The sequence below is a fragment of the Triturus cristatus genome, chromosome 2_2 (genome assembly GCF_964204655.1).
Source record: "Triturus cristatus chromosome 2_2, aTriCri1.1, whole genome shotgun sequence".
NCBI classification, from domain to species: Eukaryota; Metazoa; Chordata; class Amphibia; order Caudata; family Salamandridae; genus Triturus; species Triturus cristatus.
The window spans coordinates 337,899,990-337,972,078 of record NC_140582.1 but is presented as its reverse complement, the minus strand read 5'-3'; positions in this window follow the sequence as shown (position 1 = coordinate 337,972,078).

Genomic DNA, 72,089 nt, shown 5'->3' with positions numbered 1-72,089 from the left:
TGTGACCAGCCTGTACAACAAACTTCACAGCCCACAAAACTTGCTTACGTTTTTTATTGCCCAAAACGCAGCCATATCTTCTTTCTCTATGGTGGAATACTGCATTTCAGCTCCTTTGCATGACCTAGAAGCAAAGGCTATAGTGACTTCATTTCCTGCCTGATTCTGCTTCAAACCAGTGCCTAGACCTTTATCATTGGCAGCTGTCACCGCACACCAGGGTAAACCTGGAACAAAACTCTTCAAAATTGTGCTGAGAATAATATGAATTTGAAATCTGTAAATTCTCTTTGACTAACTTTATTCCACTGAAATTGGCCCTCTTTTGTGAGTGGTTAACGAATTGCAGAGGAGCGACTGGAAAAACTGGGATCAAATCTGGCTAGAATTCAGCCATCCCTAGAAAAACTTTTTTTGTGGCCAGTGGCAAATCAGATAACGTTTTGATCAGGTAATCTTTAGGTCTAACCCCTTTCCCTGAGATGACATTTCCTAAATATGAGATTTCAGGATGACAAGACTTACATTTACTGATTTTGAGAGCAATTCCTTTCTTACTGAATATTCTTGACACTTCTCTGACTTTGATCAAGTGCCCCTCTTTAGTGTTATTAAAAATCAACACATCATCCTGAAAAATCTTAAGCTCTGACATCTCACCTAAGATGTCAGTCATGAGCCTTTGAAACACAGACATAGTTTAACAAAGACCAAAAGGAATTCTGTTAAAGCGAAAAACTTCAAAGGATGTAATAAAATCTGTAAAATCTTTAGATTCTTCACACAGTCTGACCAGATAATAAGCATCGGTTAAATCAAGCTTGGTGAAACATTTTGTATGTCCCAACAAACTTACAATATACATAATGTTAGGCACGGGGAACATATCCTCAATCACCTCTTTGTTGATATTTCTGAGGTCCACTCAACGTCTGATGTCACTAGAACAATTGATAGCAACTCAAACAGGTGCTACCCATTGCAAAGCTTCTACTGTCTCAATTATCTCCTCAGCTTTCAACTGGTTTAATTCACATTGACTGCATTTTTCAAACTCCAAGGTATATTTCTGACCCTACAAACTGCATGCTTGCTCGATCTTTCAATTTTATGTGATGCACATACTCTTAGAGGCAACCAACTTTGTTGTAAAAGACTCCCAGGAATCTTTTTGTAACACTTCTGGCATAGTATACACTTTTCTGAGCTGAACCTGGGGATCGGAATTGGGAGCAACATAAATCCCTAAAAGATTCTGATGAGGCCAGCTCAATACAATGTCACCTTGGACAGGAACATATATTTTAGCTGTAGCATGATTACCATGAAATTCTATATTACCTTCAAAACATGCAATCAATTCAATGGGTTAACCCCCATGGCTATATGGAGTAACATCTGGGTCGCTTAGCTGAACTTTCCCCTGAAAGTATTGCGCATAATCCTTGTCGGAAACTAATGAAAGTTTATCACGAGAGTCCATCATAATGGACACTGCAATGCCATTGAGAACTACTACATCTGAATGATGGTTGCATCGCACATTTGAAACACAATTTACATCACTAATTATTTGCAAAACTATTTCTGTGCCATCAGACCACACTTTACACATTTGCAGAGTGGAGGAGAAAGGGTGCATGGCCTCTCACCACCTCTCAGCAATCCTGCTGTGTGGAACTTACTGGCAGTAACAGGAGGTCCTGTTGACCCCTAAGAACCATCAGAAACCAAGAGGACTTCATCCTCCACATAGAAGTGCGCCAGGAGGAGCGATTGAAGGGTGCTGCAGAAAGGGGTCGGGACCTCCGGCGTTGTACCAGTAGCATTTTCTTTTATTTAAATTATAATGCAGGGGGGGCATGTGTCCCCCACTTCCCTGGGCTGTACTTGGTCCCAGGGAACTCATCCCCTGAGCCAGGCATTTTTAGAATTGGGAGGGGGCCCTCACACTCCCCCTCCCACAGGCCGATTATGGCCCCGGGACCCCATCTCCATCGGCCTGGCATTTCTTTTTTAACAAATTCTTTGTTTTTCAGTTTAAAGAAGGGGGCTGCGTGGCCCCACTTCCCTGGGCTGATTTTGGACCCAGTGAACCTTCCGCTGGGGCCTGCCCTTTATTTTTGTTAAATAACATTTTTATCAAACAAAAGATGGGTGCCACGTGGCTCCCCTTCTGAGCCGATTTTGGCCCTGACCACCCCATCCCCAGGGCCTGGACTCTCTGTTGAGGACTGCGAGGGGAGACGGCATTGTTTTTGGACCTAGGGAGCTGCTAACATGCAGCTCCTGATGTCCAAAAGCAATTCTGCTCCACGTTGTGCAAGCAAGAGCATTTTCTGCTCTCGCTTGCACGAAGCAGAGCAGAGCCTACTATGGCTTGGTGGGAGCGTTGCTCCTGCCAAGCCATAGAAAACTGCAATGTCCAGCAGTGGGCAACCTGGAGGGTTGCAGTACTCAGGGCCATTTAGGACTCAAGGAGGGGGAGGCCACATGGCCACCCTCCTTTGTTTGTATCTGCCCCTTTGAGGTGAGGGCTGCAGGGGGTCCGTGCAGGCCCCGGCATTATTTTACAATGAAGCCCCAGGGAGGTGGTGGCCTCCGGGGCTGCGGGCAGGTCTGCATGGCCCCCACACTTATTTTCATTAAAGTCCCAGTTAAGTGGTGGCCCCCTGGGGCAGCAGGGGAGGCCATCCAGCCCATGCAGCATTAACATTTACAGAAGCCCTGGGGAAGTGGTGGTCCCGGGGCATAATAAGCCCCAGGAGGGGGTGCCCCTGTGCCCCCCTCCTATAATTACAAAGCATGCCCCCGGGTCCAGACCCACCCTGGGACTGATAGTAAATGAAGGGTGGGTGCTTGCACTTCAGTTTAAAAGAAATTCTGTTGTTTCAACGGAACATACCAAACTATTTAACAAATATGCTTTTTGTGCAATATTGAATAAAGCAGGCTGCATACAACATATAAAACATGCATATTCTGTTTAGTTCATATTTTATTTATTTGCTTTATGCTTTTATTTTTTTTAAATGCTTTATTGAAATATTATACAAAGTAAAACATCAGTATACATTATACAAACAAGGATCAAGCAGTTACATTATCAAACTGAAATTAAATATGTGAAAAGTTGAAATAACTTGAAGCACAAAAGGGTGAAAACCATATATGAAGTATATAGTCAAAACCACTTTGAACCTTCTAAAACCTATACTAAGACAAATGTCATTTTGAATTTTGAAAGAGGGGGAGGAAAAGGAAGGAGAGGAGGACGGGAGGAAAACGGGAAATAGTACAAGGCAGCTAAACTGTGATGTAGAAATAGTAATAAGAATGAATTGAAAATAAAAATTATTAAGAAGGTACATGACAATATACCTACAACATAGATCACACAGCCATTTTGGAAAGAAATGTGGTGAGTGGTAACCAAAGTAAATCTTTTTTAATCAATAGGGGCATAGTGGTAGCATGTGCACGATCTAGTCTCTGATGATGACATAACAGGTCCCACCAAGCTTGGTACGAGATTTTAGTAGCATTCTTCCTGTTGGTGGTAATGATCTGAAAGGTAATAGCTATAAACAAGTCAATAAATTTACCCACGCTTCCCTGAGTACCCCAAACAGGAGAGGTGCCACCCCAAAAACGTGTACAATATCAAAAGGAACATTGGTAGATAAAATTTCATTTAATTTCTTCCAAATAAGTAACCAAAAACTCTTAACCAGAGGGCAGCTAAAGAACATATGAAGTAAGTCTCTGTTTACATGAGTGCAAGACCAGAATTTCGTAGCATCCAACAAGTTGAATTTATGGAGATCTCTAGGGGTGATAAAAAGCCTATTATAAAAGTAATATAGAGTCTGCGATGTACTTGCTGAGCTTGAGGAGGTATGAATTTTTGCCCAAATAGAACCCCAAGTCTGAAATGAAAATTCCTGTGCCAAATCTTTTTCCCAAAGAAGTTCTAAACTGGATTTGGTTCTAGGATCAGTGGGGTGAGATAATATCTTATATATATCGGATGCCTTAAACTGAGTAGAGAAAACTAATGAAAGAGTGGATGTCTGATTGTGTGAGGCTAAGGAAGAGTTCTGGGAGTGGAGTTGAATTATAGATGATCTAAGGTGAGAATTGTGAGGAGCATGTAAAAGAGATATGCCATATTTTTCTTTAATTTCCATGAAGTCCATAGGAGACCCATCAATCATCAAGTGCTCAAATGTGATAATGCCTTTATCAATCCATTCTTTACAAAAGAGAGCTCTGTTTATAATCTTTAAATGTTAGTTATACCAAACAGGAGTGTGTGCAAAATTGTCTGAGTGAGAACAATGAGTTTTAAACAAAGAAGTTATGACTGCAGTAGAGTGCGTGAAAGTGGGTGATAAGAAACATTTGGGGGGCTGAGATAACCGAGTGGCAGCAGAAAAAGAGAACGGTGCATATAGGGATTGTTCTAATGAGCTCCAGGCAGTTAACGGTTTATGTGAGAAGTCGGATAAAAAGGTCCAAACTTGTTTCAGGGTGAATGCAGAATGAGACCGTCTAAGATTAGGAAAATTAACCCCACTAATTTTTTGGGCTCTTGAAATCGAATAAGTGGAATCCTAGACTTACGATTATTCCATAGGAATTTGATCAATGAGCGGTTTATAATATTAAAGAAAGAGAGCGGGAGAGTGATTGAGAGCATGGATTGATAAAAATTGATGATCGGAAGTAGCATCATTTTAGTTGTAGCTAGTCTACCCCACCAAGACAAGAAAAGTGGGGACCGGCTGTCAATGAGTACCAAACGTTTTTAAAGAAAATCAGCATGGTTTATTTTAATGGTTTTCTTGATACTATCAGTGTAGACGATACCTAAGCATTTAATACTACTGGAGTTGCATTTAAAACCCATATCTTGAAACATATGAGAAAAGTAATGTTTATTCAATGGCATAACTTCGGATTTATCAATATTAAGTTTGTAACCAGAGACTAAGGAATATTCTTTTAGCAAAGAGAAAAACAATGGCAAAGAGGTAGTGGGGTTAAAGATGTATAGTAAAATGTCGTCTGCATATGCAGTAAATTAATATCAATATGTTTAAATTGGAATCCCATATATTGTGAAGAGTGTCGACGTTTTTCCAAAAAGGGTTCTAGAGCAAGAATAAATAAAAGTGGAGATAGAGGGCACCCTTGTCTAGTTCTTCTGTGGAAAGTATTTGGATTGACGTCCATTCACCCAAATGGAGGTGGAAGGTGCAGAATATAACAACTAGATGTATCTAAGAATAGGGGGCTGAAGCCATGCCATTTCAATGCTATGAAAATGAATTCCCAATGTACTCTGTTGAAGGCTTTTTCAGCATCTAACGTAATTGCAGCAACAGATGAATCTAAAGGCTAAATGAATAATATTAAGAAAGTCCTGGAGTTATCTGTAATGGAACGCCCCATTACAAACCCTGATTGATAAATGTTAATAAGGTCCGGGATTATCAGATTGATATGAAGGGCTAATAATTTGGCGAAGATCTTACAGTTGTATTAATTAGGGAAATGGGTTTGTAATTCATACAATATGAGGGATCTTTGTCTTTTTTAGGGATTAAACTCAGCATCGCTTGAGCGAAAGAGCCCCAAGATTCACTGGAGGCTAGGAAATGATTTATGAGGACTAACAAATGTGAGACCAGAAATTGTTTAAAATTGTTTAAAATGAAGGAAGAAAGGTACAGTAAAACCATCCGGACCAGGTGTTTTGTCTTTAGGAAGTTGATTGATAGCATTTGGGATTTTTTGTCCTAATATTGGATTATCGAGGGATGTGAGATCAGTATGGTTATCAGAGGGTTTGGGAATGGTTTGAAAGAATTAATCAATTTGATCAGCGATAGGGGTCGAGTTGGGGGTGTACAGGGAAGTATAATAAACAGTGAAGCATTCGAGAATCTTAGTTTCTGTAATGTGTTTAATTCCTGCACTATCTGTGATGGCAGCATTCTTGGATTTTTGTTTTTTAATTTTAAGATAATTGGCAAGGGATTTGCCTGCTTTATTCCGGTCTCCATACATTTTAGCATTAAATTTATGGAGATTGTTGCATGCACTATCCCAAGATTGTTTAGTATAGTGCATTTTAGCTTTAATGAGTTTGGACAAAGTATCAGAACAGTTTGTGGTAAAGTATTCGTGCTTTTGGGCCGCGATTTGTTTTAGAATTAATGTTGCATCTCTAAGTGCTTTCTTCTTTTTCCGAGAAACAAAATCTATTATAAATCCTCTAGCGGTGGCTTTGAAAGCGTCCCAAACAAAATGAAATTGTGAAAACAGAGGAAAGATTATTATTGAAAAATTCCAGCATAAACTGTGTCAAGTGTTCTACAAATTGAGTGTCCAACAGAAGGGCATTGTTAAAGTACTATCGGCGTGAGGTAGGAGCAGAAGTGGCATAGTCCATATCTAAAATGACTGGGGCTTGATCAGAAATGAGAATGGAGACAATAACCACATTTGTCATAAATTGAAGAAATGACTGTGTGAGTAATATATAATTTATTCAGGAATGAGACCTATGAACAGGGGAGAAAAAGGAGAATTCCAAGACATTGGGATGGGAGATTCTCCATGCATCCAACAACCCTCTTGATGAAATAGCCTTTTTAAAAGCCTTTTGCAGTTTATTGGGGATTTATTTGGTTTGGGATTTCGGATCTAAAAAGGGACTGTAATCACCTACCAAAATCAAGTTTTCGGAAGCATGAGAAGAAAGGAGAGTAGAGAAATCATTCCAAGAAACGAAATCAATACCATTAGGGCGGTATACATTACAAATAATGAGTAATATTAACTTTAGCATTCAATAAAAGCCATCTACCATTATTTTTTTATTACCTGCTGGAGAACAAAAAACACAAACCCAAAATTTGCGTAAAGAAGACACATCTTGCTCTTTAAGCTGCGTTTCTTGAAATAAAGCTATGTGACATTTCAATTTAGCAAGGTGAGATAATACACTTTGTTTTTTAACTGGATTATGGATACCCTAAACATTCCATGAATTAATACATGGTCCACTCATCGGAAAAACGTATTCAAAATTAAGCACGAAAATACATCAAACATAAAAATAATGTAATAGGTAAGTTTAAAAAGGTAGAGTGTGATTAAGCAGTACAAGTCTAGAAAGGAAATAACTCCAGAGAAGAGAAAAACAGAAAAGGCCGGAAAAAAAAGTTAAGACATGAATTAAGAAATAGGAGGAAAAGAAGAACAGTAAGCCAAATGTACCCAAATAAACATGCAAGGTAAAAAATAGAAAAAAAACACAAAAACGAAAACATAGAGACAAAGAGAAGCTGCAATAGAATGGAGGATATAGAGGAAGGTAAAAGTGGAAGAAAAGGAAGGGATAGAGGGGATAGGAAGGAGAAGAGAGAGGAGAACACAGTCTCCCTTGAAATGCAACCAGAGAGAAAGTGACAAAAAGCCAAAAGACTTTATTCATAGTATATACAAACAAAAAGAGCATTAAAATAGTTTTCATAGGAAGAGCATTTTTTGTTTTGCGTATAACTTTGGCGTCGTTTCATGAATCTCCATGAAACTTTTTAAACTAATTCTTTGTTCATATCAGCTCCTATGTGGAAAGTATGGGGGTGATTTGTCAAGGAAGGGCCGAGAAAAAAGGGGGGTCCCAAAACGTGTTTTCTCCATGTTAATTTCCATAGGAAACTTTAGACAAGGCTACAGGTCCAACGGGTGAACGGAATTACCCCAAATTTGGCATGGAGAAGGATCTTGGTCTAGAAAGCACGCTTTTGTTTATTTGGTGTAAATCCGTTCAGTAGTTTTTGAGAAATATCGAAATTTACAGATATCGATATTTGGGAATTCTGCCATCTGATTGGCTGAGGCGTTACGAGCACGAGCTTGCTGTTTATTGGTTGGGAGCGCTCTGAGCGGTTGCAACTAGGAAGTGTTGGCCGCCATTTTGTGATTCCGTCGAAGCGAGTAAGGGAAAAAAAGGGCAAAAAAAGTAGGAAAGAGGACGGTAGGAGCACTGTAACCTTTTTGGGGGTGTTTAGGGTGTGATATAGAGGGGGTGCGAAGCGAACTACTCATAGCTATCGGTCTGAAAGTGCTGAGTATGGAAATTAAGTGAAGTATTGCGCAGAGTCTGATGCTGCTGAGGTGAGCTGGTGCGGGAGTCGAGAGTGTGAGAAGTTGTCCTGATATATGCTGTCCACTAGTTCTAGTGGGCACCTTGTATCAGTCCAAACAACCCCTTATTGGTTATTGGTTAAAGACAACCTTTATTGAAAGCTATCCTAGTGGTAGCTATGGAGAGCAGCCTTCAGGCTAAGTCTTGAAAGAATGTAAAGCAGCTTGTTTTACCAGTCTATAATCTCTTGAGTTACTAAATGAACGATATCCACACCAGGTATATATATAAAATATATGTATTTATTACTAAACACACACCTCCTAGTCTCTTTATGCGACTAGAGGTCAAAACACATAAGTTACACGTCAATAATCACAGTAAAATAGCACAAATACACGTCAGGTCCCAGGGGCGAGCCAAACCATATACTAAAATAATGGTATAAGAACCACGACTTAACTAGACACAAGGCCTAGAGCCTGTAGAATCGCTGGGACCCCAAGGAACCACCCAAGGTAGTGCCACAGGGGACCCACGAGGGCCGTGTGCAGTGTGAACACAGCCGCGAGCTCCTGTTAGCCTCTATGGGGAAAGTCGTGGTTAGAATTTTAAAGGTTAGGGACACTTAGAAATGAGTCAGGACCAAACCCTTTTGGACTTAGGAAGTTCTAGGGCTAGCACCCACGGGAGCACCAAAGTACTCGTGTTACCTCACCCAGGAAAGCCAGGTGCATAGGTGTCTTATGGTGTCGGGTTGCGTCATCGATTTCAATGGGAGCTGGTGAAGAAGTGCTGCTGCCGTGAAGATGCGAAGTGTCTGAAGAGATCCAAGCCTGGATCGAAGATGAGAAGAACCTGAAAGCAGAGGGGACAGAGTCTGGGTCACTTATCAGTGACCAGGAAGGCGATGAGCAGATGCCCACCGATGTCGGGTGATTTCAGGTGAAGGAGGTGAAGCTTGACTCTTCAGCCACGAGGACTAGGAGGTGTCGAGCTGTCTCACAAAGGATGTCGAATGCTGCAGCATCGATGCCCAGATTGGACACAATAAGCCTTGGCAACAGTAACCCACGCAGAAACGAGAAAGATGCATCAGTGCAGACCAGCAAGGTCTGTGGGACTCACTGCTTAGGAGGGAGTCGGGGCATGTCTGGAGCAATCAGGAAAGCCCAAGGAAATACAAAGTTACCCCTGCAAGGACCCACCAGTTAACGGATCAGGGATCGCAAAGGGACCTCAAGACAAAACACAAAATGGCAGCCCACAGGTCACTCGGAATGACCAGGCTGACAATCTTCGGTGGATTCAGTGCTCGAGGTAGGGGCTACAAGTCAGCCCAAGCACAACTTCAGGAGATGACAGGAAGTCAATCAACTTGCAGAAATGCATGGTGACCAGGAGTTCCGGTTCTACGCTACTCATGAGGGCTGCGGGTTTCAGCTTTGCTGGAGTCTCGGGTCGGCCTCTGAAATGTCTAGAAATCCTCTTCCTGGGCTGTAAATACTTCAGAGTCCGGCAGGAGCTTCGATGATGCAGACCGGCAAATTGTTTCGTTGGTGCCTGCCAAGCAGGGGAGTCACTCCTTGACCCCAAGAGAGATTTCTTCAGTCCTCTGGTCTTGAGCAGAGCGTCAAAGGTCCAGGATTCAGCGTCAGAGTTTTGTCCAGGGCAATCTAAAGTCCTAAGGACTGGGGTCCCATACTCATAGTAAGGTAGGGTGGTTGGACATACTCCAGGGACCCACCTATGGGAGGGTTTGGAAAGAGGGGTGGCTACAACCATTTCCTTTGTCCAGTTTCGTGCCAGAGCAGCGTCTGGAAGCCCCTGAACCGGTTTGAGCTGGACGATGCACAGGGACACCAAATGTGCCCCCAGTGCAGGACTTCAAAGCACTCAGAGAGTGCTCCCACCCAGACCCAATACACATAAGCCTGTCTGAGAGGTGGTTACACCTCCTTGTGACAGGAAACCTTTTGTCCAGGCCTCCCCTGCCAGAGTTTCGGTCAGCAGAAGGAGGCCAGACCCGTGTCTGTGGCTGCAGCATCCATTTTGTGATGCCAGAGCTCTATTAAGTTTCTACTGGGTATACCAGTGCTGTCATGTCTCTCCCTCCAGAAGAGTGGGATCATACTCCCACACCAGTTACTGGTGTGGGGGTATGATTCCAAGGTGTTTGATACCAAACACGACATGTTTCCATGCAGCCAGTCCAAAGTTAGCATTTACCGTTTGCTTATAATGCACTTAAGAGTATATGGTCAGGCTGCACTACAAACAGCATTAGAGAAGGGTCTCCGAATGCTGCAGAGGGGCTCTGCTCATGCAGGGGCACCCTCTCACATGAGAACCAAGCACTCTGCCTTCAGGATTGATAAGGCCTGCCATAGGAGTGACTTATACGTTTATATGTGTGTATTTATATAGTGATGTAGGTAACCTATATCACAGTAAGGGGTGCATGCACCACCTTACCCAGGCTGCAGTAGCAGACCTGTGGTGTCATTTTGGGTGGCTTTCCAGGGGTGGAATAATACATGCTTCAGTCCCTGGTAGGCCTCTGGGGTACCTATGCCCTGGGTACATAGTATACCATATACTAGGGGCTTACAAGGGCACCTCAGATCCAATCTGTAATGTACCTAAAGTACATTGAATCATTTTAGAGAGGAAGCGGCTAGGCTGGGGCCCTGATTAGCAGGGTCCCAGCCAGACTAAAGTCAAAAAACAGTGAAACACCAGCAAAAAGTGGGGGTAAACATGTGAAGCAGATCCTACTCTCCTACAGTTGGGGTGAAAAGGACAGAGGCTACCACGAAGAAGGAAAACGAGAAAGAACAAGTTTACTGACAACAATAAAAAAATCAAAAAACGATAGTCTAGAAACGTAAACATAAGCAACAAAATGGAAGGGAACTTACCGAACAATGGGGGAGACAACGCAACGGAGTGAAACATGCACAACAAAACGGATAGACAACGCAGGGAAGGGCAGCAGCATCGAACAAGTTAAGAAGGGAAAACCTGTGGAACAAAAGAGAGAACATAAAAGAGAACAGTTAAGTTTTGCTCAGTTCTCCTTTGTGAACATGAATAAATTTCCTAAGCTCCCCAGGATCCTCAAAAGTGAAAGTTCTGTCCTTGTAGGTTACTTTGAAGAAACATGGATAAATAAGGACGTGAGGGCATTCATGGATCTCAGTCCAGAAACTCTTTTTGGCAATTAGCAGTAGGTTTAGAAACATTCTGACTGAAGAAGATTTTTTTGCCGGACCAAAGCATCTGTTTATGTTGCTTAGCTGCGTTGAAGATTGCCATGAGATCGGAATATAAGACATATGCAATGATTCCCCTCGGTTTGGTTGAGGATGATGCATTCTGGGGGCCAATTCTGTGTGCCCTTTGAATATTGAGATCAGTAGATTTCGGCAGACCAACTATCTGAGGAACGTAAGTCTTCAAAAAGGAGATCATGTCCGAGCCTTCGGTGCCTTCCGGAATTCTAGAAACTCATAGCTTGTTGCGCCTGTTTTGTTTTTCAAAATCTTCTGTAGTTTTCTTCAATTGCTCTACCTCACGAGAAAGAATATCCACTTTGGCAACAACATCTTGTACGTCGCTAATTTTTTGTTCTACATCCAAACCAGACCACTTCTCCTCAATTCTTTGAAGTGTTGTGGTGGTCTTCATTATAAAAGGTCAAATGTTGCGCAGTTCATTCATGATGTACTGCAAAGTCAAAGGAAGAGGTGATTTTGTTGGGGAGGACGGGTCTTTTTTTACTCTTTTGTTGGTATTGCCGGCAGAGTCCATGCGACCACTAGTATTCAGACCAGCAGCCCCATAAGGCTTGATTGGGTGCATGGGATCCATGTTCTAGACAATGAATGTCCACAAGACCTAAGATAAACCTCTCTTAAGACGCAAGAAACCAAGTCCACACACAACATTATATAGCTGGAAGTTGCACTAACAATCCAGAAGAGTACCTGACTGAAGATGTTAGCAAACGTAGCCTCAATATCATGTGAGGAGATGATGAACGCGCATAATGAGGAGAGAAGTCACCAGTTGATAATTATATAATCACATTGAAAATAAGCATTAATAATGCAAAATGGGCAAAAAAGACTGAACACAGGGGCATTACAGCTGCATTGTCTACTGTGGAGAGTGCGAGAAACAAGCGCACAAAATGGCCGCCGTGTGGCGTCAATGAGGCTGAAGAAAAAGAATAGAACAAGCATCCAAATAGACCGTTTTAAGGTCTGAAAAACTTGCCCCAGTGCTCCACACCACTTCAGTCAACGAATTCCATAATTATAATCCCGCACCTATGGCGGAAAAAAGTCCTTCGATTCCCGACGTTCCTCAGTGTCACAGAGCTATTCTGTGGGGAGGCCATCTTGATTCCCTGCCGCCGCGCGCCTTGCTTTATGCTTTTCTTATGTATTGTATCGCTACTTAGGAGCATGGCATGTGCCCTGCTTTAGTCAATATGTGAAATGTTCATTCATGCCCTTCTGTCCTTTGTTTGTGGGCAATGACTGACACCCGTAAAACAAGGCTTTCAGCCAAAACGGGTAAGATGCACACGTTTCTTCTGTGATTGAAATTTCACATGTATGACACTACTGGGAGTACGCTGGTTATTTGGGTCTTTGCTGACATTGTTTTGGAGAAAAGATTTCTCCCAACGGTTGGAGTGCACCACCAACGTGAGGGTCCTTTTGATGGCTCTGGGGAGATACAATATATATCACTCATAAAAAACAACAAACACAAAATAATTTTAAATGTAAATTGCACACAGGTACTGGAATAAGTACCCGGAATCCTCCTGCGATAAAACTGTTAATCAAGAAAATACCTGTAAAATGTGCTTTATATCATATGGCAGGGGATCTTCAGACTGAGGGTGGGCTCCTGTATGGGGGCCTGAAGTGATCGGGGGGTGCCAGGCTCTGACCAATGACGCATTATGCTGATAACAATGTTTGGTTTAAAGCAGAAAAAAATGAGACCCAGTAAGCCACTATTTATTGGGCCTTCGCTAACATCTTTTGTCATTTGTATCCTGGCTGGGACTGTATGTCAAAATGGAAGGGACTCCAAATATGCTTCACCCCCCACCCCCCATTTCTAATAATTACACTGTGGATACTTTTACAAGTTAGTAAGGCCTGTCTGACTAGAATAGTATTTTTTTTTTTTTTGTTTTTGTTTTTTATGTTTGAAATCTTTATTAAAGAGTTGATGACAAAAGAGAGATATCAGCATACATTGCAATAATACAGAAACCATTGAGAAACTTAACACTACTAATATCACTATTAGAAACCACAAAGCATTTTAAGAGAATTTTTAACATTGAAGGAGGCAATGGGAGGGATAGGATAAGGGAGGAAAAGAGGGGGAGAGGGAAAGGAAGATATAAAGATAATAATATAAACCATACAATATCTAAGAATTACAACACATATTCAAATTGTAAAAGTCGTAAAAAAATCAGCGATGCGAAATTACCATCATAAAACAAGCAATAATATTAAACAAAACTTATACTGAATAGCAAAAGGAGAGAGTTCCAGACGTTCAAGGAGGTTTAAAATTTTCTGCATTGAGACATATAGGTTTCTTTAGGGCCAAGCAGTCCAAATACGTGGTGAGAGGCAACCAGAAAAAATCAACATTACGAGCAGGTTTACAAGTGGAGGCAAAGGAGACGTCCAATCTGTGAAAGTGGCATAATGAATTCCACCAGCCTTGTAAGGAGATAGAAGCTAGAGATTTCCAGTTGGAAGAAATATGTTGGAAGGCAAGCGCAAGCGTCAGGTCAAAGAGACCGTGTAGATGAGCAGGGAGATTCAAGGAGTCAGAAAGGCTACCCAAAAAGAGAAATGAGTGTGTAAAAGAGGAAGGAAGAGGGAAGATACGAGAGAGGCATGACCACACTTTCCCCCAAAAGGTAGAGACAACAGGGCACAGAAAAAACATGTGGAAAAGGTCAGCATCAGAAAAAGAACAAGTCCAGCATTTAGAGTCAGAGGAGGGAGAAAAGCGGGATAAAGAAAGAGGAGAAAGGTAGAGCCTGTGATACAGATAAAATAAGGATTGAGTAAGAGAAGCAGAGCGGGAGATTTTTAGAGATCTGGACCACAGCTTATCCCAAAGAGTAGTTGACCAAGTACAACAAAAATCCGTTTCCCAAGAAAGCTCCACTTTAGATTTGACACGATTGGGATTAGGAGATACAAGAGATTTATAGATGAGAGATGCTTTAGGGAGTGTAGCAAGAATATTAAGAAGAGAAGGAGGAGGCGACGATGATGATGAAGAGGGAAGAGAGTAAAAACGGTCAAGGATAATTGCCATGAGGGTTGTGAATTTCCGCAAAAAGGAGCGAGGGCACCGAAATAAAAGTTGAAATTGGGGAAAAGAGCAAGGGGATACACCATCAAAAAGTTGGTTGACCCACATTACGCCCTTTACCCTCCATGCTTTCCAAAAAATGGGTCTATTTTTTAAAAGGATAAGAGAGTTATACCAAATAGGAGAATTTAAGAAGGATGTACGTGTGACCTCGGAGGGAAGAACCAAAGGACTTAAAAGAGAAGAGGTATGTTTGAATAGGGGGCAAAGAGAAAAAGGATTCCTGGAAGAGAATCGCATCACCTCAGCAAAGGAGAAGGGTAATAGTAAAGATTGCTCAATAAGAAGCCAGAGGGGCGTGAAAGGAGAGAGAGTTGATGAGATCCATCTCGAGGCCTGACGTAAAGAAAAGGATCTATGATAAAGACGGAAATCAGGGAAGTTAACCCCACCATTAGATTTAGGCTTACGGAGGGTGGCAATGGAAATTCTGGATTTCTTACCTTTCCAGAGAAAACGAGAAAGAAGAGAATCAATTTTTTTAAAGTAAAATGTAGGGATGTGAACCGGTAGCATAGAGAAGGTATAAATTAAAATAGGGGCGATCATCATTTTAATTGAATCCAAACGACCCCACCAGGAGAGAAAGAGGGGATTCCAGGCTGAGAGCGACTGATCAATCCTGGAAATAACTGCCGACAAATTCAATTTAACCGAGGATGAGATGGAATTGGAAAACAGAATGCCAAGGTACTTAATCTTGGAGCTACTCCAGGCAAAACCAGTAGCAGAGAAAAGATGGGGAAGACAGGATGAGGTGAGAGGGAGAATTTCGGTTTTGTCCGAGTTGATCTTATAACCGGAAACCAAAGAAAAGGAGTGAAACTCGGATAATAAGGGGGGGACGGAGGACTCAGGGTCAGAAATAAATAGTAAGATGTCATCCGCATAGGCAGAAAGTTTCAATTGATTAGAGCCGTATGGGAAACCACAAATGGAAGTGTTATTGCGAATGGAGGATAAGAAGGGTTCGAGAGATAAGACAAAAAGAAGTGGGGAAAGAGGACAACCTTGGCGAACACCCCTCTGAAGATTAAAAGATGGAGAGAGTTGTCCATTCACAAGTACCGAGGCCTTGGGGGCAGAATATAGGAGAGAGACAAGGGATATAAATTTGGGACCAAAGCCATGCCACCGCAATGAAGCGAACAAAAAAGACCAGTCAACCCTGTCAAAGGCCTTCTCTGCGTCAACAGAGATAGCAGCAAGAGGGCTTGAAAGTGAGGGAGCTTTATTTAGGACGTTAAGAAGAAGGCGAGAGTTGTCCGAAGTAAGCCTGCCTTTAACGAAGCCGCATTGCTCTTTGCCAATGAGGTGAGGCATAAGGGGGTCTAGGCGCATTGCAAGTAATTTGGCAAAGATTTTGTAGTCTACATTGACTAACGAAATCGGTCGGTAATTTTTACAAAACTGGTGGTCGCGACCTTCTTTGGGGATCAGACAGATGGAAGCATCTTGAAAAGTGCCTTCAGCCTTGCCAGATGAGGAAAATGATTGAAAGAGGGTTAAAAGTTTAGGTAGTAAAATGTCTGAAAAATGTAAATAAAATTCCACAGGAAAGCCGTCAGGGCCAGGGGTCTTCCCTTTAGTAAGGGCTGACAAGGCTGCCGAGAGTTCATGGAGAGATAGATCGAGGTCAAGGTCCGGAAAATTCAGGTGAGAATTAGACGGTGTAGGGAGCTTCTCAAAATAACTCTGAATAAGGGAAGGAGTGGGAGGACACTCTGGGGTATAGAGATTCTGATAGAACAATTGAAACTGCTCAAGGATTTCTTTGTCTTTGTGGAGAAGAGTGCCAGCAGAAGAATATATAGAGTCTATAAGAGTGCGCTCCTTACGGGACTTGAGATAATTGGCCAAGAGCTTACCAGATTTATTGCGACCTCCGTAATACCGTGCACTACTGCGAAGGAGAATCGAAGAAGCATTATCTGTAGTTAATTTGTTGAATTCTAACTTAGCTCGCAGGAGATCCGGTGACATAAATTTATCAGAAGAAGTGTAGAACTGGTGCTCCAGAGTTTTTATATGAGCCAGGGAGGATTTCCGCTTTTGAGTAAACTGTTTCTTCTTCCGAGAGACAAAGTCAATGATGAAACCCCTCGCGGAGGCTTTAAAGGAGTCCCACAGAGTGTGAGGGGATATACTAGGGTCTGAATTAAGAGAGAAAAATTCCTCAACGAAAGAGCGAAAAGAAGAAGAAAAATTGGGATCAGTGAGGAGTGCACTGTTAAAGCGCCAACGGGAAGGTTTAGGCTGTGGTGGGAGTAGGTCAAAATCTGTCACGATGGGAGCGTGGTCCGAGATGACAATAGGTTCAATGGAAGAAGACAGAACGTTCTGAGACGAAGAATTAGAGAGGAAAATATAGTCAAGACGAGAGAAGGATGAGTGAGGAGGAGAGAAAAAGGAATAGTCCAACGTGTCAGGGTGTGAAAGACGCCAAGAGTCAATAAGATGTGATTGTGAAATAGTATTAAGAAATTGTTTGTGGGGTTTATGTGGTGTGAAACGGACTGTGGATTTGCGGTCGAGGAACGGATCAACAATCTGGTTGCAGTCACCACCAAAAACAAATACATCCTTATATTGAACACATTTCTCTGTAATTAAAGGCCAAAAAGAACAGTCTGCTTGTACAGGCCCATAGACATTAAAAACAGTCAAAGGAATCGAGTTTATCAATAATTTAGCCAGTACCCAACGACCTTCAGAGTCCGTCTCCTGGGACAAAACCGTATATTTAAGCCTCTTGTGACAAAGGATAGCAACTCCATTCTTTTTGTTGTCAGAGGGTGAAAATAAGACTGTACCCACCCAACTTCTTTTTAACTTCAGAGATTCAACATCATTAAGGTGAGTTTCTTGCAAGAGAGCAATATCTGGATTGTAGGAGGCCAAATGGGACAAAACTCTCTGCCGCTTAATGGGGTTAATAAAACCTTTTACATTCCATGTAATAACTTTGAATTAACAAATAACATAGAATCAAATAGGACAGAAGAAGTAAAGAAGAAGAGGCATACGCAAAAGACAAGTCGAAAAGGAGAAAACTTTGAGAAATATCGGTGAAATAGGTTGAGAAGAGAGGAAAAAAGGTGAATAGAAACAAAGGAGAATCGGAATTGATCAAGCAGTACAGGGAAGAGAAAAGGATAAAGGAAAAGGGAAAGGAAAGTAAGTACAAGGAGAGACAGCACATGTCCCAAAGGGACGACTGAGGAGAACATACCTGAGGGGAGTACGAAATAGGACAACGGGGAAATGGCGACACTCAACGAGACAGATCCCCCGAGACGGGAGACCAGGCCGATCGCACCGGAACAAAGAACATAACCGAAGAGCCAGGTTGAGAGGAAGTCGGTCCATCTGGATAAATGAATAAAGAATAAGTAACATTTGAGAACATGAAGACATACTATGACGAACCAAGGGTGAAAATTCAAATGTTGAAGGGCAAAAACTGGACACAATTCTTAGACAAAGGTATGAGGGAACTTGAAGTTAGAAACATGTGAGTAAGAAAAACATATTTATAATCTAATACGTAGAAAATTAATAAACGGAAACAGAGACAGGGACAGAAATGGATGACCTGTAAGGGAAGCAAAAGTTAGACATTTCAAGTAATCTGAAAGTGTAAAACAATTAAACAATCAGCCACAAGAAGAGGAGGAGGTCTCCATAGCAGAATTAGAACGGATATGAATGAAATTTTTGAGTTCAGCAGGATCCTGGAAGGTCCAAGTCTGATTCTGTAACGTAACTTTGAAAGTGCATGGGTGAAATAAACCAAATCTAGCACCAAGGGACCTCAACGGAGCTCGCAGGGACAAAAATTACTTCCGACGAGAGGCAGTAGCATTTGAAACATCTTGGGAAAGATATACTCTCTGACCCAACCAGGAGATCTGACGCTTGGCTCTGGACGCTGAAAGGACAGAGAGAAGATCTGTGAACTTCAAAAAAAGGATAATGACTCCCCTTGGCCTGGTTGACGTGGATGAGCGAGGACCAAGTCTATGCGCTCTCTGAATATTGAGGGAGGTGGTGGATGGCATATCCAAAAGCTTCGGGAGAAAGGAGGAGAAAAAGAGCACAGGGTCGTCCCCTTCTAAAGATTCCGGCAAACCATAAATACGGAGGTTGTTCCTCCTGTTCCTGTTTTCCAATTCCTCCGTGTGTTGCTGTAGCGCCAGAACAGATTTTTCTAAGGAGGAAACCCTCTGGGAAGTAGAATGAAGGTCCGAAACCTGTTGCTCCACAACTGTAACTCTGTTGTCTATAGATGACCATTTCTCCTCAAGAAACTGCATCTTACTATTGGTCTCCTCAACAAAAGGCCGAAGGGCACGAATTTCCTCAAAAAGCATCTCCATGGAAATAGGGGATGATGGCTTCTCTGACGAAGACGCATCTTGTTTGAGGCGCTTAGAAGATGAAGCTGACGGAGGTGAGGATTTGTTTGAAGGAGGCTGTGTTGAGGAGGAGCGAGGGAGGGTTACTCCCGCCATTGGTGCTACCTTGGGAGGAGAGTCCGTCGTTGTGTGAGGTGAAGAGGTTACCACAGGAGAGTTCCCCGAAGGGGTAAAGACGAACTTTGGATTACGTAGCTTGCCCATAGAAGCCAATCAGAAATGACAAGCAGCAAACAAGAGGACGACTGTGAGGTAAGACCAAAAAAGTGAAGGCATTCAGTCACATAGAGGTGGAGTAGTAACCATAGGAGAGCTTGTGGAGTGAATAAAGAAATGTTCCAGAGTAAGCAGAGACAAGCCAGTGCCAAACTAAGCAAAAATGAAGAGTGCAGGGTCAGTAACCAACCAGGTCATGGACGTCCCCCGTCAGAGGCAGTGATGAGCGCAATCAAAAAGGAGGCAGGAACATAGCAAGAAAGTCATTTATCAGAAATTACCTCATTCCATCCACGTGGGGCAGCACAGGCTAGAAGATATTCATGTGGCATGGCAGCGCCCAGAAAGGATGAAACAGCATTCAGGAGGCGTAGAATCCCAAAAAAAGGGCAATGTGGAGCAAATGCAGCCAAGCCAGCAGAAAAACGAGCATCGCGCCTCAAACAAAATGGCGGCCGCTCTCTGAGGAGAGAACGAATGCGGCGAGAAAAGGGGCACCCCGGCCCTAAAAATGCATCAAAAAGCGCTCACCAGAAGCGCGCTGCATTCCGACATGAAAATCCAATGTCTGTGGTGGCGAAATGCTCTCCGGAGAAGAACCGGGACAGAGGAGAAGCTCCGGTGCGTCGGAGGTCCCGCGTCAGGCGGCCATCTTGGTCGGCGTCGTGGCCACGCCCCCCTAGAATAGTATTTTTGACAATCATGTATTTGATTTTGATTGCATTTTTAAAACAGTAACAGAACTTAACTCTAATATTTAAATAAGTCTCTACATATTTAAACATTGACACTTTAATATGATGATTGTGAAAAATTCTGAGAGGGACCCGATGATTTCTCTCCCACTGGGGGGGATGGCATTAAAAGGTTTGAAGACCTTTGTTGTAGGGAGAGTTGTATTTAAGTCCCTTTTCAATGTTCCTACAGTTAGAGGAAAGTCCCTTGAAAGAATATATTCCTCAGATAGCAAGGAAGAGCTGAATTTGAGAGTGATGGTGGTTACTTGCAGAGTTTCTCGTAGAAGGGTGTAGACTCATTAAAGTCCAGTGTGCAGGGGAAGAATGAAGAAGCAATGGAACCGTGTATGAATGGGAAAGTTAAGAAGAAGTAGGACCGTACACGTTAATGGAGACAAGAGCAATGTCCATGTAGAAGTTTGAGGGACATGAGACGAGCTGGGGGACATCTGTATAGAAGCATGAGGAGAGCTGCGGTGATTAAGTTGAAAGAAACATGCTCTTGGGGATACTGCACGAGACAGAGCATGAGAATGGAAGCGCTCGAGCAAAAGCCAGTCCTCACTGTCAATGTATTGTTTTGAATGCCTGTTCTGAAACTTTAGTGATGTCTAAGCAGGACCAAGCCAGGTGTAGAAAGCCTCCCTAGGTGGGTCCACAATGGAGACAGTGATACGGCCAACCCGAGCCTATTTTATATGATGTTGCAGGAGTGAAATATAGTTGTTGAAGAAATTTGAGAGCCAGAAATCAATATCTAGGGTTCAAGGAGACCAAACCTCATCCTGGATTACAATGTTTAGATTACTTTCCCAGTGTTAGACCTGGGGAGCGCAAAAAACATGGATTTAGGCCCAGGTCTCTGTACTTGGGTGAATGTATGACATTGTTCTGCATCCTGTCCATCAATTGTTCTTTTTGCGTTTGTCATCTAGAGTTGGACGGGTATGCTCTTCATGCCACTGAAGTCAAGCTATCCTGGCTGATGAGGGGTGAAATCCCAAAACCGGTCCTAGGATGCTTGTAGTCCAGTCCAGTGAGGACCTGGACTGGCAGTTAGGGCTGAACTGTTCCCATTGGGCACAGGGTCAAGACTGATTTGCATATGGCTGGGTTCAAACTGGAATGGCATGGGGAGCATCTCTGTACTGGGGTGAATGTATGACATTGTTCTGAATTCTGTCCATCAATTGTTGTTTTTGCACCAGTGGGTGTGCACCACTTATTGTGCCACCCACTCAAGTATCTCCTTAAAACGTGTCCCAATTCTGCCATTGCAGCCTCAATGCAGTGTTGCAAAGCTGTGTAATTAAATGTTGGACATGTAATTGTAAGTTTTACATGTCCTCAAAGTGAAAAACTCATAAATTCATGTTTCACTACTGTGAGGCCTACCCCTCCTATAGGATAAAAATGGGAATTCCATTTTACATTTAATTAGTGTAATATCCAATTGTAAGCAGGTAGATATGTCATGTTTGGTACCTATGAAATTGTAATGATGAACCATCACTAATGGTGAAGTAGGATTTTCAATTTTGAAAATGCCACTTTTAAGAAAGTTGGCATTTTCCTACCCTTGGCTTTTTGTGCCTGCAGTCTGTCTTGGGTTACATAACTGGGTGTAGTTGACAGTTAGACTTTGTGAATTTTTCCCAGAAAGACACACAGTAGAGGGATTAGGTGTTCCTCAATGGCCATCAACTGGCAGGATGGGGGGCATAGTTGAGCACAGCCCCACTTACACCTGAATAGTCTATACTCTGCCTTCACACTAAGGACTTAGTAAACCTATATAGTCATGGCAGCCAGCTTGGAGCCTTGACAGAGGAGTCAGGAAATTCCATGCACTTCTTCAAATAACTTTTCTAGAAACTTCCCTCACTTACCAGAAGAAGGGCACCAGGTATAAAAATAGGACCTTCAGACCCACTCTTCACTTCACTACTGAACCTGCGGAAGGACTCTGAGAGGACTGCCTGCTGCTGTGACCTGCTGGGCACTCAGCCAGACTGCTGCTGTACTTGGAAGGAATGGTTTACTTCCTGGAAACTGCTTTGAGTTCTTCACCTTCGCCTCCACCCAGGACTACCAGAAGTGGCTCCAAGGGCTAGTTTGCTGGCCTCCTGTACAGAGCCACAGGGGCATAAAAGGCTCCCACCATCTTGGACCCGCACCTGGGCCCAGCCTGTGTGAGTCCTGAATGCCCAAGAGGTGTCCCAATCTCCTGAAACCAGTGTGGTGCTATGGTGCCCAGATGGTCAATTTCCTAGACTGAGGACTTAAACAAAATTTGGCCAAAAAGGGCTCTGAGAACCAGGAGAAGACGGGACCAACCTGCTCACCTTTCTGCCCAAGATGTATCACTGATCAGACTGACTTTGTCACTTCTCCCGTTACATTCTTCTCCGCAGAAGCAAACCTGTTTCATCAGTCCTTCACCAAAGAGGTATCCGACCTCGTGGAACTGTCTTCGGCTACAGCCCTCTGCCTCGTACTTCTGTAGATTTTTTACTTCAATTTTGACGTCTAAGTCCGAAGGTAGAAATCTTCACCGTGACATCATTCTAAGGACGTCCAACGATGACGCTCCCTCCTTGCACACTCCTGCAGCCTTGCCCCACTGAACATTTCCCTCCTCAGACATTGTTCTTCAAGAATTTGTCTAAGTCCGAAAGTAAACGCTGACCGGTCCAAATCCACTTCTTTTATCCGAACTGCGCCCCATCGCTGTCAGTGTTAACATTCATCTTTAACCTGATCTCACATGACTAGATGTCCAAGGTTGGTGTTTGAACTTTTAGGCACTAGTTCTTACTAAGAACTTTAAAAATTCATAACTCTGGTTCCACTGATTGAATTTTGTCGTTTTGGTGTCAATTTATAAAAATGTACTTTCTTTTTCTAAATTGGTTTGGATTTTTCTTGTGTTGTTTTTTCACTGTATTACTGTTTGTTTGCTGCATAAATACTTTTCACATTGGCTGTAAGTTAAGCCTGACTGTTTTTTGTGCCAAGCAACTCATGGTTAAGTGCAGGTGAACTGAATGACTTTTTATCGTTTACCCTGCAAAGGATTGTGGCTGTTGCTTGACCAGAGCTCACACCCCGGCAAACCAACAACCCAACAACACAATTTCTCACACCCTGGTATTTTGGTTGAAAGTGTCAAGCCGTGGTCAAGCGCAAGAAAAGGTTACATAATCTTGTCGCTCATTTCTGATTATTTGGTGATTTGATTATGTGAGTAAGCTGTTTGAATAAAGGAGGTTCAGCGGGAAAAGTAGGGAACTAGACTTTTTCTGTTTATCAGATTTAGAAGCATGTAAAAAGGTCTAAGGGTGAACTTATTTAAATAAAAAAGAATAAAGAAACAACCATCCCTAAAGAAGGGGGAAACAGCCTTTACAACGAGGTTTTTACCATGTTGTACCTTTACCACACATTTTTTACCACGCATGTTTTTAGAATGCATATGCTTTTACAATGTATGCCTTTACCACAAATTTAAGGTAAGTTCGGGGGTGTGGGGGGGTCGCCCCCTCAAATACATTGTTTAGATATATATAAATATATATATATATAAACAATGTGTGGTAAAGGCATATGTTGTAAAAGAATACGCGATCTAAAAAAAATGCAGGTTAAAAAATGCGTGGTAGAGAGATGCAGAGTATTTCCATGCGTTGTTTCTTCATACAACCCTAAAGTGGTACCCAAGTGTCTTAATTTATCACCTATTTAGGCAGACAGCCACCAATTTCTCTAGTGGGGGGAGGAGAGAGGAGTGGTGTTGTTCTGAATCGGTATAGAAGGGGAGTACATTTGTTCATGCCTTGCTCTTCTTGCTGACTCCCAAATCGCCCAACCTCTACACTCTATTGTTTGAACCTGGAATTCAGGCCTGGCTTGTTTTACAAAAATATATATTGCAAATTTGCCCAATTCTACTGGATCATGTTCTATAACCAAATGCGACTACGTACTATCTTCTTTAGGGGTGGGCCCGGGGGGGGGATTGCAGTCCTGTGTGTGGTGTCGGTGGGTGTTGTGGCCCTCTTGGGTGTCTGTGCTGCATGTTCAGTTGCTTGGGGGCATCTGTTGTTCTTCATGTGTGGCTATGGGCTGTGCTCCCTTGTCTGGTGCAAGTTGTGGCCCGACTTTGCACCAGGTCTGAGCAGGTGTTGATTTCCTGCTGCTAAAGCGCCTTATCACCTGTTTTGTGTCCTTATCGCAGATCTGGCTGGTTGTTGAGAATGTTGCGGAGTGATGTTGTCACTGAGTTTTGCTCGGGAACGCCTGCTCTGCATCTCATTAGCGATAGTTGCCGGGGTCATCCGTGGCCATGTTTGCTGCGGATGCTAACGCTGGAAAAGTGGTGCTGTGGGCTGTTTGCACCGGCTTGCGAATGGGGAGGTAAATTTATCACGACTTTGGCTGCGCTAAAGTGCCGTTAATTCAGAGATAGAAGCCCTATGTTGCTTACAATTCCACTTCATAAGTACATTATCATGACATCTTGAACATTTAGAGCAAGGCATGTACACACATTGTGCAAATGTTGTTGATTGTTATTCGTCCATGAGGCGACGTAGCTTTCAAAAGAGAATAAACAATGTCAGCCTGGCTGAAGCCTCGACATGGTAGCCACGGTTCTGTTGTTATAAATACACATATATTTCTGTGTTAAAATCAGAGGAGCACTCTACTATCATTGCAAGAGGGCTGTGTCAGAGTCTCAGCCCAGCTGATTTCTGTTTACCCTCTGCAAGGAGGAATGTCCAACTTGTGACCAAGATGGGGACCTGTATACACTTTCCTTCAGGTAGAGGGGAGTTGGATCATCCAGTAGGGGATTCTTGGAAGAACACTTACCCTGGGCAACTTGGTTAGGAATCGCATAGTAGAACTACACTATACACAGTACTTATGTGCCAGAATATATATGCATACACTGTTTTAGCATAATTGTGGAATCATTTGTCCTTTTCACTGTTCTCATACGGTTTATCGTTTTTATCTGCTTCTGTCTATTAATCATTGCAGCGCATATCTTTGATATAAGAATCACAATGGTTCACTAAATATTGATAAGACCCTTTCTGTATTTCTTGTGTTCCATTTTGTGTATGCACGAGTGACCGAGCGAAAAGGTTCTAGATCTGTTACTACGATTCCTTGGAGAGTCTGAGTTGTCATGGTCTGAGTCTTCTGGGGTATACTATAACAAGGCTCCTCCAATCTGCATGTACGTTTGGAGTTTTGTCTGACTGAATATTGCTATACTGGTCTGACACTGAATAACATACTTTTTTCAAAGCGGTGCCTCTCCCCTGAGCTGGTGCCAGGCTGAGGTGAGGCCTCTTATCCGTAATCTACGGGTAAGACTATTAATTTTGAACTTTCTTTGTATGCACTTCAATGGCATTACCAGTGATGAGTACATTTCAACTCACACTCCATTTATATTGTTTGTTGATTTAATGTTTAGTGACAGTGCATTTGATTGTTCTTGTTGCTTCTGTTCCTTACAGGTAAAACCAGTAAATCGCGTTCACCAAAGTGGATTACTGGTTATGTATCTTTTTTCTTTTTCTCTCCACCTTTGACTACTTTTTATAGTCTCACATTATTCACGCAGTAGCACTTTCTCTATAGGTCCTGAAGAAGGCCATGACACCTTTTCGGGTCAATCTGGCCAAAGCATGTAGACCTGCTTCATCTGTCACATTCAGTAACCATTCTTTCAAACTTCAAGTGTGCTGTTTTTAATCCTAACTCTAGGAGTGAGCCAATAAAGTTTATTCATTCTTAGTAGTTAGTTTTAGTATCACGTCAATCACACTTTGAGATCCCTTTCTCTGCACTGCGCCCGTTACCCAACCTTTTAGCTTGACATCTCAAAGATTTTAGGATATCCTTCATAGTGTAGGAATCTGAAAACATCCCTGAGGTTCTCCCTCAGAGTGAGGGAGTTGTAGCCCTTGGTGGGGCTAGGTGTCTCCGCCAAGAGGAGAATCCTAGATGATGAAGCATGCCACATCGGTGGGTGATGGGATTTCGGACTAATTAAAGGACTCCCCCACTAGCAACAAGATGTTTCTTCTGCAGTCTCTACTCATTGTCTCTCTAGCATTTTCGACCCGAGAATCGTTTGGGCTGTGCATGGTCTGAGTTTTTCCAAACCATTTGTTACTTTACTAGGTTTAGGGGTACGTATAGTGGCACTGTGAGCTCGCTGGTCTATAGGCCAACATATCCTGAGGGGGCGCATAGAATCATGCTGGCACCATCCAAACACTTATGTTGTCCTATAAACGAACAGTTCAATCTATCAATCAAACCACTCAATCAGGTTCTTATAGAGCTAATCACCCGTTAGGGGCTCAAGGCGCTGGGAGGGGGGTTCTGCAGTTCAGTAGAAGAGCCAGGTGTTCAGGTCCTTCCTAAATTGAGGCAGTGAAGGTGATTGCCTACTGAGAAAGTGGAAACCGTACAACAATGCCTTTACCGGGGTCTCTTTCATGTCTTAAGAGTGAATAATTATGTTTCTCTACAGACCTAGGTCTTTAGAAGGTATACTGGTCAAACACAATATGGTTCAAACCCTTTCAATTAGGTTATTCCATGCTCCCCATATTTTCAAATTTTGGGGTAGTAACCAAAAGATTCGCCACCTTCAATTTCAATAAATAAACACTTTACTTGAAGCAGTCTCCCCAATGAGCCTCATGGTGTGAAGACTCGTGTGAAATACACCAGATGTTTCTCTAATCAGTCGATTAATGAAAGAAACGTGAAAACAAAATGTGAAAAGAGACGTGATGGCACCTCACGTGCGCAACACCAATTGAGCCTGCTGACTGGTACTCATCAGCTCTGCCCACTCTTATCATCATCGGTAACCATCACGCTAAAAAATAAGAGTAAAGAAAGTGTCCACACTATAAACCCAAAAGAAACTGTTGAAGGTAAGTGGTGCGACTAAATAGTGAAGATTAAAAAATGAAAGGGATGCACCCTCTATAGGTTCCAACTTTATTCTTCCTTAGAAGTGCACCCAATCCAAAGCTTAAAAAAGGTTGCTAAATATGCATACCATTAGCATGTGCCAACATGTTTCTCGGCCGAGAGAAAGAGCTCCGTGAGGCTTTGGGTGATTGGCATCACGGCTGAATGCTTAATCATCACGAGGACTCACACAAGGAGCCTTTGGGTGACCTCCATGAATGAGCCGGTACGAGAGACCATGGCTCCACAAGGTCCCCATATGAAACTCTAAGAAGTGTCCTTGACGTGTGCCTAGCGACTGTAGTTGCCCTGATGAAATCGCCACAAATAAACTTGGCAATGAAACATGTTGGCACATGCTAATGGTATGCATATTTAGCAACCTTTTTTAAGCTTTGGATTGGGTGCACTTCTAAGGAAGAATAAAGTTGGAACCTATAGAGGGTGCATCCCTTTCATTTTTTAATCTTCACTATTTAGTCGCACCACTTACCTTCAACAGTTTCTTTTGGGTTTATAGTGTGGACACTTTCTTTACTCTTATTTTTGAGCGTGATGGTTACCGATGATGATAAGAGTGGGCAGAGCTGATGAGTACCAGTCAGCAGGCTTAATTGGTGTTGCGCACGTGAGGTGCCATCACGTCTCTTTTCACATTTTGTTTTCACGTTTCTTTCATTAATTGACTGATTAGAGAAACATCTGGTGTATTTCACACGAGTCTTTACACCATGAGGCTCATTGGGGAGACTGCTTCAAGTAAAGTGTTTATTTATTGAAATTGAAGGTGGCGAATCTTTTGGTTACTACCCCAAAATTTGAAAATATGGGGAGCATGGAATAACCTAATTGAAAGGGTTTGAACCATATTGTGTTTGACCAGTATGCCTTCTAAAGACCTAGGTCTGTAGAGAAACATAATGATTGAGAGGAGGGCGACCTAGGTTTTGTTCCCTCTATGGCTCCTTATTGTTGTACACGTTAAGAGTGAATAAGCCAGGCCTAAGCTGTACTTGGTTTCTCACCTCCTCCATAAGTCCTGGCCTGTGCATGTTAATGTTGAAATTTCACTTCCTGATCTGACAGGTCTTTGAATGTGCTAAGAAATGTTCTTATCTAAGCTAGAGTTTTGCCAACTCCTGTCAAGGAATATCACCTCTCCAACTCCATTAATTTGTTTTCCTGCACAGACCATTATCTCAATTCTAAGATGTAATGCCCCTGGCCTTGTGCCATCCTGCTCCTCATAGTTTTATTCTGAATAACCTGCTATTATATCCTGTTCACGAGACTGATACCATAAGTCCACTGGGAGGGCTCTATTTGATTTTGACTGGTGCTAAACTATTTTAAAATGATGACTACCATCATCCTGAATAGATCATGACATGGCTAATGGTTATTAGCTGCAGAGCAATAGCACAGGGATCCATGCCATTTTAACCTGCATACCAGTGTGGAGACGAACTATCTGATATTCCATGGTAAACCCCTGCAGTTTGTCATGTCAGGTCACTTTTTTCTCTCTGAGTGTAAGAGGTGCGTGAGTGCTTTGGTACATGAGGGGTGTGTGCCCAGTTTCCTCCTGTATGTATGTAGCCCTTGCTGTTGGAGCTTGCTTGAAAGGGATATTGGTAGTCTAAGCTACTGTCTCTCTTGCCTCCTTGTCCTCTGGATGCTCTTTCCCCTTCCCTGTAAAACATTGTAAATGCAAGCGTATGTCTGGTTTGAGATCAAATCTACTGAGATAGGGTACTTCTTGTATTCAAACTTCCAGAAATATGGCCTGTTAAAGGTGCAAACCTCAGCAAAGATCTGTGCTCAAGAATATGTAAACAGCCCTACACTGCCCATTAGTCCTCCATGTTTTGAGTCCTGGGTTCCTGGAGAAAAGAGCACAGGATACTCCCAGATTTAGCAGAAAAAGACTGTCAGAGATTGTAGTGATTGAAAATCTGCAAAATGCTGCACAACTAGACTAAGTTTGTGATATTGATTCAGCCATGGGTCAGGACTGTTTACTGCCTCTAAAAGTCAAAGCCTACAGGAAGGTACTTGTCATTTTGGCAAGCACACAGTAAAATCTGACTTCAGTAACTCTAGAAATTTGCTGTCTTGATCAGCTGATCCTGCTCGGAACAGGGCTAACCTCTCATTAAGAGTCCATTCAAGCCTCAAGGATTCTCGTGTAGTTTATTATCTTCCTCTTAATGTTTGTCCCATTCATGATAGCAATTACTCTTTGATCGTAAGTGTCCATTATATCTCACTTCTTTAATTAATAATTTTTCTTCATTGCTTGATTCTTCTATTTTCTTCATATCAAATCCCATCTGAGAGATATGATTAACAATTGTGTGTCCTTTTGGATTTATGTGTTGGGTGTATTAGTTGGTGCCACAAGAGTCTCTAAGGAGGTATGGTATGTCAGGATTTTCATCTTTAGCATTGACATCCTTACATTTAAGGTTTCCCCCATTGTATTCTTGCTAGTAAGGTGTCTGTAGTAGGATCACTGTTTGCTTGAATATTGTTTGTCAAGCCATAGATAAAATATATTCGACTGTAATAACGACATTTGGTATTCAGTCAATGCATGTCAGTTAAAAAAGTATTTCTTACAAGCAAAGGTGTATATCTCTAAGCACCCGTAACCTCATACTGTGTGCCAGGACAATTGCTGCAAGATCAGACAATCACACAGATGCTAAATAAGAATAAAAGACCAAGAAAGAAAACATCAAACAGATCTAATAGTCTCTTACCATGTTCCAAGCCTAGTAACACCTTTCATGTACATACGTCATTGTACAGTGACCCTCCTGGTAAGATTTTCAGATTTCTGAGCTGAGCTATTAAGAACTAAACAGATCAGTGCTAAGACAACAACAAAGTGAAAATAAAATATATCAGTAGGTTCAGAGTTCCTAAATATATCCACTGTCAGAAAGAAAAAACGTTAATCACCCTTTGTCAGGAACCTGTGATGAAATTCAGTGTTCAAATCCTCTTGGCAATCAGATCCACTCCAGATCCATTCCAGGGTTTACTTACCACTTCCTAATGCATTATGGTACTTGTATGCCTTACCTTACCACGAGAGCTGGAGAAGAGACTTTTAGTGAATCATATTATACTTTGAACTCTGTCTTACCTCTTCCAGTAAATGCAGGCACTGTCTTGCTTGAATTCTGGTCACATTAAGAAACTAGGTCTGATCTATGTACCATTCCGGATTTTCGTTCTGCCTTCTGCTTGCTCCTAGAACCTCTGTGCACTCCTTCAGGTAGGGATCAGGAGGAGGGGCTTTGGCTGCTCTTACCTGCACTGTGCTTCAGCCTGTTCACAACTGTTCTGAATTCCAATCACCCTGTGTGGCTGTGAGCTGGGATGAGGGATTTAAGCCTGGCTTCTGCATTCAGAGCTTCAACTGCTGTAGCTGGAAGCTCCTGCTTTCTTCTCCAATTGCCTGCACTGTTGAATCCTTGAAACATTGACAGGGGTTTGGGATTCCTTCTACTGCTTTTTGCAGTCTTCAACTTTCTTGTGGCTGCCCTGAGCAGCATTGTGCTTATGTGTTTTCACTGTTTGTTAGTCTTACCTTTCTTTCGGCCTTCCCTTTCTGGTCAGATATGCTGATTTCTGTGTATTCCATGTTGGGCTTCAGACCAAGTATTCACTGAGTTGGTCGGAGTTCCCTTTCTTTCCTTGTTCTGAATTACTGTTCTGTCCTTCTTTTGAATTCCTGTATTTATCCCATGTACCATCAAGGCATATCTTGTTCCAGTGCCTGTTGGGTTCATCTTTGCGCTCCTTGCTCTGAATCCTAGATCCAGTTTCCCTGTACCAAGGAGGCATTACTTGTTTGAGTGCCTGTTGGTGGCAACCTGCCATTGATTCCTGTATTCCTGTCCTTTTTTTTAAAGCCCTGTTCTAAATTTCATTTCTTGCTTTTCTCCCTCTCTGATTGCTGCCTTGTCTGTCCTGTATTCTGGTTATTCTTTCCACTCTGGTTTTCTGTTCCACTCCAAATTCAGTAAGCTGTCTGTCGCAGTCCATATGTGACTTCTGGCTTGGTCTCCTTTCTGACTAGGTGAGGGAAAGACTTCTGTTGGTGCACCCAGTTACTTTTGAGTCTTACCTGTCTCAGTGTTGTTGTCAGTCTCTGTCCACCGTGCACTGAGTACAACAGTCTCTATACAGCAGACCCCACCATGACTTTGCTGTATGAGTGTTGTTAAGAGCAATCTGCTGGTGTCAGTCTAAAGGGCTTCCCTAATCTATAGCTCTTGTTTATTTACAAGTCCCCCCTTACTTTGATCATACTTCTTCTTGTCTATCTCTTGTCCTGTGTTGTTTAGTGGCTTCAGTTATACTTTGAGTACCCTGGTATTACTTTGCCTTTTCTCCTTGCAAAGTGTTACCTCTGGATTCACTCTGCCCTTCCTTCGCTCCCTACACCTTTTGGTTCAGATTCATGTCAACTTTGAAGAACACCATAAAATTGGTTCTTTCCCTATATCCTCTGCGTCTTGTTTTTGCAAAGAATAGTGTTGGGATTATAAATTGCGCAGACATTGTGACATAGTAGTAGCCAATGCTGGACATTGGTCCCTAGTGGTTACCTATCTGTTTCTTTGGGGGCCTTGGACCTTTCACATGATGGAGCAGGTAGTGCAAAATGTTGTATACCTCCTCTATTTTTGCTTGAAAATACTAATTATATAATCTATTAATTATAATATTATTAAACGAGTGTTGCATGTATACTAATAAACATTATTAATACTTAAACTACACATGGGATTTGCTTTTCCATGGCTAAATAACTTTGTAACTAAAATCTGTACACCTATTAACAATAGTATATGTGGTAACAGAATACTGCATGAAATATGTTGCTTTGTGATGTTGCACCCTCGAGGAGGATTGAAAAAGGTGAATATAATTGCTTTAAATGTCGCTATATGCTAGATAAATACAAGCACATAGAGAAATTAGCAAGGGGTTAACATTAGAATCACTATTTCTATGAATTAATTATTCTTTTGTGTTTGTTTCGCTCAAGTTGGCATCTGGGCCTAAACCCAATATGGCCGCTGTCACCACACGCAGAAGTGGCCACTGTCTCATGAGGCGCGGAGTGAGCTGCGCATGTGCGGGGAATCTCCTAAACCTCGTACCGACCTTTGCACATCATGGCCCGGTCAAGGATACGAAACGGGACATTCGCCAAGACACGGGAACAATCAACCTTACAGTAAACTGGAACAAGCCGATACTTCGCTGACCAATGATCTCACCCCTCGAACTGTACTGAAAATCTGGGAATATAAGTTGTACGATCTCAACCAGCCAATCACGACTGTTCTAAAGTTTAAAATTGTATCTTCTTTGACTTGTTTTATTATAAAAAAGGGTAGTAGAATAGGGAGGGTTCAGATGATCTCTCTTTTCATTCATCATTTTTCCACGTTCGTTCGTTGTGACGCCTTTTCTGAAGATCCAGATGCTGCCCGACCGCTTGATGACTGAAAACTTTTTCTAAATCCACGGGCTATGATAGATGCTTGCACGATATCTGGTCCTTTGACAAATTGGGACTGTAACGTGCTGAGCAGAGGACTTTGAGCTTTGGCCTGCTTTTTCGGACAATTTACGACAAAATTTGGGTATGCAGAGCCAATGAATTAGAGGACTTCAGATAGCCAGATTAGGTAAATATGATGTTCTGCGATTTATTTAAATTGATCTCAAAACTCTAAACTTTGACGAGACAAAAGCAAATATTAATCATTATGAACATTTAGATAAACAAATATTGATTAACAAGAAATATGAGTTTGTGGTTTCATTAAGGGAAATAAGGATTCCGTGTCAAAAAATGTGTTTTAGCTGGTTCTAATATCACCATCAACCAATCCAGCTAAAATGGTCTGTTGACCAGGTGGGTGGAGTGCCTTGATGTTTGAGACTAGGGATCTCTAGGCGAAAGATGTTAATGTGTATTTTGTAGAATAACTTTTCTCTCCCTATAGGTTATAAGGTATTTCCCACCACATGTCCAGTGCTTGAATACTCATCCCTCCTGTGTGCAGACTCATGAGAGAAACGTATGAGTGTTGGTGTTATGGGCCCCACCAATGAATGTGTGTGTGAATGAGCTAGTGTGACATCGGGTCTGCGACGCAGGGAGGGTATCAGTAAATGTTATTCCTCAATATCCCAATCTCGCGCTGGATCAGTTTTTCTGGTAGCAGTATGATGATTTTTATTGTTTTGGTTTGGTGATTATTGCTTGTAAATTGCTTATTGATTATTGATTGTGGGAAAATATTGGTTCATGTATTAACACTCTATGTTGAGTCACATTGAGTTCTATGTTGTTTGACGGCTTCTGGGATGTAGGAAGTCGGAAGTTTGTGACGGTTCCATAGTAGAGCAGAGGTAAGCGCTGCTCTCGGGAAAGACTGGATTGCTGTTGCCCTGTAGGTACACAGGGAAAACGTGTGACGATTGAAGTTGCACGACGCATTGTCTGGGTTCGATTCGGTAACATTGTTGTGTGTTGCCATTAGGGATATTTTCTGTATGAGAAAAATGTGTGGTAGCGAAGGTCACCTGTGAAATTTTGGTCCTAGGTACCAGGAATCCAGAAGGCACTCTGATTACGCTTATCACTAGAAAGGTAATAGGTGTTCCCTAAGCTTGCTAGAAGGATAAAGTAGAGGAAAGTGCTACTTTATTAACAAGTGTAATAATTCTGTAGTAGGGCAGACTGTTCGCTGCTCTCGGGAAAGACAGAATTCTGTGTGAATGAACTGCATTTTCCGTATGAAAGTGTGTGAATGAAATAGCGTTCAGGTTAATTGTGAAACTCTGGTTTTATTTCTCAGGAGCAGAACGTCTCCAACTAGGTGTCTTAATTCTGGAGAAACGGTTAGCTAATGCTTGTTAGAAGGGTAAGGTAGAGAGATGTGCTACTTTATCAATGGAAGTAACGATTCCGTAGTAGGGCAGACGTAAGCGCTGCTCTCGGGAAAGACGGAATTCTTGTATGAAAGGTCAATAACTACACTTTGGTTAGCGAAACAGATAATGGTGGCATTTTTATGTCGTTACAAACAGATCTGTAAGTCAGAAGAACGTAAGATACCAAAACAAAGATATTGTCCTATGTGTACGGTCCCTCCCTTTAGTTGGAACAGCAGGTAAATGTTGTGACTAGCTCACAGAAGTGACTGCCATTATTAGGACGCTGAGTGCATTCTGTGTGCAGGCTGTGGTTGCTCCATATGAATGGAGTGTTGGAGGATTAACAGAGTGTCAGAGTGCTGCAGTGCTGCAACACGAAAGTGACAGAGTATGCCTGTGTCCGGCCTGCTCTCACGCCCAAGACTTGCCAAAACCTGCTGTGCTGTTCTGCCTCTGTGAAACTGACCCCTCCAAGCCTCCTCGAATGTGAGTGTAGACTACCGACGATGACAATGGCTATTACCTTCTACCTTCTGATTGTACTGCAGCTCAAGGAGTCATTGGCAGTGCTCCAGCAAGGGTTGCATATAGAAAGGAAGGCTGCAGAGGGGCTGGGCCAAACTAAAGCATAGCTAATGAAGTGTTGGTGTCAGTGCGACTTGTGGTGCATGCAGCCACTAGTTGAGGCCACTTTTAGGACCCAGGCCTGTTTTCACTCATCTTTACATGCCACCTCCAACACGGGCATACAAATTAGCAACAGTTTTTGATAACTGGTAATTAACTGGTAATAAACGCTAATAGTTATTATCGACCTCCATAAGTGGCTGAATTTATTTGCATACTAACGTTGATATTTCTGATTGCATAAGAGCTGTTTGGTTCCTATTTTGAATATCTGAGTTTTGATCTGGACTAACAGAGGGGCTACTTGAGGGACTAACTGCCAGAGCGATAACTGATGCAAGACATTTGCTCAGTTTCGACTCACCATTGATAAGTACCCAGTGTGGCACCATTAACAGCTGTCACCCCGAGTGGGACGGGTATGCTCAGACGTGAGTCCCGTGCTCTCCATGCCACTGGAATCAAGCTATCCTGGCTGAAGAATGGTGAAACCCCGAAACCGGTCCTAGGATGCTTGTTTCCAGTCCAGGGAGGACCTGGCCTGGCAGTTCGGGCTGGACTGTTCCCATTGGGCACAGGGTCAAGACTGATTTGCATATGGCTGGGTCCAAACTGGAATGGCATGGTGAGCAAAAAAACGATGGATTTAGGACCAGATCTCTGTACTGGGGTGAATGTATGAAATTGTTCTGCATTCTGTCCATCAATAGTTCTTTTTGCATTTGTCACCCCGAGTGGGACGGATATGCTCAGACGTGAGTTTCGTGCTCTCCATGCCACTGGAATCAAGCTATCCTGGCTGAAGAGGGGTGAAACCCCGAAACCGGTCCTAGGATGCTTGTTTCCAGTCCAGGGAAGACCTGGCCTGGCAGTTTGGGCTGGACTATTCCCATTGGGCACAGGGTCAAGACTGATTTGCATATGGCTGGGTCCAAACTGGAATGGCCTGGAGAGCAAAAAAACGATGGATTTAGGCCCAGATCTCTGTACTGGGGTGAATGTATGAAATTGTTCTGCATTCTGTCCATCAATAGTTCTTTTTGCATTTGGCACCCCGAGTGGGACGGATATGCTCAGACGTGAGTTCCGTGCTCTCCATGCCACTGGAATCAAGCTATCCTGGCTGAAGAGGGGTGAAACCCCGAAACCGGTCCTAGGATGCTTGTTTCCAGTCCAGGGAGGACCTGGCCTGGCAGTTTGGGCTGGACTATTCCCATTGGGCACAGGGTCAAGACTGATTTGCATATGGCTGGGTCCAAACTGGAATGGCCTGGTGAGCAAAAAAACAATGGATTTAGGCCCAGATCTCTGTACTGGGGTGAATGCATTCTGTCCATCAATAGTTCTTTTTACGTTGTGAGCATGTCAGCACATTTTTAAAAAAAACATTTGCAACAAGCATTCAGGGTCTAGACAGTCACTGGGAGTTTATAATTGGTTGATTGCTTCTCTGCCCAAGATCAAAAGGGCTTATAAGAGGCCTGTACAAGTGTCACCTTCCCCTTGGGTTAAGGTGACTAGTGTACTCCTCTTTAGGACAGAAACAAACTTAATTGCACAAACAGTCATAAGGGTCGAAGGTATCCAAAAGGAGAATGATGCAAAACAGCTTTTTATAGAGGCCCCTTGCGAGATCATTGCTAATAGGGATGCCCAATCTATTGACGCTTATCTCTCGGATGATATTCCGCCCCTTGAGTTCTGTTTAAAAGATGCTAATAATTACTACTGGTTGTTTTATATGGCATGGAAGGTAGAGAAAGAGATGAAGAAGGCTGAAAGGGCCAGTTACAGCGGGAATGTGTGATGGTGACATTTCAGACATAATTGGCACTGTCGGCAACTATGAGAACATAAGGGACTATCCCATGATTCTATTCCCTCAGCAAGCTCTCCAATTAAGGTTGACATTACTTTTCCTGATAACCTTGATAAAGTTTTGAGCAAAATGCATACCACCAAAATCATAACAGCTTTAGTCCATATGAAGCCAGACCACTCACCTATAATATTGACTGAGGATGATAGTTTAGGACCGCAGCTGGGGGATTCACTCCTTCTTAGTATGCCTTGACTGAGTCAATTCAATATGAATTCATATAAGAAGTCGATTAAACAGGAATTTATCATGCCTGAAGTGTTAACAGCATTAAATAGTATCGAAAGCCACGCTTTCGCTAATGGAGAAGCCATTGGGTGGCACCAATCATATTGCATCACTGTTGACAACAATATTGCAAGTTAGGACCAGTGCAAAAGCCACATTCCAAACAGACTTTAATCTAAATTAAAATGAGCTTCAGCCCTCCTCGACTGCATGGATATACCTTCACAACTCTTGACTTGAACATCCTAAGGAGAACATCCTTTGATAAGCCATGAAGCAGAGAATGAGACGCAAATCAATTTGAGAATGTTAAGATTTTTAACTAGCCCTGAAGGGTAGAACACAACAGTGAAATGGAAGGGTTTCTATTCTCAAAAGCCATCTAGAAGAAAGGGAACAACTGGAAGGAGTAAAAGCAGAATGTGACTGTTTTCTCTTTAAGTAAATTGGTTTCAGGATCATCTAGATCTAATCATGTGGCGGGATCATCTAGATCTAATCATGTGGCGGCGAGATGAGTGTAAGGTTGAAGCAGTGAAGGGCATTAATCCTGAAATGAGGGGGAAAAACTTTAAAACTGCTGAGATTAAAGATCCTTTGTTGGTTTACCTATCTTCATTAGAGGTGGGAATAAGCTCATTAGTAGAGATGAAAGCATACAAACTGTGGAAGGGTTGAAACAGTCTTTTAAAGGAAAACATGTAGGAAAATGTAGGAGGTGTAAGCAGTACATAAAGAAGCATCTTAGCCAAAATAAATGAGTTTTGATTTATTATCACAAAATAAAATCTGCGCAACATATCGTGATATGAATGTGGATGACCATGTTCCTTCCCATAACTAAAGATCTCTAATTACAATACATTTAGAAGTCAATGATCAACCAATCCAACCCATTAGCTAAACCCTTAAATATGGGGAAGGAGGATGAGAGAAGTAAGATTGACATTGACAGGGCAAAATCTGATCCTACACCAGTCACTAATGCTGATACATGCATCTATGAGTTTATTGATTATTTCCTGATGTTAATAGGCCTAAATCACCTAATAGATCATGCTGCTTATCTCTTTTCTATGCTATAATGTCCTTTAGGTGAATAACATTTCAAGATGCAAGACATAATGTGTGCAAGTTTGGGGAAATCCATGACATTGGGCGGGGCGCCATCAAGTTGCCGAAGCTAAGTTTGTCTCTCTTAGGACATCTAATTGACCTGCATATTATTGGTATAGATGTGCTTCCGTTAGGAAATAGTTAAAACCAGAGTGAAACTTTCATCCCACTCAACACTTTCGAGTGATAACATTGGCAGGTCAAGTTCCACCCAGTTCCTTATTCCAGCCAAGCCCAAAATGATGTCAGCCCAAAGTGAAGTCAGTTTTGATAACCTCCTTATTGCTAAGGATGATAATGTAAGGAAAGTTAAATTGCTGGAAAGGGGTAATAATAATGAAGGGACAGATGGAAGAGAAGTGAATCTTATGAGACATGGCTAGCCTCGGCCCTAGCCACTAAAAGAAAACCCAAGGACCAGGGCAAGCTGTTTCTTGTAAAGGTTTGTTTAAGTATTATGTCTCAGAATATTGCTGCTTTAAATAGTAGGTTGGAAGATAAACAAAGGCAAGTTTTATTAAAAATTATGCTTTCAAGAAACATGGGCATTGAGAGTGTTTTAAATGGTTTCACTGAGTAGTATGACCAGCGAAATGATTTTTTTTAAAAGGTCGGCGCATGGGTAAGCTTTCAGTTTGGGTCTCGTGTAAATCACAACAATTACATGTGGTTATTTTAGTTTCTAACATCTAGCATGTGAGGCTAATGAGGATGTGAGGATAATAAAGAAGTTGGAAGCATTGATAGCCTCAATGTATATTTACACCCTGGATGGTCACCTAAGGCCCTGCACCTCTGAAATGATCTAGAGGAGTATGTGAGCAACATTAAAGAGAGCAGCCTGGTTATTGATGCTCAGCTACTCCCAATTTGTGGAGATTTCACCAAGCAACCAACAGAGAGTTCCTTAAAGATCTGTGCTATTGTATACCAAAACGCATTTTGATTTGGAAAAGATCCACTAAGAAGGGGCAAGTGCTCTTAACCAGTCTTTTAAATTCTGGGTTAAGCTTTCTGAATGGTGGTACTATTTCACATTCATTGGCACAAACTACATTCAGTTATGGTAATAAAGGCTCTCTTATTGACTACTGTATGATCAATTCCAAAAGGTGAAAGTGTATGGCTGATATGGAAATCATTGAAAGGGTCAAAAGTGACCAGGGCAACTTAGCAGTAAGCCTTTACATAAATGGCATTAGCTAGAGAGGATGCATTGAACTTAACCATGGAGAATACTGCCCAGATATAATCCAATCCAGGAAAGCAATATGATGAACTATTGAAAACTATTACAGAGAAATTCTACTGACAATATGTTGTCCAGGTTTGGTGATACAATCCTGGATACAACTATAGGAGGAGGTGATTAAATCCTAGACTCCTTTCAAATAATTGCTTTCTGAAATAAAATCACTGTGGTCCCACCCTAACAAATCAAATTATCGAATATCAGGCACTCATAACAATTGTAGATGGTATGACTCAGAATGCTTTCATAGTAAGTACAAGTTTCAATCACACTAGTACTCCACCATCTTCAACCTTCCAACAAATTACATTTTTAGCAATCTAGAAAAGAATATAAAAACCTAATGAAAAGGAAAAAGATGGAAGCCCAATTTAATGTATATACTGAGCTAAAAGAAGCAAAGTATAGGAAAGGCTCATAAAGGTTTTGGGAAATTGTCACATATGCAGGAACAGGTGCAGTGAATAGACAGGAATGTTATATTTATTTATTTATAAATTTATAAAACGCACAGCTACCCAACAGGGTCTCACGGCGCTGGACAAAGTGGAGGCAAGATAACTGAGGCAACAGTCACAAATAGGAATCAACCCAGGTCGCTGAAAAGCAAAATCTTTAAGCACTTACGAAAAGCTAACAGGGACTGACAGTTCCTACGGTCAATTGGGAGAGCATTCCAGAGCTTGGGGCCCAGATAGGAAAAGGAGCGACCCCCTCATACAAACGAGCCGAAATCTGGGGACTGAAAACAGTGAGAGGTTAGAGGATCTTAACTGTCAGGCCAGCACAGAAGGTGTTACCAAACTTTGAATATAGGAAGGAGCAAGGCCCCATTTAACCTGAGACATGTAACATAGGGCCCTGAACTCAATGCGCTTATTGACTTTCAGCCAATGGAGTTGGTGAAGCAAAGGAGGTGCAGAGGCGCATCTAGGCAGATGGAAAAGATGAGCAGCTTCATTTTGAATGACATGCAACCGATGCACTGAGGCTTTGTCTGCACCTAGATACAGCATATCGCCATAGTCTAGCATGGGTATCACCAGAGCCTGCAGAACCTTTCTCTGAGCTGCCGGTGGAATACTCCAGAGGATTTTATTGATCCATCTAAGAACAGCAAAGCAGGAAGCCGTAACCCTGGATACCTGAGGTTTCGGGGAAAGATTTGTATCAATAATTAAGCCCAGGTTTTTAACTTTAGGGACAGAGGCAGGCACATGGCCCAGATTACCAGACCAATGTTTGATTCCCCAAAGCTCAAAGTTATTACCCAGAACAAGCACCTCAGTTTCAGTGCTGTTTAACTTCAGGGCATTACTGGTCAGCCACAAGGAGATATTCCTCAGACCAATCTGAAGCAGAGAGGGATCTCGGTGCTGGGCAGTGGAAAGAGAAAAAATAATCTGGGTATCATCGGCATATGAAAAAATAGTCAGACCAGACTTGTCAGCAATGTCAGCGAAAGGGCGAACGTAAATGTTAAAAAGCAAAGTGCTCAAAATAGAACCCTGAGTCACTCCAGAGGTTATAGCTAGAGTGTTAGATCTTGCTTCGTTAGAAAAGACCTGAAAGGCACGGTATTCAAAAAGAGATCAACCACCTCAGAGCCAGAACCACAATGCCAGAGGTTTTGAGACGATCTATCAGAATGGAATGTAATACTGTTTCAAAAGCTGTGCTTAAATCCAGCAAAATGAGAGCGGAAGTACCTCAGCATCAGGTTGTTGCCTGAGATGCTCAGTGACCTCTAGAAGAGCAGACTCTGTACTATGACCAGGTCTTCTAAAGCCAAAATGAGAGGGGTGCAGCAAATTATGAGTACTACCAAAAGAAGAAAGTTGAGTATTAATTTGCTGTTCCAGGATTTTGGAGAACACAGGCAGGAGAGAAATAGGGTGAAAATTAGACCAACTGAGAGGATCAAGACCTTCCTTTTTTAGTAAGGGAAGGACGAGTGCATGTTTCCACCTGTGAGGTACTGACGTATTAAGAAGGTTCAGAATTACAGAGATGGTGGTCTTGTCCAAAAGACAGAGTTTGGAAGCGGTGAGAGGATCAAGAGGTGACTTAATAGATCTCAGCAGCAGTTTCAAAGTAGACAGATCCAAAGGAGGCCAAAGGAGGTCAGGAACTAATCTGATAAGAATCCCCAGACACAGGAACCTGTGGAACATTTCAAGGGGCCCTAACACTGGATTGACAGGTAACATTAGATTCCCTTGTTGGGAGGCATAGGCATCCACAGCAAGTTGGTCATGGATAGACATAACTTTACTGTGAAAGAACAGTGCTAGTTCATCGCATTGAGGTTGAAAAAGCGATGTATGGATCGAAAAAGCACTAGCAGCTGAGAGTTTAGTTACGACTTTAAACAAAGTTTTCTGACAGCTTTGGAAGCTAAAAATGTTCTCAATAAAGAAGGCTGCACGAGATTCTTTAATGCTCACAAGTACTCCAACTTAGCATTAAACATATTATGTTTCCTCCATTGTCTCTCTAAGGCTTTACAGCGTTTTTTCTCTTGTTTAAGAGAGCCTGTAAACCAAGGAGCAGGAGGATAAGTTATGATCCCTGGCTTTACTGAGAGAGGTAGTACAGAGTCGATAGCCGCTGTAAGCCATTGGTGCACAGAGAGCTGGTCTTGATCAGGGCTGGAAAGAAGAGAAGGGGTATTGTCAAGAAGCACTTTGTTGAGCACTGATAAATTAAGTTTAGACCAGTTCCTAGTTTTAGGCAATAGAGTCAGCCTAGGAGAAGTGAAAGAAAGAAGTTTGATGGTAAAAGGAGCTGCAAAATGACCATCCCAGCAAAGATGGACAGGTGGTACAACCGATAAAGTAGCAAGATGTGAAAAAATAAGATCCAAAAGGTGACCAGCGATGTGAGTAGGTAGTGAATTTCACATGGATCACATGGATGCTGATTTATCATCGGGGTTCTCCAGGTGGAGGATGAGATCACCAAGCACCGAGAAGTTGGCCATCTGAAGAATGTAGGGAGCCAGTAGGTCAGAAAAATCTGAGCACCAGTTATGAGAAGGCCCAGAAGGGTTATAAATAAGGGCACCCGAGAAGTTAAACTTATGGGAGGAAAGGGATAGAAAAGGCCAAGCCTTCACAGTTCGGGATCTGAAAGTCCACAATTTGACAGTTCTAGTTTTTTTTAAAGATAATGGCATTAACACCCCCAACTTTAAGTGGTCTATTGTTTCCTAGAAAGGAAAGGTTATTCAGGAGTGTGGATATAATATAAGGTAGGGAGCCATTGTGAAGCCAAATTTCAGTTAGAAAGACCACATAAGGATCTATGTCAGTGACAAAATTAAAAAGATGGAGCTAATGTTTATGTAAGGAATGACAATTTAAACTGAAACAATGAAATTCGCTGTCTGACGGAGGAGCAGTTAAAATATTGGTCAAAAAAACAGGGAGCACCTCTCCCAGCCTGGATGTCATGCACGACCACCGGATAAAAGTTAGGAGTACACTTGAAGTGGCAACAAGAGCACTGCAAAAGGGGTGAATCAGGAGTAAAGACCTGGCAAGACACTTTAGGAGAGGGTCGAAAAATATGTAAGGTAAGGGAAGAGTAACATCTAGGGGCTGACTGCAATGGATCAGGGTTACTGGCCCCTGGTCCCGGTCGGCGCGGACGGGCGCAGACAGGATTGCCTTAGGCATGCCTTCCGCACACCAGCGGTGCGCCTGCTGTGCACATCTGCTTGCACATCGGGTTAAGTAGCGGAATGCAGAGAAAGCTAGACCGCACCCCGCCTCCTCCGGAAGTGGAGGAAATGGACAGAAATGGCAGAGAAGGACTAGCACCACACCCTCCACACAAACCGCAATCAGCCGCGGAAGAACGGGGCGGGTGTCAGGTAAGAAAATGTAAAATGTTAAAAAAGGTTAAACGAAGTTAAAACGTAGCCCAACATAGGACAGGACTTGGCATCCATACAGTGCAACAAACAAACAGCAAGCTCCTATTAGCCCAAAAAATTGGCATACGATTAGCAAAGCGGTAGCAGCCTCACCACAGTCCCTGTTAGGCCTAATGAGTGGAGCAGCCATTTTAGAAATGTATACAAGGTGGAGAGTTCTGGCAGAAATCTAGAAAGAAGCTATACATTGAACCAAAATTAACAAGCATTGGCATAGCCAATAGGTCTCGCTTTCTGGAACTTATAAGTATTAGTTATGCAGCACAATATCCTTTGTGCAACAACATTAATCGTTGCATGGCTAAACAGTTATAAGGTCCCCATTGCGAGACGTATTGGCTATGCCATTGCTTGTTTTAGCAGCTCCGGGTTTCGCATGAGTTTGGTTCCAGTCTTGCAAACACTTTATCATATTGCACAAATTGTCTACGACTGAATCACGTTTGTTGATGTCTTTTTTTTTTATAATTGATGATATTATGAACGTCGTTTTGTAGATGATGATAACAGCAATATAAAGGTATTATTTTGACGTTCAGCAGTCCGCGGTCTGTCTCCTCGCTCATGCCTGAGGTCTGACTCTGAACTGGGCAGGAGGAGAGGGCCAGAGTGCGAAATGACTTATGATGGAGCAGGGGTGAGGGCAGTAAAGAGGGGCCAAGGGGCGAGAGAGGTAGGGACCACCCCGCCTGCATCAGGCATCCGCCTGTTACCATAGCAACCAGTGAGGATGCAGGAACAGAGGTGGACACGGCACTAGAGTCGGGATGAGGGACAGCCGGAGAGATGGGAACCAAATGTCTGCAACAGGCTTCCGTCTGTTACCATAGCAACCATGGGGTGGGGATTATACTACGCCGGTCCTCGAGTTGGATGGGCGGGAGAAACGGAAACTAGAGTCAGAGTGAGGGAAGAGAACAAGGATAGAGGGAGAGGTTTCAGAAGGAGGGATATGGGAAGCAGAAGAGATGTGGGAGAGATACTGAAGATCAGAAGAAAGATGAGGGGCAGGGGGGAAATGGGGATAGAGCCAGAGTGTGGCACATGGGAGATGGGGCAGGGGCGGTATTGAGTTAGTCACCATAACAACCCCTGTGAAAGGCAGGGTGGGGGGGAGAGGGGCAGAGGAAAAGAGGCACTGGAGAGCAGGGGACGGTGGTGGGGGGATTGGGAGAGAGAGAAGAATAGCGGTGGAAAAACGAATTCAGAATAAAATAGATGAGAGCGGCAGTGCTTAATGGGTGGGTGCAGCCGGTGGGTTCCGGCGCTCGGTTTTGGGGAACAGAAATTACTTTTCGTATACAGACTCGGGGCAAGAGAGAGGGAAATGCAGAAAGGAGGGAGAGTAAAAGTAAGAAAACGGTGCCAAAGAAAGTGAGCTAGGGTGGAAAAAAAAACCTTAGAACAGTGAGCAAAACAGGCAGGAAGTGTGAAGTGGAGGAAAACGAGGCACAGGGCGGAATCCAGACTAAGCACCCATGGCCTTCAGTTGCACAGGCTTTCAAGGAGCACTTTTGGCTTGTGAGCTGCCATAGTTTTTACAAATTAAGCACCACGCCATACATGGGCTGAAAAGAGCTCAGACAGGCAGGCCAGGCTACACATCTCCTGCCCTTAAACCCTTTGATGACAGCAGCTTCCGGGAACAGATTCATCACTTAAAGGACACCCCTCCCCTCCCCCACCTTTCACCCATCCCGGAAACCAATGAACTCTGGGGGTCAAAGAAAAGAGAAAGAGGAGGGAAGAAAAAACTGGGTAGATGGGAAAGAGGAGGACAGTGGAGAGGTGAGGAGAGAGTAAGAAGGAATCCTTAGCAACTGCGGCTCCACGCCACCACAGTGTAGCAGAGAGGGGATCAGACGAGAGCAGAGCAAATCAACAAGCGCACCAGGTGGGCTAGCGGGCAGCTGCACACATGCAAAAGCCTTGAAGTAAAGACTAACGCGCGTGAGCGAAAGTGAAAGTGATCACGATCGTGATGCACTTAATGACCCGTAAAAGACAGATGGCAGCTGCGCGCGTGTACACTCGCGTGAACGCAAGCGCAAGCGCTAGGCCAGCCTACTAAATGTCTCGCAGAGTAGCACATGCGCTGGCTCAGCGAGACCTAAAAAACCTGGGAGATGGACGTGAGAAGCCTGGAGGTGTGGGGTGTAGCAGCTGCTTTTGGGATCATGTAACTGGGAATCTAGATGTGTTCCCTACAAGGTGTTCACAATTTCCTTTGTGTTTATGTACACTGAGCCCCTGGACATGGTGGCCGAGGTTCATTGACAGTGGATGACCCTACAGAGGGGTTTAATGCTGTGATTCCTCCCCTCTGTCCGATTTCACCACTTTGGGACCACCTACAGCCTAGCAGACCACTCTGCAAAGGAGATGAGGTCAGGGATGCATAACATAGTTCCTTGAGACGCAGCCGGTGTGTCAAATCTCTTATCCCTGCTACTGTGTGTGGACCAGTGGAAAATAAACAGGCAGGTGTTTGAGCAGGGCCTTCTCCGGTCACTAGGAATGTGTGAGGGGGGCCCTGCAGGTGGTATCTCGTGGCGCTACAGTGAATTCACCGCAATGCATTCTGAACAGACAGTGACTGATAGTGAATTGTATGCAGTAAATTCACCATGCACCTGGAACAAGCGACTGAGAGCTGTAATATTTGGCAAATAACAATCTAACTGTGCCGCAGCTCAACATTAGGGCTAACGAATATGACAAACGAATGCAGGTACAGTGTTTTAGAATTTATTATAAAGAGAAGGGGCAAACTTCTATGTGTGAGACTGTGATAAATGGCATGACAGGATGTTGCAGACGAGACTTACAGCTAAATATTCTCACAGAAATAAAGCATCAAAGTAAGAGGGTGTAAAAAGGGGAGAAAGCAAACCAGCCGAGTTCAAACTAAAGGTGAAGCCAGCTACAAACCTTAATGTGGGGTTCACAGCAGCACACGGGCATGACTGCAATGCATAGACTTGGCAGACTAACTGAACCACTGATTGGTGGAAAGTGTGATTTAGAGGCAAAAAGTGAGCTACTTTATCACTGAGTGCAGTCTTAAAGGGGCAGCCAATGAATAGAAAGAGACAGTTCACTTGATCCTGTCCAGCAACATTCGTAATCACCGCAATAAGCATTCTCGAATGTTCCTTTGTTTGATGATGTGAGCTTGGGTTTTGAGACACACTGTGACATCATTCCCTAGATAGAGCCTTTAAGAGAGTACCATCCGGGTCCACAGAGTTCTTCCAATATCTCCTCTCAGTCCGTAGACTTTTGGGGAAATATTCACCCACCCATCTCACCATAAGACAGTTAGCCCAGGAAAGAGTGCCAACGCTAACCCCGAGACACATTTTGAAACCCAGGGACTGCATGAATCTGTGCATGATGCCCACAATGTTACAAATGCGCATTGGATTTTGAAAGAAACTCTCACACATACGACTTGTGCCTACTGTAACTATAATGTGCCTTTTTCATTTACAAATGTTGCAACGGGTAGATATTGTGTAAATTTAACTTCATTCATTAAAAAAAGTCAGACTTTAAACATCCCCTGTTTTTTGGCGCATGCAAATTTAACGGGTTTTACTCTTGCTTGAGCGAGCTGCACAAGGACACAACGTTTAACTTTAAAGCACAATGCAAAGTACCTGCAGGTGTCTGCTCAGTGGGCCTTGGACCCACCAGATCACTTGCCTTCAGGATGGCCCCGGCATTTAAGGCGGTGGCAGTGGATGGATGCTGCAGTGGGCTCAGTCGGCAGTAAGAATGTTCGGGAGTGGTAGGAGGCGGAACCTTTTTTATTTATTTATTTATTTATAAGTATTAAGCATTGCCAGGAAGCGTATATAACTGAACTCCAGGTCATGCCGAGGGCCAATGGAATTATGTGATTATGCATCTGCAGCGTTTTATGCATAATTATGAATTTTCCACATAATCCATCACCTAATGCATATAATTTACAGATTTAACATAAAAATATCTCAAACAGCTGAAAACCTTCACAAAATGCAGCAACGTCTTGCTGAGCAGTGGAAGGCCCTTCCCTAGGGTTGACCGGTCACCTTTTAGTAGCTTAATGCTGTATTTCAGTTTAATAAAGTGGTGCTAATGAGGTGAAACCTCTCGTAAGATAGTGTTAACATGAGTGAAAATGACAAAATAATGGAGTAATACTGTAACAAAATGTGCCGCATTACACCAAATATTTTGCCTTTTCTTGCTGCATAATTTAGTTAAAGAAATTTGGTCCTCCTCTGTCACATAATTCCTGATTATGTGACATGCAATATGCCTCACTTGCCAGAATCAGAGGACTGGAATGCCTCGATTGGCCTAGGCTGGAATGCCTTGATTGTCCTGGACTGAAATGATTTGATTGGCCTGGACTGGAATGCCTTGATTGGCCTGGGCTGGAATGCCTTGAATGGCTTGGACTGAAATTATTCTATTGGCCTGGACTGGCGTGCCTTGATTGGCCTGGACTGAAATGATTCGATTGGCCTGGACTGGAATGCCTTGATTGGCCTACACTGGAATGCCTTGATTGGCCTGCACTGGAATGCCACGATTGGCCTGCACTGGAACGTCTCGATTGGCCTGCACTGGAATGCCTCGATTGGCCTGGGCTGCAATGCCTCCATTGGTCTGGGTTGGAATGCCTCGATTGGCCTGGGCTGGAATGCCTCAATTGGCATGGGCTGGAACTCCTTGATTAGCCTGGACTGGAATGCCTCGATTGGCCTGGACTGGAATGTCTCCATTGGCCTGGACTGGAATGCCTCGACTAGCCCGAGCTGGGTGCCTCGAGCAGTGGTGTGCACTATGAACATGAGGTGCGCAAAAGTATCTGTGACTTGTCAGTACTCGATTACATTATGACTAGCAGAAGACGATGTAGTACAGAAAGCATCCTGCACAATTCAGCTTCAGAGACAAGTTTATCTTTATCGATGCTAATAAGGAGAACACCTGCATTGTAGTGAGTCAAAAAGAGCGTGGCATCAGCCTCACACCAATACAGGAGCTGCTTCAGAGCCTTCAAGGCAGCATGGACCGTCCAGCATTAGCTTTGTTAGACCAGTGTGCACAATTCCCCTGGACAGGTTCATCCTCTCTGTGATGCTGGACCCACAATGCACCAGGTGAAATGAGCCCAAAAACTTGCTCAGTTCTGAATGCAGTGAAAATACAGCAATGACGCCGACTGACGTGCCACCCTCCTCACTGGACAGGGGGACGAACAGTGCCATTGATGTAGCACTGCTAATGTCAGGGCCCAAAAAATCTGAGAATGACAGCAGCACCTCAGAACTGGCCGCGATAATTGATAACATATGGCACCAGCCGCTCGCTACCGCAAGTGAATCGCCAGACGTACACGCGTTGCCATTGAAGGCATTGGAACGCGTGGACGTTTTTGGCTGAAAAGCCGAAGCGATTGCTAAAGGTGTTTTACCTATGCAGCGCATGCGCGCTGCATAGGCGAGACCTAAAAATCCCCTGTTAAAAAGCATTCCTTGACTATATTGATGCTAGTAATGGAAGGAGCATTGTTAAGTATGAAAGCCCATATTCAATACCCATAGGCTTGTATCATGCTGAACCCGATATCTGATGGATTTTTGGCCTTGGAGCGGAACAATTGATCAAGCAGTTTAGCTTTTTATGATTTGCTTCATGTAAACCATAGCTACAAAGACTGTGGTGTACTTGGCTTCCATTGACCTGAAGTCTGCCTTCCACCTTGTCAGTCGTGGAAAACTGTGGAACTCGTTGTAGAAAATGTGAATCGAGGACTCACTTTTGGTTCCATGATAAGATTGCACGTGAATTACTAAACTAGAGTCCTTTATGGTCCCTAAAGTGAATGTAGTGACAACTTTGCAATTGACAAAGAACTAGGGCTGAGTAGTAGCTCTGGATCTTTTTAGTTTGTTTTTAAATTATGCCATATATCATTTAATGAGAACTGATCTTGATGTCCCAAAAATGGCTGGTTCTACTGTCCCGATCCTCTTGTTCGCAGATGACCTAATAGCCAGATCAGAAAATGCAATGCATAGCCTACTGGAAGGATTAGCAAGCTTCTTCGGCGATAACGTCTTAGTTATAAATATTAGCAAAACTAAGTCTATGATAATGAAACCAGCCCCCATGTTAAAAATACATTTTGGTGTACTGTGAGAGGCAATGGGATGTGTGGCACAGTACCATTACTTGGGAATCCAATTTGAAATGCAACTCAAGTAGAAGGAGCAGATAGCAAAGGCAAGAGCCACAGCAGGGCTGTTATTGGTTTAAAAAAACAGATGGGCTAACAATTTATAAGTACAATCTTTGATGTTTATAAACAGAAGATAATGGCTGCTGTAGTATATGGAGCACAGCTGTGGGGAATGGTAACTGAACTGCAAGTGGACAAAATACGTTCCCGAGGTCCCTGTTGAAGTTGGTCCCAGGAACCAACTAACAGATTTATATTTGGAGCAAGGTATTGCCACTATTACTGATATGGCTGCACTGAGAATAGTGTGGTAATGTACATGGTTACATTGGGATTTTTCCAGTGATTTATCTAAAATCTATTTTAGAAATATCAAACTAAGGAGGTGTGGGAGAAAGTAACTGGCTGTTATATATTAAGAACTCTTTGGTAGCCCTGCAGCTAGTTCACCTCAGGAATAATCCCTCCTTAGTGGGTGCAGATACTTTAGAAATTGTTAGGAATGATAGAGGTGACCAGGGAAAAATGTCTACCTCGAATGTAAAGTTAAACCAGGGTTTGTGAAACACTTGGAATTAATCTATTCTGAAATAAAGCACATTCTATACATTAGGTTCAGGATGAGGGACATCCCCATCTAGAAAATATTTAGCAGGATGAGGGAGACCTCAAGAAGGAAGTGAACATTTGTATTGTACGATTGGCGGGTAAAAGGACAATTATGCATCTGCTTCTATGTTGCCCACAGACCGATAAAGCTTGTCGGTGTTGGATATTACCACACTATGCATGTCCCGCGGTAATAAATCACTTGCAAATGCTTTATCAGTCTATTATAAATAAGACAACAGTAATCTTTTGCTCTGTGGCCTCATATATCTTGTCAGTGTGGCCTCATTTGAAATAAGGAAAATTCATCATAGAATAGATTACATGTTTTGCAAACTTTAATTGTACTCTTATTACGCTTTTTATTAATGTAAATTGGACTACTGTGCCTATGAATGTGGCTAGTGCTGATAAGAAATAAATAATGAATGTTCCACGTGGTGTTATATTTGACCTAATTTTGCGACATAACTGCAAGTTTCCCCTAATCAAAGTCAAATTGTGTGATGGAATTTAAAAGCATGGCCTGGATGTCAGTGTGCTCAGTTAGTGCCTGTTTGCTTTGGCCAATGTTCTAGGAGCGTGATAAGGAAACGAAGGGGCATATTAGTAATAACTTGCGATAATTTGTTTTTTATTGCCGCCTATCGCTGGATATTTTCACGAAGATAACACGCTTTTAGCAATGTTTATCTCCACTGTGATAAAATATTCAGCGATAGCGGTGAAATGCCTGAATATCGCTGGAAATCCAGCGATATTCACGCATTAACGCCATGGTGGACTTAGCCTGACAATCCACCTCCCATTGAAGAAACAGGTAAGTCATGTTTCAAGCAGGTGTTAAATACTAGCGTTAATCGCGCTTAGCGCGACTTTTTTTATTGCTTCGCCTGCGTTGCTAATAGGGGGAAGCTGTATCTGCGACTGTTTTCAGTCGCTTTTAGTTGAGAACGCCTACCTTGCATGTCATTAGCGATAATTATCGCTGGCATGCAAGGCGATAGGAAAACCGTCAGCTATCGCCAGAAAGCTGTTGCTAACGCCTGTTAGCGACAGCTTGCTGATAGGGCGATGAAAAAATCGCCGCTTTGGCGGCAAAAAGTGCCGCTAAAGTGGCGATAAAGGCCTTGCTAATATGCCCCTGAGAGACTATTTTAGAATTACCGGAGGAGAGGAGGCCTCTAAGGAGGTGGGTGCTTTGCATCACTCAGTGTGTGCTTATGATAAAAAAAGAGCTCAAAAATGAAACAGGAAAATAGAACATCCAGTACCAATCCATTAATCCAAAGAATCCAGTCGGAAGTTCAAAAATTAGAAAAAAATAAATGAACTCTCTAGTAAAACTGAAAAAAATGAAGGAAAAAGTACAAAAAGAAATTTTTGTTAAAAAAACCCAATACTTTTTCCTTGAAATAAAGAAACTACATACAAGATAAAAATAAATTCAGATGTCTGAAAATAAAAATCTGTAATGGACAAAACATATAAACCCACCAAGATGCTGTCTCGACTGTTCATATCACGGACACACCAATTAGTGGTCTCAGGTTAATACATTAAGTACCCAGTGCTTACTCTGAGCCTTTTGTTGGCGGTGGGGGGCACATGTACTCATTTCTGGGGACCGACATTTACTTTACCAAGTGCAAGAGAGGGAAAACACACAGATCAGAAAGACGGATGAAGAGAAAGATGGCAAAACCTTTACAAACAGAGAAAGCAGGAACTGCAAGACTGAGAACAATTGGCAGCAAGTGTCTGGTAGTGGATTAAAGACTATCAACCTTAGAATTCTGCACGCCCACGTGTCCTTGCACCAGCTGCCGGCTTCTGAGCAGAGCTTTACGTATCACTACTCTTTCTCTCACAAATTAAGCACTGTGAGTATCTTTAGTGCTCTTTTGACAGATTAGGGGAGCGATTTTCTACTTCGGTTGCTATGCAGAGAGTTTCTACTTCTCTTTGCTATGCAGAGAAAATGATGAGGGGTCAGGGCTGGACATGCTACCGGGCGTTTTGGCATGCTGCCGAGCTGGGGGCTGATTTCGTTGATGGAGACCTGCGTGTGCTGAACGAAATTCGTTTTGCTTAGTTTTTTTCGACGCACACGCAGGTCTCCATAATCAAAATTAGCCCCCACCGCAGTGGCATCAGCCCCCAGCTTGGCAGCATGCCAAAACGCCCGTTAGCCAGTCCGGTCCTGATGAGGGTCAGTCTCCTCTTCCTCTTTTTTACATTCCAACATCACCACCAGCCATGTCATGTTGGATTGTAAGACACGTGAGTGATATGGATACCTCTGTAGGGTCATCCGGGGAAATCAAACCAATATGGTACTTCACCTCACTGGATGTGTCCAGCACTGGAAGGGCCTAGTCTGCTTATCTTAAAAGGTTATGTGTTTCACAGACTCAACTACTCTGCCTCTCTGTCCAAAATGGTGTCCAGGTGAGTGCTCTAACAAGTAGTCAGTTACTGAGTCAAAAGGAGCTCATTTTAATTCTTATACTACATATCTCAATCAAAAGTATAGTTGCAAAACATGAAAAGGAGATGCATATATCAATGTAATATATTATTTAAATCGATTGCAGTAATAAGACATTATATTGATAAAGTGCAGCCAAGATACAGCCTGAGTCATTTGCATGCATTCGCAAGCACCAAGCAAATGAACAAAATTATCCCACTGACCTCCCAACAAGACTGCCTGGACTTTTGATCAACTGGACATCCATCCTGTAGCTGATCTCTCTCTGTAGTGTCGTTTAGTACTAGCAAAGCTTATAAGGAGAGAATTTGACAACAATAAACTAACAAATGTTAGTCTGCATACTGCTTGACCCAGTCAGGTACTTAGTTAGGGTAGCTTCTTGAGAATAACTCTGTATCTCCACCTAGCTGGTCTCCAAATTTTTGTTGACAGTGTTCGTGTAGTGACAGCTTTGAACTAAATGCCAAAACACGGTCCACTATATGACATGCTATGATTGCTCTCCCACCTTGCTTTTGCATGATTTATGGGATCTCTAAAAGGACAGCTTAGTAAACATGCCTCCTTGATGGCTCTTTCATGCCGGTTCCCCCATAGTCCGTTGTAATATTCATGAGATCTGACAATTAGCTTGGTCATCTTTCTAAGACCATTTCCTGAGGGAACTCTGCTTTGGTGAAAAAAACAAGGCCTTGCTACTTCAAATATATTGGCTGTACTGGAGGTCTTTGCCCACGTTTTCCTTGAGGTATGATCTACAACTAGAGGCAGACTAAACATTTTCAATGAGGAGATCTTAGCCTAAGGGATAAGAAAGGGTCCAGGCATGTCCTCTCAAAAGGAGTACACACTGCTCACATTGACATGAGGGGATGCATTGTCTTGCCTCATGACTACGCTGGCTAAGTATGGCTTGGAAATCCTACAAAACTATCACATCTTTACTTCTTTCTGGGTAGGAGTGGGTTAAAGACGTCGCAACTTTGCAATTCTTTATATTCCACCTACATGAACCATGAAGCCAGCACAGGTTAAACAACATTTATGGCTTACAAGGGGCCTTACACTGTGCTGCTACAGGCAAATTATAGCTGTTAAGCAGGGTCTGGGGTGATTCCACGTACTTCTTTTAAGGACGACCATCCACTCTTACTTCTTTCCCCTCTGCTGGAAGTCCAAGAACAAGGCTTCCGAAATCAGGGAAAGGAAATCACATGGATGAGTGATGATCATTATATTTTACCTCTACAACTTCAGTGACAGTAGGAAAACACCAACCATGGCTGCTTGGTGTCCAATCCATGTTGTACAAGACATCTGGCTGCAAGGATTGGTGAAGTTAGCAAAGCAAATCTCTGCCAAATTTGCTGAAACGCTTCAAAAGGGCTAAATCCCATGAATTAGCCCTGCTACTTAGGTGCAAGAAAATTGCCACACCTATTTCTGGTCCCAGTATGTTAAATGGTACAAATCATTGCAAAAGCTTTCAGTCAATTCTCAGTGCTCTCACCATTGGAATAAAAGGTATTTGTTTATATATGTTGGCAGCTCCACCAACAAGGTTGTTGCTACTGCCTAGTGCCTCAGTGCAATGAGGTCCTCAGAGCTCCTTTGAAAAATTTGTTGTGCTTGCTCTGCATGAGCAGTTAAAAAGCCCTTTCTTCCATTTGGGTTTCCTCCTCTCGGTCAGGTAAGTGGGACATCTGGTAGTTATTCTAGTATTGGAGATGCATTGGGGTAATGGAGGCTCTGAGCATCCTCCTGTCCTGGAAGTTCATCTACTTTGTATTCATCCTTAGGCTCATTCACAGGACTCCATTCTTTACAGCTTTCTCATATCAGAGCCATTCATGCTATATCAGGTAGCCAGATCAATTAATAACTTTGTGAACAGTAATAGAATGACCTTTAAGGGACTTTATGTTTTACTTCTAAGGCGAGTCCTAATCATTGCTTACATTGAAGTGTCAACAAAAGAAAACAGGTTTCACTAAGAGTAATCCTCGCTCTCCTTCGTTAGCTTTTCCTGATCATCAAAGCAACCCCAGAGAATTGTGTGAAGTAATGTGTGTTACACCAGTACTGTGAAAGAGATCATAACCATCAAACGAAGTTTAGTTAGAATATTTAGATGCACAATTATTATTTCAAGAATTAATTACATAAGTGACGAATCTTGATATTACCCTTAGTGAGCAGATTGATTGGACAACAAACATCTCCAAGCAAGGACTCAAACTAGAGCAGCATACTGGTGGGCTACTAAAGGTGCATGAGGATCCTTTTTTAAACCCATCTCCGCGACCATTAGGCTCTATGTACATCAAGCACTGGGGGCCATATTGCATGGTGCTGAGCTCTGGGGCCGTAAGCCAGCGAAAATCCTTGTTCTATCCGAGAATCGCTTTTTGCAGCAATTATTGAACCTTCTAGTCAATAGACCCCTTGTTCCACTCAGCCTTGATCTGGGAATCCTTTCAATTTTAGAGAGGATTACCCTCAGGCCATTACTTTATTTGAGAAGAGTGTGGGTCACCCCTGAACTGTTCTCATACAGGCAAGGACTGGAAGAAATACTTGGTATTCAGGGCTCTGGAAAATTACCTTGGGTTTGATTTGTCAGAAAGATACTAAAAAATATGGGGAACATCCTAGCCAAGTCTGTTTTCGTACTTCCAAAGCTGAACTGTAAACACTTTTAAATTAAATGTGCTTTTGGCCAGCTACACATTGGGAACACTGACAGACAGTTTTTTATTGTATAAGGATTCCAACAAATTTGAAGGATTGACATTGAACCCAACTTAGCCAGGAAATGTTATGTTCAATGCAGGCTTGCTACTCCTCCTTTGTGCCCATATACTTGCAAATGGGCAACCACTGGGGCCTTTGACTGTCCCAATGTAAGCCTTGGTTAAGGTGAAATACGTTGGCTGTGCTACTTCTGTGAAAAAACTATATATGAAAAATTAATAGAGAAAAGAAACCAACACATCAACCAAGACCTGCGACTCTTATTCATTTGATTCTGAATTCACTTTATTCATGAATTGGTTGTGTTTGCCTCTCTATTTGTAAATAACCTTTTCTAAACATATACCATTCAGACCCATGTCATAATGCCATTGGCAGGGTATTCCACTTGTTTGTACTTTGTATTCTCTGAATGCTATTGTGGCAGATATTACAAATATACATTTTACAGAGAAGGGTTTTTACTGGGTGAAAGATATTAGGTTGTAATGCCAGAATTTGGAGGTCAAGATGTAAAAGCAGTTCCAAGATAGAAATCACAGGTGAGCAAAAGAGGCAGACAAATGCCTTCAGGAGGCAAGTTCACCAGCTGCTTGGCTGGGTGTTTACAGCAGACTAAATCCAACTATTCAACCATCTGAGTGGCATAGCTTTTCTGTTGATTAGCATTAAAACTATTTAGATATTTGCTGTAATGCAATGCAGACCTTATTTACAAAGGTAAACTTACACTTTTGGTGTAAGTTTATTATTTTCTTGCTATTACCAAACTACAAGTATAGTTTATGACTCCAGAGACTGTCTTATCTCATCATAAAGATACTACATGTATAACTACACCTGTAGTTTCTGAATAGCAAACAACACAAATTGTAAGTTTAGCTTTGTGAATAAGGCCCTTTTTCTTGATATCTTTCACTGTCCCAATTTAGAAAAAGAATATAGACAGCACTGCTGCACACTTGCTGACCCCTCAGCACAGCATCTGCGGGGCGTGGTGCACGTGTTCAAGGCAGGAGCATCACAGGGCTGTTCCATGCACTCTCCTTAAATCACACTATTTTTTAGACCAAAAAAGTGCTCAGGGAGAGGTGCGCCAGCACATTGTTTTATGTTTTTCAGTGTCCTTTCAGAACCTGTTCAGCTACTGCTGATCCTATTGTTATGGTAAATAACGTCTTTTTAGATTGCAGGTTTTCCAAGGAGTGTTAATGGTAGCCCTTTAGCAGTGACATGCTCACATTTGCATTTCAAATGCTATCTGTGCTCTCTCACCCACTGTTTAACCTCTGACTGCCTACAAGAAAGAAAAGACAGAAAGTTAGTAACTGTCAGTATCTTAAATTGTATGTTTTTTTAAAGAACGTTTTACTATTGTTTCCCTACCACAAGATTAAAGTCAAATTAAACACATGATGGTAAAGCAACGGAGTCCACTTCCTGTTTCCATCAACATGTTTTGTTGCTGAAATATTGCCCCTAAGGGGATCTGGCACCTGCCTCAGGAATATAGGCATCTCACATCAAATTAAGTATTCTACGGTGTATAAGGCATGTCATATAAAAGTAGTCAATACATCCTTTGTTGTCTCTGAAAATTGGGAAATAGCAATGGAAGCCCTGCTTCTTATTAGAACTCATGCTCCTGGGGTAGAAAAAGTGCAAGCTTCACATCATTCAGAGAATCCGTACAGGGAGGGCAGCAGCAGCATAAGATTTCCCCATCATAAGACAGTTACAAATTGGACAGAACAGATCCTGCACAGAAATACCAAGTTTCCCTCTCTCCCAGAAGGCAATAGGTGTAGGCTTCCATTCCCCATAGAAAAGATCTAGCAGAACAGACTACTACAATCTTTAATTGCTCACCAAATACATACAGTTAAAGCATGAGTGTCATATAGCTTGTAGATTGATCTCTGGAGACTGTGCTCAGTCCATGAAAGTAAAGGAGGATGAGTGTGTGAATATGTGACTTCTGACACAATTTTTGGGGGACGGCGGCGAGCGCAATGTAAGTTTTCTTTTTTTAAATGTTATTCTCCCTCGTCATCTGTCACCTCCCCCCTCCTGTCGCCTCCACCCTCCCCCCCCCACCAGCTGTTACCTGCACTGGCCATCACTGGGCTGTAACTCGGGTATCGGCCCGGGCGGCAAAATATCTAGCTACGCCACTGTGTTTGTGCTGATTCTTGGGTTTCCTATGTATTGAGAAAGAGTCCTAACCTAGTGGGTCATTGTTTTTTGGAGCAGCCAAGCTGCATCATCTATGCTCTGGAGAAGCATACAGCACACCTGAGTAGCACACAGGTATCAAACTCTTGAAAAAGTTTTGGCACACACCAGGCCCTGTGCAATCTCAGCCTCAGTGCTACACATGTTCAAAATGTTAAGGGTCGCCACTGTAGCTGAATGATGAAATCATATCAGAGGTATTATTATCAAAATAATTAAGGAAACTCAAATAACTTGAAAAGTGCAGATTCAGAAATATATATTCAATTCAGACACTAGAACAAATTAAAAGTAGGAATAGTCTACAAAGGGATTACCAACTCAAAATGTCAGACAGGCACGAGCTTGATGTTTGCAGAGTAATATAGTAAAAATGTGAACCGGTTGAGAAAAGAGTTTGTTAGCCTAACCTGACATGAGATGTGAATGCAATACCACACCATGGCCAGCTGCTCACATGGGACATATAAAGAGCTCTGGACCGCTAGACCTGTTCTACTTTGAATATCTTCCTATGGTATTGGACAAAAATGTAAAACAAATGCTCTGTTTATTTCAGATATTCAGATAGGCTACCTCGGCTTTCCTCCCTGGTGGTACTGCCTTGACCTAGTGTAAAGTTAGTCTTCCTAGACTCTACACTAATTGGTTCTGTAGCCTCCATACTTCAGTGCTCAATTGTAGCTCCCATCTTTGTAACTCTGCCTGGTGGAGGTGTTGTGTCAACATAGATTCTGTGGCCAAAATTCTCTGAATTAAGGGGCCTATATATGAGACTGTTTGCATTGCACTTGCACCACACAACGTGGTGCAAGAGCGACAGAAACCTTACATGTGATTTATGAAGCCACACAAGGCCACTTTGTGTGGCGTCTTAAATCTGGGGTAAGGCAACACAGTGCAAATCACTGCGTTGCCTTATCTACCCTGGTAAGGCATGCCATGGGCAATGCATGGGTGTTCCCACGCAACTCCTAGTCATAACAAGGAGACTTAGACTTTTCATTACTGAGCAGACCCCCGATCCCTTCCAAGCATCTTAGAAACCAGGAAACATACAGGCATGTTTAGCTTAAACAATAAACAACAAGAAATGTGTAAATGTGCAGAAGAAATCAAAAACGCCGCATCAGGGTGAGGGGAAGTGGGAGTGGGCGGAATACAGTCTATGATGGTAGGAAGATAGTGATTGAATTGATGGGTTTTGACAACTTTACTCAATTTCCCCAACAAAGGATCAAGTAGAACATGCAAATGAAGGTCATTTCAGAATCTCCATCCATATGCACAGAAACAAATTTTCTGATGAGCATGTTCTTGTGAGTGTTTGGATTTCTAGAGTGGCCATGGATGGTTTCCTAGTAGAGGGCACACCATAGGCTGCGTTGAACTTAGAGGCAAGGTTCCAGTTTCCTCAAGTGGAGAAATTCACAGATCTCACAACTAGCTGGCTTGGGATAAGATTCTGGCAGGAAGAGTAGGCCAATGCAGTTCTTGCATAGTAGGGGAGATGTTTTTGATCAGTGATTAGCTGAGCTGCTGTGTCAAGGATACAACTTTTGATTGTTGTTAATGCTGACTCTGGGAGATCATTAAGGAAGGAGTGGAGTGATAAGATGAGCGTTTGGACTACAGATAAGTTTCTGACAGGAGAACGGCCTGAACATGAACAGACATGTTAGCTGGAATCATGCCTTTCCTGCTGTTTTGATGTCAGAAAGTGTTCGAAGAAACCAGCTGAAAATGAAGCCTGCTTTGTTCATGTTTTTCTTTTCCAATGTGGTTATAGAAGAAAAACAATAACACACGAAAAGATGACTTGCTGGTTTAAAAAGTACATTCCCTGACAGAGGCGCAACTAGAGCCAAATTTCGGGGAGGGGCTAAGAAAAAATTTCGGGGGGGGGGAGGCTGAATCTTTAAGCAATAGGCAGAGTGGAGCTGATTTCGGGGGGGGGGGTGAATCTTTAAGCAATAGGCAGAGGGGAGCTGCAGGGGCTCTTAGAAGGGGTGAAACAACAGCAAGGCCTCATTAACATGCAAATGGTCTTTTAAAGACCTGTGAAGTGCTCGGGCGCGGCTGTGTGGGTGAAGCTGTCTCATCCCGGGCTGCCACACACGACGGGGGGGGGGAGAGGGGGCTGAAGCCCTTTGGGTCCAATGGGTGTTGCACACCTGTTCCCTGAGTGTCCCGTACATGTCTGATTACTAAGACCATGGACATTTGTTGATATGAAACCCACACGCTGGGAACGTCTAATGCTCAGCAAAGGAAATTCTGAATGTGAGCAGCTCCTGCTTACTGCCTGTGGTTGATATTTTGGGGAATAAGACAGTTCAAGGCAGACTCGGGAGACAGAAAGAAGCAGGGCCTCAATAAATAAAACGAAGGCTAGTGTATCAATGAAACAATTAACTTAAACGCAGTCAGAAAGTAGTGGTGAATCTGAAAACGTTGTGACAATTTAATATTTTGAAATACTTAATACAGGAATACGATAACAGTGCAATTAAACTACGACGGGAAAAATTTAAATGGGCACAGTGCGAGATGCAAAACTAGGATTATATAATGTATGTATCGAATAATAAAACGCATCATCCTTTGGCACAGGGCATTGAACATTGAAAAATCCCCCTAACTGAACTGAGAAAAACAATTGTTGATTCCTCGTGGCACAAACAAGGTATAGTTCTCTATTTTTCTGTAATTCTGTGTTTGTGTCTCTGTAAAACCGCAGTTCAAATACCAGGCCTGCTAACTTTGAAAAAAATATCAGCATGTGAGAGGTAGTAGAAGGGCCTTGGACGGGTGGAGAATATATACAAGGAAGGAACCTTGAAACCCATACTCTCCTCAAGGGGAAACAAGCATTTGCAATGCAATAGGTCTCGCATTACTGATAGTTTGAGGTATTGGTGTTGCAAATAATGATCCAACGCCAATAGCTCATACTTTCAGTAATGCAAGACCTAGTGCATTGCAAACGATTGCATAGGAACCAGCATTGTATGTCTCAGTGCAGTACCCTAATCTGCTCCTAGAGCTCCCTAGTGAGCAACGCACCAGCACTGCATGTCTAGGTGCAGTACCGCAAGCTGTTCCTAGAGGTCCCTAGTGAGCAAGACACCAGCACTGCTTGTCTAGGTGCAGCACCGCAAGCTGTTCCTAGAGGTCCCTAGTGAGCAAGACACCAGCACTGCTTGTCTAGGTGCAGCACCGCAAGCTGCTTCTAGAGGTCCCTAGTGAGCGTCATAAACTTTGAAGATATGGTAAATCTACCTTACCTATAAGGCATTGCATGAAAGGCAGTACCACAAGTACATTCAAATAGCTATGTCCATATATACAATTAGCAGCTTTGAATTGTGACCAAAGAATCACATTATTCCGGATTATGTTAGGTGGAGCTGATGAAGGGAAATTTATAGAAGGTCTAATATAAATGTGAGATGTGGTAGGTGCAGTACCGCAAGCTGCTCCTAGTGGTCCCTAGTGAGCAAGGCACCAGCACTGCCAGTACCGCAAGCTGCTCCTAGAGGTCCCTAGTAAGCAAGGCACCAGCACTGCCAGTACCGCAAGCTGCTCCTAGAGGTACCTAGTAGGCAAGGCACCAGCACTGCCAGTAACACAAGCTGCTCCTAGAGGTCCCTAGTAAGCAAGGCACCAGCACTGCCAGTACCGCAAGCTGCTCCTAGAGGTACCTAGTAGGCAAGGCACCAGCACTGCCAGTAACACAAGCTGCTCCTAGAGGTCCTGAGATGTGAAGGTGCTGTACCACAAGCTGCGCCTAGATGTCCCTAGTAAGAATCATAAACCTTGAAGATATGGTAAATCCACTCTACCCATAGTGCATTGCATGGAAGACAGTACCACGAGTACATTCAAATAGACATTCTATATATACAATTAGTATCTTTGAAATGTGACAAAATAATTATTATAATAATTCTGGATTAGGTTTTACTCTATGTGGAGCTGATGAAGGTCTAATATAAATGTGAGATTTGCTAGAGAGTAAAGTAATCACTGCTAACCTTGTTTAGGACCAAGTGAGTATCCTGTATGAAGGCCTTTAAGAAAATAGTGCCTTGAGGTTGTAATTAAAACCTAGGGCGTAACAACACATGCAACAGGGGGCGTCCTCATGGAAGGTTGCAAAAAGAGACAGGGAGTTACTAAGGAGGGATTACAAAGCCTAATAACAAATGAAAAGCCACCATTTATGGACAGGGACAGGAGCCAATTAAAAAGATGGGTGGGAAGTAGGCAGAGCTTTATTCACATATCCTGAATACAGCGGATCTGGAAGAGACAGCGCAAGCGCTGCCTAGGCGAGGCCTAAAAAGCTTCTCAGGCAGCTGCCCTTGTCGTGCCGAGAGAAAGTACTAAACCAACCCGCACCCAGACATCACCTGCACAGAGCATCCAGAATGAAGCCGGAAACTCACTCTCTGCAGGGCTTTCTGCACTGGGTGACCGTATGAAGCCAATATTGTGCAACGGTGAAACTGTGAGAGCTGGGAGGTCTGGAACACAACAAGTGAGCTAGCAGGGTTGCAGTTGTCTAACTGAAACTCAGACCGTGTGTAGCTGTTTCTCAAATCTTTTTCAATGTTACCATTAAATTTCACTTTCTGGCAATAAAAAGAAAACCTTGATTAGCAGAATACGAATTTCTGAGGGGCCATGCAAGTCAATTGGTCCACCTATTTGGGGGCTGTAAGAAATTGGATTGTTATTAGATTTTTAACTCTGAACTTAGGGCCTCATTAACAATGATTTGGTGTAGGTCAGTGCCGCAAGTGTTTTTGCTGCGCTGCCCTACACCAAATCGAAAGGCAGGAATGCACCATATATACAAGATACAGTGCATTCCTATCCTTTCAGCCAGCTCTGTTGCCCTATATGGTGCCTACGGTCAACACAGGCATCCTTGCACCATGGTGCAAGGGTGTTTGCGTTGTTGGCGGGTTTGTTTTTGTCCAGGAAAGGACACCTTCCTGCATTAAAACAATTTAGAAAGAGGAAAAAACAAGGAGAAATAGACATATTTCTCCTTGTTACACCTACCCTGGAGAGGCGTACAGTTTTGATGCATTCTCAGGTTTACAGATCCTTGTAAATCTGAGAGTGCATCAAACTCATGGGTGTTGCATGGGAACACCCACAGCAAAGCCCATGGAATGCCTCCCTGATGCAGAGTAAGGCAATGCAGTGACTTGCACTATGTTGCCTTCCACCATATCTACTAGGCCAAGAAAAGCCATGCAAATTGCCTTTGCGTGGCCTCATATATGTGGGTCTGCACTCTGTGCCGCTGGAGTATCATAAAAAGTGACGCGTCTACGGTGCAAGGGACGTGTACGTGATCCAGCAGAAGCGGTGTAAATTTTGTGGGTTCAGACATGAGTTACCCACCACACACCATAAACTCAATCCTCAGCAACACAATTAGCAATAACTTGAGTTTGGCCCATAGAAACCCTACAATTCATCATCACAACCATAAGGTCCTCCGATAGATCTTTGTATGAGCTAATAGCGACTCAGATAACTAGAGACGTAAATCCACTCCCTCGTGAGGACCTGTAATAAAGAAGTGCCTAGCTAATAACAATATTCACACAATATCAATAAATTATCAATAAGTAAGGACAAACACATATAAAACTATTTGAGATTACCTTTATCTAAACTTCAAGATGAATGGTAAAAGCACAAAAATGCATTAGAATCATTTAATAATGGTTATTCTTTTATATACAGGTAAAACCACAACAAATCACAGCTCAGAGCAAATACATCATCAAATAACACCCAGTGTGAGGAAGGAAGAGAGAAAAAGAAAGAAAACACATTTCAAACTACAATATGCAATTTGGAATCATTCAAACCAAGAATCGGTTGTAGATTTTTCAGGCCCGGGACACAAGATGGACCCAGTAGAATACTAGAGTACAGCGTACAATAGCAGGAGTCATTAATTCATCAGCTGCAAGATTTGGTCTGCTCGAGTTCACCAGCCGGTAAAGCACAGAGGTAATCAGGAGAGTTCAGTTCAGGGAAAATCAGAGGTCAGACCGACAGCATGTATGGGCCAGGATGTGCAAGAAAAAAAGCTGCCCCGTCCTTTTCCCACAGGGCAATTGGATCTCCAAAAATCCACAGTTCCTGCCCACAAAATAACTTTTTCGCAGTTTGCATGACTTCTATTGGTAAAAATCCGTGGTGCAACCATGGTGTGATCGGTCTTTAACCCAAATCGTCCGGAACACATACGTAATACCTTTGTTCAGTGTTCAGTGTTTTCTAAGAATGTGCAATATCACTTCCCTTAAAAAATAGGAAATACATTTGCAACTTAACATGTCCACTCCACACGCTCTCTTCTGCACTAGCAACAAGGTTGATACAGTTTTATACAGAGAGAATGTCCATTATTCAAACTGTAGGAAACAAACTTCAGCGATAATACTCCTAGCTACAATGCAATCACGTCAGCATTTCTAGTCTATTGGAAGGAAATAATTAAAAACAATACATTTGAGGTCTACATGGTAAAACCACTAAATCATTCATATTCTAAAGAAAAAACCTGTTAATATTGAAAGCAATTAGAGAAATAGAGATGCATAAGAAATAATATAAGAACACCATTTCATTATACTTATAAGCATAGTCTGATTACGATTCATTAATAAACGAGCAAGCACTTTCTCTCAGATTTACATGTCGGAGAAAACATAAGCAGGAATCACTTTACTTGAGCATTTTCATAATCATATTTTGCGAAAAACTACAGACTGCATTATTACGTTTCACATTATTGTCATAGCACATTAGTAGATTTCTCTCTCTGTCACGAATGACTTAATCTTAAACCAATTTATAACCCTTCTGCTTTTACGATGCAGTTTTAAACTTCACATGTTTCACAAGGCACACTGTTAGACATGTTGGGCATTTCAGGGAAGAGACCTGTTGCAGCTTGGTGTGGCTTTGTAGCTACTCAGGAGGTCGGTCAATTGCATATTGGAGTTCACTTATTAGTCCTGGGAACAAGGGGGAGCAGTTCTAGACCTTCAGGGCTCCTCTCAGGTCACAGACAGCAGGTCCAGTCCTCTACTTTTCTTCCGTCGGTCCAGAAAGTGTTCTGAAGTGGGTGCCTGGAGGTGCTACATTTATTCCTGCTATCAGCTAGGGGATGCGGGGGACTCCTGTCTCCTCCCTAACCAGTGGGGTAAACGTTCCGCCGGTAACCCTAACCCATTTTTGCAGCAGTTTGTCTTTGTCCTACAGCAAACAATCCCAGAGTGCTCCACACTCTTGAAATCTAAGACGGGGTAACCCTTCTCCCTTTGTGCAGAGCGTATGTGCCCACTCAGAGATGTGGCCAGGATAATGAGCAGTCCCCTCCCCTGTGGACACTCCAAACAAGTTCTGAGGGCAGCTTTCCCCCCAACTGGGTGTGGTACCAGCTCGACTGGGAAGATAAAGGCTGAGGCCCTTCCAGGTGTCACCTAACATTGACTTGTGACAGGGGAGGCCCCGTTGAAGTAAATTAAGTTCCTGGGACCACCTCAACTTCTCTTCCCACCAGGGGAACAAAACACCTCCTCACACTCAAACCATTACATCTGCTGTGTGAGCAGGGTTCAAACATCATCAGAGCTAATCCTAGTGAGGTCACTGCTGGAGTACTAATGCAAATTAGCTTCCAGGAGCTGCAGGATCAGAAAAGGTGACTTTGTAAAAGTTGTTTTTCTTTTATATTTAATCAAACTGTGACTTCACCATTAAATTAGATTTCTAATAACTATTAAAATAGTGGCATGATTATTTTTCTAGCTTGTCCCATTCTGGAGCTACAGTATTAGTATTTTTAATCTGTACTCTGATGTTCTACATCACCCAGCTAGGCCTTCCACGCTAAAAATACCTTTTTTGGGCTTTCTCACTGTAGAGACATTGTAATATTAATTATCTGCATGTCCCACTTTCAAATACCATGCACCCCGCCTTGTGGGCTACAAGGCCTACATATAGGTGACTTACTAATTTATAAAGACAAGGTTTTTACCTGTCAAAAAGGATTTTACACTGCAGGTTTTACATTGTAGCAGTCAGGCTACACAGTCTACTGCCATTATAGTGGATGGCATGCTAGGTGATGCAGTGCACAAGCAGAATTTAACTTCTATTCAGTCACAAGCTTTATTTGATTTATGTAATAAACCATAAAAGCATACTTGTCATAAAATACAATAAAATATCATAAAATTGAAAACATAAAAAGCTAAAATGCATATGTTAAAAAAACACTTGCCCATAGGCAAAATTAAATGAAGCAGGAGGATGTGAATATGGGGTAGAGGGCATAAGTCAAATTAGAACATCAAAAAACATCTAAACTGTAATAAACATTTATGAAAGGTGGCCACTCCAAGACAAACCTCGGGATTTGGGAGGGACTGCAGATACAGAAGAGCCGGGATGTGTTGGGGGATTAGGGTGCCTCTCAACAGGGGAAACACCCACCTACTGGCATAACGATTTTAAAAACCACAAAAGAAAGTGAAATGGGCAAGAGTTTGCAAAGATCGCTCGTCACAGGAACAGATTAGGATTTCTTTTTGATTGAACTGACCCAAAGGAAATTAAAGTTGCCACTCGATCAGGCCCAGCCTAAACCTGGTAAGAAGGGCCCTGTCCCAAACACTTGGTACCATGCCTAAATAAGGTTCCATGCCCAAGGTGCAATTCCCCACTGTATACTAGGCACTAGAAGAGGAAAGGTGACAATCAGGAATAAGCGAATTGAATAATGTTTAAAGGGGGAACACAAGTCCTTTTAGTCATGATTAGCAGGGGTTAAGTGCTCAGAGTGCTAAAGCCAGCAAAAATAGGGCAACGCAAAAGGTGGAAAATTTGGAGTGAACGCACAGGAAATGCAGGTTTCTTACATGGGACAGGAATGTAGGGTATGATCGAAGCTGGCATGATTTTAAAACGTGCACGAACAATGGACAAATAATACTCAATACACAATGCACACATAGGCATAACACATACCCCATACCAAAGTGACCCTTTGGAAAACAATAGACAAAGAACACACACAAGACCAATACAAATACATCTAAACTCATAAACAGTACACCGAGGTCACACACCACCATCAATAAAAAGCCACTCACAGACACAATTATTTAACCTATTCAATTCAGATTTGCACATAACAGGTTTGCGTTGTCATATAAATGTTCCCAAATACTTAAACAAAAAAGCAAACACACAATACACAGTCAGAGCTAAGTCATGATTTGAACATGTATTCACAAACTATTGACCAACAATACTAACAAAAGATATACAACGCACACCTTGAGGTTTTTAACAGTAGCAGACATGCAGATGTTGACAAACACTTTAACACATACAAAGTAAAACATTGTTTTTTTAATCAGCTGTTTTTAAAGCAATTTGAGGGTCCAGAAGGACCATAGGGTGATGATGGATCTAGTAGAAGCTATACTGTGCTTATTAATTTAGACTTGATTAGATGTGTTGAGTAGTTGAGAGGAGTTTGTACAGCGCTCAATAGTACATGCACAATGAAGGGAAACCTACTGTTTTGTTGTTTAGTGTTATATAAATCAGATGCTTACATTATTGTACAGTGTTGACCTTGTTACTACAATTGAAACATGGAGGTATCCTTTGACAAAATTCCTGGAAAGCATATACTTGAACATTCTCCGAATCCTAAACTTAAATGCTAAACTATGCTTTTTGAGTGATCTGTCAAAGTACCAGGTGCTTATCAACCAGGTGCAGTTTCTCTTTTTATGATGACCCTATATTTTAACAATTTGCAATTCAATGTAGGATTCACTATCTCCTGTCTGAGACTGATTGAAGTCCTCTTGGGCTATTCCATTTATTCAAGGGGACAAAGCTGTATTGTAAAATTGGTAAGCCTGGGCAAAGCACTACGCTACGCTCGCATAGTTTGCGAAGTTCGCGCTACTTCGCACTACGCGAACAGCACGTAGCACAGTGCGAACACGCGTAGCGTAGTGTTGCGTAGTTCTGCGGTCATTTTTTGCTTGCTCGCGGTCCTCAACGTCAAGTTGGCGACCGCGAGCAAGCAAAATGACATCCCGGCGAGACTTTTTCCTTGTTCGCAACATCAAGTTGGCGATCGCGAGCATGGAAAATAAACCTCCCGGCGAGATTCCCAACGCGAGGAGGTCAGGTTTCTCATTGCGAGGGGTCGCGTATGCTCGCGACCGCTCGCGTTGAGAAACTACCAGTTCGCGTTGAGAAAGCTGCAGCTCGAGTAAAAATCTACTTGAGCAGCAGAAAACTACACCTCGCACTGTGCAAGATGCCATTTTCAATGATTGCACAGTGCCGGTTGCTTGTCCGCACTGTGCAATCATTGAAAACAACATCTTGCACAGTGCGAACATGTTACTACGCAGTTCGCGAAGTGCTGCGCGTAGTTCGCGTAGTGCGAACTTCACTTTGCGTAGCTTCGCGAAGTGCTACTTCGCGAACTACGCCCACCCTTAATAATTGGGCTGATGTAAAAAATGAAATGGCACATTCTTGTATGATTAGACGTCAAGCACCTGGCTTTAAAACAGAGAGGAAAGCCCTCTAAGTAAGGATACATTTTTGGGCCTCAACCAGTGTGGCTCATTTAATGGGCCTGGTGTACAAAAAAATAGCCAGTTGCGAACTAGTCACAAACTGGTTTGTGATCACTAAATAGGGTGATAATGATTCAAAAGGATTTGCAAGTGGTGTATTTCTTAAAAATTGCACACCATACCAAATAATAACCGATTTCTTATTTTTGCAATAGAAAACGATGAAACGCTTACTATGATTAACAATTAACAATTTGCTGTTTCAATGTGCTAAGCATTTGCAAGAATGAAACTCAGTAAAGGAAAGCATTTGCGTGCACAATACCATCAGTTAGAAGCAGGTGCAAAGTATAAAAGGAGGACCAAAATGCATTGCTGTCTTTCACATTGGCTACACTCTATGCTGAAGTGAGGAAGATGAAGATTCTTGGAAACCCACAGAGGAGGGGAGGAGAGAAGATATTTGTAGACAGACCACATATATGAAGAGGTTTATGCTAGGCATAGGTTAGCAAAGAGGTCATTCTTAGTTAAATTAATTATTTGGACCATGTCACAGCATAGTGGAACTATTCCTACCCACATTCAAGTTTTGTGTAGCTAAGTTACAGTTATAGAAGGGATATCACAGAGGTCCTCATGTAGGGTTTTTAGGACTGTTTTTGATGTGATGCCTTGTTGTAGAGAATTCATTCTCATATTGCATTTTAAAGTCCCCCTGCTGACCAATTCTATTCTGTATCTCATTTTTCTTAAGTGATTGGATACGTGGACGGTACACATGTTCTGACATGTCTGCCCTCTGAAACTGAGCATGTGTATTACAATATAAAGAGTCAGCACTCATTAAATATAAAAGTACTGTGCAGTGTCTGATAACAGACCTAGTTGCTCGATACCCAGGGAGCACTCATAACTCTTACATCTGTAGACACTGTCGATTATAAGAGTGACTATCAAGAGGAGAGCGTGGAGACAAATGGTTCTTAGGTAATAGTTATTATAATATAACATTTATGTTAAAGTTTGGGTCGTTTTAATATTTAAAAGAAAAAAATATATTAACTTTCAGGTAATAGTGTAGATACATTAAGACCATGGATCATAACTCCATACTTTAGCCCCCGAGCACCTGGACAAAGAAGGTACAATAAACAAAAAAGGACCATTATAGAGCAGGTATTTGGTTTACTCACATATTCGGATGTCTGCACAAAAGTGGGAGTGCCCTAGAGTATGATCCATTAATGTTCTGTAAAGTCATAGCCACCTGTGCAATGTTGCGAAATTTTGCCATCCCAGGAAACTTCCAATAGACCCTGCAGCTAAGGCATATGATGATGTGGAAAATCATCCTTGAATACCACCTCCAGGACCTGATACTGCAAGAACTGCAGAGGGACCTGCGTACAGGAATGATGTTAGTAGCAATTGCTTTTAAGATACACTTCATATACATAATTGTAAACAAAGAGCAAATAAAGCTTATTGATCAGTAAACTTTTTTTGCTTGCTCACAGATTCATTAGAAGGTAAATAACAGTTACATTTTAAACATATGAATCTGATTTGAAAAACTATTTATATTTAAAATAATAAAATATTTTTGTTTAACTTCAAGAAAACAGTATATTCATCTGCATTTCTATTTGCATTTTTGGGGTCCAGTAGTTGATCTTTCTGTGAATCTGTGTTACCCTTTCAAGGACTTTTCCACTATGGCTTCTAACGCACCTTGTTGTAGCTGACTCATTAATAGAAATACTTCTCACACATGAGAGCTACTCAGTTTCTGTAATCAGCCATGGTGTCCTAATTCGTGCATTAGCAGTTTGCATTTTCTATAAAATGTTTGTTACTTGGGTTAGGCTCCTTGCAACATCACCACTGCGGTGGCCGAACTCTACCTTCAGCTTAGCAGTTCTCAAACACATAGTTGAAGTAGCTGTAGCCAGTCTTTCAGCAGAATGCCCAAGTGTTTGGAGGCAATTATCCATGTGTATCTGTAATCTGTATGGTGCAAAGTCTTGAGTCATTTGTGTGGACTTATCTTTTATAGCCATTGTTAATTCTTCAAAGCCAGATATATTAGCTGCATTACCCTTAGAAATGGTTATACCTAATGTTGCTACCTGTATACCTAATTCAGAGATAGTCCTGTGCTGCTTTCTTTCAATTTCCAATATTGATTGTTCCAGGACATGGAATTGTACTGAAGTAGAAGAGCTTTCCTGGGCTTCTATAATTCCGGACCTTACAGTAGACCTTAAAGCCTTTCTCTTTCTAAGATAGGAAGGGATGGTTTTGCATGATGCTTAGTAACTATAGATAGTTATAACTGGGTCTGTAATACCTGGGTGGTGTTTTGCCTGTTAGGTGGGCTACATGTCTCTTTAGGAATACCAATCATTGTATCAGCAGTTTCTGTTTCTGTGTGACAGGAGTTTGAGTTTATTTATTTAACAATTGCTTGGTTACTTAAAACCCTTGCAATAAATATACACAATATATATTTACCTGGTGAATTAAAAATCAGTAATAAAATCTTCTGAATCGGTTTTTCAAATATGACAGATTAAAAAGGAACTCTGATAGTTTCAAGTTAAAGAATTGAAGATGATATTGCACAGAAACATTTCAATTCATATATATGCCAATGGATGACCAATCCGCCTCTAACGGCCACACAATTAATGTAATCATTTGCTAGTAACCTATATATATACATGATAAAACCTAAAATTCATGGTGAGACAGAATTCGAATATAAAATCTTTAGTATCAAAATATTTATATTGGTAGGAGGCAAGAGTACGCCGCAATTTTGAGGCTAAAGGAGCATTCAAGGAACGTATTCCAGCTCATTAGTTGTCCTTAGGGGGATTCAACAAGAGTCGATGGTTCAGCTCCTAATAATATTATGGGGGCTCTATATTACTTCTAAAAGTTTGGTATGGCGGTTAAATTGCTTCTTATATCAAACGTACTGGATGATTTTCGTGTTCTTTTAGTCTTTGCTCCACATTTAGTAGAAATTTGACACAACAGCAATTTAATTGAGTGTCCCCTGAGTCAAAGCAAGCTAAGATAGCCTGTCTTCTTGTATGTATTCCTCTATGGTTAAAGGCCTTCGTTAACAGTTGTTTTGTTTCTTCCCTTAAGGTATTACAGGAGCAAAACAAATGCAACATATCCTCCTTGCAGCTCCCACAAAGGCGACAAGTGACTGGTAGGTTACCACGTTGCCAAGGTGCAATGTGTTCTTTGGCTGGTAGTAACCCAAGCCAGTATCTTAAAAACTGCTGCTTAATAAAAACTGGATAACCGGTGGCAAAGTAATCTTGTGGTGAGATGGACTTATAATTGTTTAATGTCATCCACCCATGTGCCCTTTGTGCTAGTGCAGCTTTATCATCTGTAGCTGATTGAATTTTAAGAGACTTCTTTAATAAACAGTTAAAGGCCTGTTGGTCAATTGACATTTCCCAAAGCTGGACAAGACCTGTATGTCCTAGAGACTCTTGCAGATACTCTCTGCCTTGTGATGTATGACAGTGCTGTAACTCGTCCCACAACATACGATTCAATGTATTCAATTCAGCTTTCCTAATTTTGTTCAAGCATGTTATATATGAGCAGCGCCTCGCTAGTGGTTGCTTGGCCAGTCCGAATTCTAGCCTTACCTGAGCCGGGAAGCTATAACTTGGCAAGGAGAATATAATTCTATAAGCTTGGAGACTGCATTATCCAATGTGGGTGCGTCCTGCCCTCCTAAAGCCAGGGGTGGGTGGAATTTGCGAAGTTGTTTTTCGCAAATTTCCACGAAACGGCAAGAAATCTCTGTGAAAATGCAAAATTGCGCGTGCTCGTGGAGATTTTGCTGTGCCAATTGAAAGTATCGCCTGTAAAGTGGCGCTACTGTGTTTGTTTGTTTGGAATCTCCACAAGTGACAGGTTTATGGCAGACCCCGACAGATTAGGCCTCCTGCAAAAAAAATAAATGAGATTTATGGATAGAGAAAATAATAATGGAAAGACAACAACAAAATACAAGTAGCAGAAAAGGAGTACCGACAGTGCATCATTCTCAGCAGTCT